General features: G+C 53.0%; 1 protein-coding gene across 1 annotated transcript; it reads right to left on the bottom strand.

Moving 5' to 3' along the window:
* Positions 1-15951: 15951 nt before the first annotated feature.
* Positions 15952-55887, bottom strand: LOC127030050 (nck-associated protein 1-like). Its single transcript, XM_050915959.1, has 22 exons — positions 55804-55887; positions 55084-55226; positions 54637-54727; positions 47447-47584; positions 46962-47014; positions 46070-46228; positions 44813-44869; positions 43624-43743; positions 41325-41457; positions 41022-41103; positions 39811-39869; positions 39222-39307; positions 37617-38151; positions 37094-37213; positions 36274-36413; positions 35030-35161; positions 34169-34387; positions 32874-32921; positions 31869-32004; positions 31233-31313; positions 17037-17130; positions 15952-15980 (listed from the first exon to the last, which is right to left on the bottom strand). Exons 1-22 carry the CDS (start codon positions 55885-55887, stop codon positions 15952-15954), a joined length of 2739 nt encoding a protein of 912 aa, XP_050771916.1.
* Between the last annotated feature and the right edge of the window lie 15178 nt (positions 55888-71065).

The following is a 71065-nucleotide window of genomic DNA, read 5'->3' as shown; positions in this document are numbered from 1 at the left end:
AGCTCACCCTCCTTCCCCAACCCCTGTCAGCTCCCCACCCCTCCCCCAAGTGCCAACATTTCTCTTCCCATTGATTTCACGCCTGTTTAAATATCCCTCACTTCTCTTTCCAAGGTTCTGTTTCATTGCTGCTGTTGTGCCAGAGCCCCTCGTCTGCAGGGGTCGGCGCCCTGGGGGTTACGGGGAGATAAGTGGGACATTCTGAGCCAGTCACCACTGAGCCTAACAGGAATATTAAATGAGGGCCAGAAGGCACTGAGAAAATCCCAGTGCCTGGTGAACGAGTTCAGATTAGGGAGAACCAAAAGAAGTGATGAAGGGTCCCCAAGGCGAGAGCAGAGCTCCTTTGCAGGATGGATTACACAGGTGCCCCAGTGTGGTTAATTTCAATGTCTCCTTTCAGTGCTCCGCTTCACCTCCCCAGCCCAATAGGTAACTCACTGGAGATGGGGCTCTGGCCTCATTCACCTCCCTTCTTGTCCACAGCTCTCACGTTACCCTTATGCACATACAACACTGCCCAGCACTGCAGCAGGCTCGCTGGGTGGAAAACAAAACAAAGATCAAAAGAGGAACTCAGGAGCCACAAACAATAAGGCTCCAGCGGTAACATTAACTCAGCCACACCTGATGCCTGCCAGGAACAGCAAGGCATTAGCAACTACACATTTAAACCAAGCCCCAAGAACATCAAATGCTACCTACCTGCAGGATAGCCTGACAAACAGTTCTGTTTGAACCTTTGCTTCTGTTCCCCCGACCCCATCATTTTAACAGTGCAGACTGAAAGTGTCCGTGACAATTTTGGCAACTAACTTCCATGTTTGCTTTTTAATTAAACAGAAATAAGTCACTCATGACAAGCAAGCGTTACTCTGCCTTTGCTGCTACACCAACAAAGCAATAGTTCTGCTCTTGTCCAAGGAGACCAGAACCTCCCTCACCCATGTTGAAGTTCAGGTCTCATTTTTCATGAAAAGCTCGACAGGTGATAAGACACATCAGAAAAAACCCTGGTATTTCAGAGGACAGGTTTTATTATTTTATTCTCTTTATAAATCTTTGGATCAGGGTTTGGTTGCGGGTTATTATTATTAATTTAATTCAAATGGCTGAGAAACATTTAGGAGAAAAGAGGTCTTTGTTAAAGATTAAACCCACCCTCCCCTTCCTTTACACAGCTTACAATCCACAGCGATGAGACTTCCAATGGATCCTCTAGCAAATCCAGGATCGACCAGCACCTTGTATTTCTAAAGAAAGAAGAACAAGCAGAAAACACCCACATGTCAACATGTACTTCATGTACTTACTTGCTGCTTCAGGATGGAGAAACGTGACAGGCAAGTTCTATATTACTATTTATTTGTATAACTGTAGCTGCTAGAAGCCCCACTCATGGTCCAGGCCCCAGATGGTGCCAGGTGCTGCACAAACGCAGAACACAAGAGTTGCTCCCTGCGCCAGAGAGCTCACATCTATATAAACTGACCTGTCACTTTTCTCCATCATGAAATAGCCAGTCAGGAGCATATGTTCTATTTCCAACCAGCCCCTACTCTCCCCCTTCGCCAGTCCTTTTGCTCAGGCTGGGCATTTTGTTAATACAATCTAAGCAGATGCCTTGCGATCTGACACAGAGACTTTGCACCCATTCTACTTCCTCCATCGCAGTGACAGTTACTCAGGAGGTGGCAGCTCTGATTCTGTAGCCCCCTGCACCTGCATGGAGCCCCAAGCAGGGCCAGCGCTTCCATTTAGGTGACCTAGGCGGTCGCCTAGAGCACTAGGATTTGGGGCGAGTGGCATTTTGTCACTCTCGGCGGCAATTCGGTGGCGGGGGGTCCTTCTGCGCTCTGGGTCTTCGATGGCAATTCTGCGGTGGGTCCTTCACTCACTCTGGGACCCACCGCAGAATTGCCACCAAAGACCTAGAGCGTGGAAGGACCCGCCCACCACAGAATTGCCGCTGAAGACCCAGAGCGCAGAAGGATCCCTGCCTAGGGAGCCAAAAACCCTGGCGCCGCTTCTGGCCCCAAGGGAATTCTGCAGACAGGTGCACCTCGCTGGACATGTGTCCTAGTCCTGGAGGAGCCTTCAGCGTGCAGGGGAGATCTCCCGCGGACTCTGCAGGGGAGTTGGCCTAACAAGGAGGGTGCATTGGTTGGAAGCGTTGCCTTGGCTTATTATTTGTCCCCTCTCCAGCCTGCATGGGAGTTCTTATCCAGGATCTATTGTTGTACACGCATCTCTCTCCAAGCAGGGGGAATCTCCGATGAACAGGCAGGTGGAACATGTCCCTTCAGCCTTTCCCCAGCACTTCACAGGTATTGAGGGGGGTGTAAAGAGCCCCATTTTACAGATGGGGAGGGACCTGCTCAAAACTCCATCCCTGACTCCTCCGGCTCCCTGTGGGCTCCGTGGGAGCCATATCAGGCCCATCACTAAATCAGTGGCAGAGCTGAGCATGGAACCCAGGCTGCCTGTCTCGCACTCCAACTCCTCGTGGGGTTATGCACTTGTGGGGAAGGGTGGGGCAGGTTTGTCTCCAGTTGGTGCCCCTGCTAGAAACAGCAGAGAGATGGTCCTGGATGCTCTGGCCATGCAGAAACCTAGGGCTGAACTGCTTGGGGAGGGGCATCTGACCTGCCAAGGCTCCACCAAGCCAGAGAATCAGCTGAGTACCCATGGGAGCAGCAGGTGCGATAGGCTCAGTACGATAGGCTCAGCCAGGTTAAAAGCGGCCAGGCAGGTCCAGCGGTCCAAAGGACGGCCTGCTAGTACCATTGCTAAGGAAGGTGGTGTGGCTAAATGGAAAGAGTACTGGACTGGGACTCAGGAGACCTGCCTTCTAGTCCCAGCTCTGTCACTAGTCAGCTTGGCAACCTTGGGCAAGTCCCTGTGCCTCAGTTTCTCTATCCATCCCAGGGGGCTAACCATTGCCTCCTCCTTTGTAGAGCCCAAGGATGGAGAGCTGATATTGTCCAGGTAGCAGCTCAGCACCAGCCTAGAACCTGCCACATCCCCACCCATATATTCACTTAGGGTGTCATTTCCAAAGGTGCAAGCACCCACTGTTCCCACTGGCCCTGCTGGAGCTGGGGGCACTTGGCCAATCAAGCCTTGGGGTTCTGATGGACGTAGCTAGGAGGCAGCACACCCAGTGTGACAACTGCAGGCTGCGGAATCCCCAGACCCTCTCTCTGGACCACATCCAGCCCCATAAGGCCTCTGGCCACAACATGTGTCGCATTCCCAATTCTCCTTTCTCCTTGTTCATCCCCGATTGCAAGCAGTGATTCAAGGGACGAGTGAGACAGGCGGGACAGGGCCGGCGAGGAAATGGAGATGCCGATTTAAATGCTCTGGGAAGCTTTTGAGTGCAGCTCTGCTCTGCAGACTGCACGACTGTGAAAATGACCTTGGGAGGAGGCTCCGTCCCCTTGTGGGCACACGCGCTTCCCTTGCCAGAGAGAATGGGGGGTTCCACCTACCAGCCCTGCAAACCCGGCCAGGGAGGTGAGAGGCACTGGGCTCTCTCCCCACCAGGAATAACGGCTCCACAGGCCAAATCCCGCCCTAGACACCAGTTCAGGCCCATCACCTTCAGGGGACGATGCAAAAGGAGGAAGAGACGATGCTGCCCACCCGCCTCCCGCCCCTGGGCTGGGCTGCTCTGGCTGGGCTAACAGGAGGAAAAAGCCAGGGAAAAGCACCACACACTTGTTTTCATGACCTGAGGAAGCAGCACCACCTCTGACACACTCTGGGCGCCAAGCTGGGCAAGAGGGCTCTGCATAAAGTGAATGGCCTTTCACAGCACAACTCATGTCAGCCAGAATGTGCCCACCAGCTCTTCCACTGAATCTTTTCTGTTTGCAATGCATCCAGGTCCTCTCCCTCCTCCCCCCCACAGGTCACCAGCAGTGGTTTCAGCCCAGCCATTTCACCAGCAGCTCTGTCCTGCCAAGGCAATGGGAGTGCAGGGGTCCCACTCCACAGGGTCGCTGATAGAGCTGCATGTGAATTTTGCAGTCAAACGTTTTTAATTTAAAATGGTTGGTTGGTTGGTTGAAACCAAAACCGTTGGTGAAACAGGGTCAGATCTGATGAACCTCCCTCCTCAGAGAGATGGGAAAAGAGTTTTGACGTTGTTAAAATGTTTCAATTGGACATTTTCTAAACAGAAAATCTGAGTTTTCCTGATTCAAAATGACATTTTGTTCCAAAATTTAGGCTTATTAGACAAAAAAGATTGAAATCAAAACAAAACATTTCCATTCACCCAAATGGGAATTCTTTTGGGTGAATGGGAGTTTAGTTTGCAAATATTTTCAAGATTTGTACATTTTGTCCCAGTTTGAGACAGGGAGAAACACTGAACTCTCAAAAATATCCCAGGGTGGAAAGCAGCCCCCGTCGCTGGTGCCGGCCCAGGGGTGGGTCTGATATCAGCCGGCGCACAAGGCACCAAACAGCCAAGCCCACTTGACAGGGGCAAGTTTGCCCCGGGAAGGTAACTTGTGATTGGAAAGCCTGCAGGGATGCAGGAGAGCAGCCCCATGGGCAGGCAGTCCCAGGCAGTGCGGTCTCTAGCACAGATTTCAGCGACCCTCTTGCTGATACCAGGCCAGCCAGCAGGTAGCGGGTGTCAATCCATTCCCAAACCCTCAGGTGGGAGCAGTTGGTATCTCAGTGTGGGGCTGGCTATTGTTTTACTTAATCTCTCAGCACTTAGCAAATCGCATAAAACCAGACAGCTTCACACAGACAGACAGACAGACGCACATGCCCCTCCTCCCATCATACATGCTGCCATCTGCTGTGGGTCACTCCCTCCTCCAGCCCTCATTTAGATCCAAACTCAGCAAGAGAAGAGCTTCAAAGTGTGCATCTCAGCACATAGCCACACCCCTCTGCCAGCAGTGCCCAGCTCCTCCCCAGAGCAGCCAGCAATGGAGTGACCGGGACAGAGTGCAGGCCAGGAATCACCTGCCCCAGCTCCTCCAGGGAGTGTTTGCTAAGACGGGTCAGTGGACCCCAGAGCTGCCTCCCTAGACATGGGGGTGCACCTGGTGTGGGGGGCTGTGGGCAAGGGGGTACCCCAGATGGCCAGTCCCCCTGGCAGCATGGGCCAGCAGACTGCTGGGCAATCAGTGAGCATGGTTTAAACTGGAGTTCTCATCCCAACAGCCACACGGAGAAGAGAGAAAGTAGAGACAGAGCAGCGGCACTGAGTCTAGCACTCTGCTGGCTCAGCTGCGCAGAATCCCCTTCATCCCACCCCCAGCTCCTCACCCCGGCAGCCCAGCCAGCCCACCGTGGGAAGACGGCACCGGGAAGGGGTTTCAGAGAAGTTGGGACCCATGATGCCATCGCCAGGCGAGAGGTGGGGAGGCAGCATGGGTCTGGCAGAGAAGCGACTGCCCAGCGGATCAGCAAAGCAGCCCACAGATGGTCAGGGCGTCTGAGAGCTGAGGGGGTCATGCCACACTGACACCCAGAGACAGGCCAGTTGGGATGGAAGATCCCTCACATGTTCCCTCCCCCTCCCATTGCTGGCACCTGACTATTCACAGCACACTCAGGTGGAGAACTCCTCCCCCGCCATTCAGAACAATGGAGAACACTTCCCCCCCCATTCGAACAATAGAGAACTCCCCCTCCCCCATCTCCCAGTTCAGAACAATAGGAGCTGAGCACTTTTGAAAGTCTGGTCCAGTCCAGCTTCTTTCCCCCTCTGATCTCGAAGCTCTTCCCAAGGGGGCAATAACAGCCATTCGGAGGACAGGGAGAGAGGTCACATGCACAGCAAAGTGGGGCATGGCCCCAAAGAGAAGGATCCAGGAGACCTTGCGCCAGCCATGCCCTGGCCTGCCTCCAGGAAAGAGGGAAAGGTCCATGGGAACAGAGGTCTCAACCCTTTAGCTCTTAGGCATGGGTCACCCAGGCATACAGCCCCCTATGCATCCCCCCAGTTGCAGGTGCAGAGGAAATATTCGTCACTGTTGGGATTGCTGGGGGAAGTTCTGAGGCCTTCTGCTCGTAATGGGCCCTTCTGGGGGCTGTGATGGGGGGGTGCAAACCCAAATGCCTGGGATTCCTGAGTGGGTGAGGGGCACCACCCTCCCATTGGCGTGTCCCATTCCGGTCTGTGCCTGCAAACTCTGCCCCCAGAGAAGGGAGGCCGGACCCACAGCCCTGATGAAAATTCAGTCCTTGGGGAGGTGCCATTTTAATACAGCTGAGGATTCCTGGTCCCAGCACCTCCCACCACCACACTCCAGAACTCTTGTAGGGATATTAAAGAAAGTTTATATTAGACATGGTTTATATGAAAAATGATTTATTGTTAGAAATGATTTATTGTTAACTGATACTTTATAACTAAAGGTTTATATTAGAAATAAATGTGGTTCCCGAGATTTAGCTTCTAACCTGCAAGCCACCAGCTGTGCCTGTGTGAAGCCTGCTCAAAGAGATACTTTGTATAAAACTTGTTAAACATTAATTGACTCTAAGTGCCTGTTCTCTAAGTGACACTTTGTAGTCACTACTTTACTTTGTAACTGCCCCTGTAAGCTGCTAATTGGTTAATTGACTAGGCACGCAAGCCGCCAATTGACTCTGTGCCTCAGGCAAAGCGGTGTAATTGCTACTTTGTAATCACTGCGGTAAGCCAAAACAGTAGCTGTTAGAGACCCCTACCCTTTGTCACTTTTCTTCTCACTTTATTTTTCAATAATAAAAGACAGGGAGTCACATAAACTGGTAACACCCCACAAGGTAAAGAGACAGTAAACTAGATGGAATTAAGATAGAGAATGTATGCGAACGAGTGCCTAGTTTAAATGATGAATGAATGGTTAGGGAGTTACCAGTCTGAAGAAGACGGTGTCAAGTGGAATCAACCAGATGACCCCCGGAGGGCAAACTGGAATCCACCCCAGCACCTCAAAGGAAGGAAAAACAAACATCTGACAACATGGAGCCAGCCACCTGCTGACTGATTTAACAGCAGCAGAATGAAGCAACTCTCATGACCTAACATAGGGAAAAATTCCTATAAAACTGGACTCTGAAGAATAAGGGCTTGGAGTCTCTGGTTCTGCTACCACCCTCCAGGAGCATCAGGTGCGCACCTGACCCGGACTCGGCTCCACTCTTGTGTACAGGATACCTGGCCAGTATTGTCACAAGCAGCTTTCAGGCTGGTAACTATAACGTCTACACAGAACTTGTATGAGTGATTGTGCGAATGAGTGTATATACACACACACACACACACATACACACGACACTGGCCTGGGTCTGTCACTATACATATAGGTGACATAGCATAGTGGTTAAGAGCGCTGCCCTTTGATACGGGAGAGGGGGGTTCAAATCCCAGCTGGTACTCCTAACGCATCACCTTCCTACCTCAAATATGAGAGCAATACGACCTAGGAGAGTCATATCGGCTTGGACGTCGGCCGGATTAACAAGGTCTGCACCAGATGTTGAGGAACCAGGACAATCTGACAATAAGTGGGCTACTGGAACAAACTATTCATGGATGAGACAAGAGAACCTGGAAATGATGGAATGCTACTATAACAGTAGACCTAAGGAGAGGGGATCTATGAAATGTAGGAGGGGACTATGGATAGACAAAAGACCTACATCCACACTTACTGAGAAACAGCTAGTTACCCAACGCTTCAACATAGTAAAGAGGAAGCTGCTCTCACAGCTTGAGATAGACCAACTCCACATTACATCCCAGATTCAACAAGCCTGGAAGAACAAGTGGATGTGCAGCCCACTCCTGAAGCTGAAACGTCACTGCCACCCCCTTCATTGCAGAGCACAGCAGCTGATATGAGGCATAAGATCATGGAGAAACTAGCTACAGTCAATCCTTGAGACCAATTACCAAGGCTCAGTGGAGAAGTACCACCAGATAGTATGTTAGAAGATGCCAATAGAGCCCTCCTGACAATCCCTACTACCACCATAACTCAAGCCAATGAACTGGTATACACTACAGCCTCTGTAATCCTGGAGATGCTTGGCTATACGATCAAGAAGAACAACAGTATGTACCCACCCTGGAAAATGAGGTTGGAGGATAAGACCAAGGCGACTTGGAGAGAAGTTAGTCAGCTGGTGGAACTACAGAAGGGTGTAGAGATTAAGGATAAGACTCAGCTACTGAAATAATATAAGGGCCTGACTCCATCTGAAGCCCTAGAGACTGCTAAACAAAGGCTCACAGCACTGGCTACCAGGCTCAGGAGATACACTAGGGAAGCAGAGGCCAAAAAAGTAAATGCCCTGTTCTCTAAAGAACCATCTAAGGCGTTGTACTCGCAGTTACAGTGCAACAACACAATGCCAGCAGCAGCAGAAACTGAACAGTACTGGAAGAACATAGGGAAGAAAGAGAAGACTCATAACACCAGTGCAAAGTGGCTACAGGACCTGAGCACAGCAATCTCCCAGAACAGAAACCAGTTACCATCACAGTAGAAGACATCCAGCTGCGGGACAAGAACATGAAGACCTGGACCAGACATGATCCACACCTACTGGCTAAAGAAACTAACAGCAGTGCATGAACACCTAGCAGCACAGATGAACCAGCTGCTGGCAGCAGGCTCCCACCCAAACTGGCTAACACAAGGAAGGACAGTGCTGATCATGAAAGACCCCTGCAAGGGAATAGAACCGGCCAATAACCTGTCTCCCCACAACATGGAAAATCCTGTCAGGTATCATAGCCGCCAAGCTACAGGACCATATGGGCCAGTATATGAGCACAGCTCAGAACGGCATTAGGAACAACACCAGAGGTTCAAAACACCAGTTGCTCATAGATAGAGCAGTCACTCAAGGTCTAGACAGACCAATCTGAGCACAGCCTGGATTGACTACAGGAAAGCCTACGACTCAATGCCACACACGTGGATCTGTGAATGTCTGCCGCTATACAAAGTCAATAGGATACTAAGGATCTTCCTCAAGAACTCAATGGGACTATGGAAGACAACACTGGAAATCAACTCAAGGCAGCTTGCACAAGTGGCCATCAAGTGCGGCATATACCAAGGTGATGCACTGCTGTTCTGCATAGGCTTAAACCCCCTCAGCCAGATAATTACAAGGACTGGATATGGGTATGGGTTTAGGAGTGGAACTACCATCAGCCACCTCCTCTACATGAATGACATCAAGCTGTATGCTAAGAATGAATGAGACATCGACTTGCTAATCCACCTGACGTGGATTTACAGTGAGGATATCGGGATGTCATTCGGACTGGAGAAGGTAGTCACGTCTGATGAGGTGGAGCTCCCAGCGGGCCACATAGCAGACATACAGACCAGCTACAAGTACCTTGGCGTCCCACACTCACATGGAAAACACAATGAGGAGGCAAGGAAGACAGCAACATCCAAATATCATCAAAGGATAAGACAGGTCCTGAAGAGCCAGCGCAGTGGGAAAAACAAGATCCACGCCATTAACAGATACGCCCTGCCGGTTATCAGATACCCTGCCGGTATAGTGAGCTGGCAAAGGAGGACATGGAGGCTGCCGATGTGAAGACCCGGAAGCTCCTCACAATGCATGGAGGTTTCCACCCCAAGTCCAACACCCAGAGACTGTATACCAGCCAGAAAGAAGGCGGGCGGGGCTTGGTGAGCGTCAAAGCCACTGTCCTGGACGAAACCCGAAGCATCCAGGAGTACATCAGTAAGAGGCCCCTAAAGATGAGCTGCTGAGAGAATGCCTGAGGCAGCAGCATACATGGGAGGAAGACCAAGCAGAAGAAGTGCCATGGCAAGACAAGATCCTGCATGGGATGTACCATCGACAGATAGCTGAGGTGGCTGACATTGGGAAATCCTACCAGTGGCTGGAAAGGGCTGGACTAAAAGACAGCACTGAGGCACTGATCATAGCAGCACAGGAACAGGCACTGAGCACCAGATCCACTGAAGCAGGGGTCTACCACACTAGAGAGGACCCAAGGTGCAGACTGTGCAGAGAGGCCTCAGAGACAGTCCAACACATAGTGGCAGGATGTAAGATGCAGGCAGGAACAGCATACACTGTGAACAGCACAACCAAAGTGTCTGGCATTGTGTACAGGAACATCTGCACAGCGTATGGGCTAGATCCTCCCAAGACCAGATGGGAGATTTCACAGAAGGTTGTGGAGAATAGCAGGGCTAAGATTCTGTGGGACTTCCAGATCCAGACGGACAAGCAGGTACTGGCCAATCAACCAGATATCATGGTAATAGATAAGGACCAGAAGACAGCAATGGTGATAGATATAGCAGTGCCAAGTGACAGCAACATCAGGAAGAAGGAATATGAGAAAAGTACCAGGGCCTGAAAGAGGAACTAGAGAGGATGTGGAAAGCGAAGGCCAAAGTGGTCCCAGTGGTGGTAGGAGCACTCGGGGCTGTGACTCCTAAGCTGGGTGAGTGGCTCCAACAGATCCCAGGAACAACATCAGAGCTCTCTGTCCAGAAGAGCGCAGTGCTAGGAACAGCTAAGATACTGCGCAGAACCCTCAAACTCCCAGGCCTCTGGTAGAGGACCCGAGTTTGAGGAAGACACATACCACCCATAGGGGTGAGAGGGTTTTTTTTTAATACACACACACACACATATATATATATATATGGGTATAAGAAATAAGTAGTAATAGAAATAAGTAGTCATAGGAATAAATAGACAAACAACATTGTTTACTGCTATCTTTTGTTTTATTATGGTATTTACAATAAATGTGACAAATGTCTTGTCCCCTTTAATAAGATCCTGCTAGTTTTTATTGGTCTAATATAATTGGTATAACATTTTGGTGGAGAATAGCGAAAGGGGGATTATTGATATTTTTGCCTCACTTATTGTAAACCAATCTGTGTGCACACAACCGGCTCTACAGAGCACGGTTCTATTCTTGGTTAACCAGACCTGCTGGCCTCCGGATAGGTAGCAGGAAAATAAAGAACTCATAAAATTGTTAACAAACCTGCTGGCCTCTGGATAGGTAGCAGGAAAAGAAAGAAAAATCAGGGGCAGCAAGAGGGTCCCAGGGACCAGCCAGTGCTGCTCGCTAAACAAAATTAAAAATGTTTAAGAAAAGGCAAGGGAAAACAGTCTCAGAGGGAGGAATGGAGTCAAAAGTAGCTAAATGGAGTCACCTTTTATTAAAGAGATAACTCCTTTTAAACAAATCCTTCAAAGATATAGGCACAGTCCTTGGATCGAACAAGCCCTTGCAGATATCTGCACCATTTCGGACCTAGAGGATAGATTGGCCCAATATATCCTCATATGCAAACCCCTAACTGTGGCAAAAAGAGATGCCGCAGGAATCTGGCTGCTATGGGAGGCATGTAATGACAGCTACCTCCACCTAACAGCCTGTAAAGAGGAGAAAATATTTCTAAAAGAAAAAATATCCCAATTAGAAAAAGGGGTAGAAAATTGGAAAGTGATGGCAACAAATTCTCACAACCAAATGGAAATAATAAAATAAGTGTTACAGGAAAGTAAAAGTAAAGAAAGATTCCTGATGGACCAAATGACAGCCTTCACAGAATTAGAGAAAGAAAATCAGGCTTTGATCAAAGAAAACCAGGTCCTACAAAATATGGTTAAGAAATTAACATTAGAACAGGGCAAAGCCCCGGGAAGCCATACCCACTGCGATTCTATTATTAAGCAGTTGAAACACAAATTAGGTTTTGTGACCCGCCAAATAGCAGCTGTCACATCAGGAGAATGGAACCCAACCACATGTAAAATACAATCGGATTGGGAGACAGATATTTGGGACCCCCGGGAAATTGGAGAGAAAGATATCTGGCATGACCCACAAGAGGGTCTTGTGGCTCCGGTGGCAGCCATAGAACGGCGCTCTGTGACCACCCCAATAGACAGTGCGGGGAATCAACAGGTCACCACCATTCCAGCATCAGCCTCAGACTTAAAAGCAATGGTTGACAATTTTGGAACACTAAATAGAGGAACCTTTTCCCGAGGGTGTATCAATGCCATCCTGTTGGCAGGAAGAGAAGCACTCACCACTCAGGAAATGTATCACCTCATGGGCATATGTGTGGCACCAGAAATACGAGCAGCCCTGGACCGCATAAGAATTGGCGCTGGTGATAGTGAGCTGGCCCTAATGGCCACCTTTGGAGAACAGATAGGCAGGAGAAATTTTATTGCCCAAGCCGTGGCTTCTACTCAGGACACAAACGAAGATCCTGAAAAATCTCACCCGGTGGGCCCTAATGCAGATTATGGCTGGTTTAGTAACCATACCCGCTAATACGGATTTAGATTTAATCCCCTTCTCCGTACCATCTCTCAGGGATTGCACTGCCTCACTACTTCCCTATTATTCAGGCAAGCTTGCCATTTGGCAGGACGGGCACCCTGCCACCGTAAGAGAATTAAAAGGGATGGTACAACACATAACTACCCACACCGGACCAAAGCCCAATATTAAAAAGGAAAGGGTGGCATACATGGCGGCAATGGAGCCAACAGTCCCCTATTCACGTGAAAGTGGAACAAAGGGATTTTCAGGATCCCGCGGAGGGCACTCAAAAGTCAGATTCAGGGGAAGGGGGAATAACCAGTCTAGGGGTCGGCTGTACCCAGACCTTCAAAGATCTCAGTCAGCCAAAGGCAGTAAACAGCCGGAAAAACCCGTCGTTGATGTGCGCTGCATGGCATGGAGGCTATTATTACAGATGGAAGGAGCTAGACAAAAATGGGATAAGGCCCCTTTGGCCGATATTATAACAGAGATTCTTAGATTGCAGGACCAGCGAGGAGGCGTATCGGGGTAACCACCCCAAGCGCTCCTTTAGATTGTCAGGAATACTCCTAGGGAAGCCCACTGGACGTGGAACCCCCACTTGGCATAGGAGCCCAACAGTGGAGGTTTATAGGAGAATTAACCTGGGATCCAAGAGGAAGACCCTATATCTACGTCCAGCAGGGAACTCAAGCTCCTATGATGGCTCTAATTGATACTGGAGCTTCCGTCTCTCTAATTAAAACCGCTCCTCTAGCAGGAACAAAAGGGCAAAATATGATATTACACTCCTTTCTGGGAAAACCCACCACCGGACAAGAATGGGTGCAGGTACCATTCTCTGTACAAGGATTCCACACCACTGGCAATCTGATTCAGACAAAACATATGACCGATGCCGAGATCCTGGGTACGGACTGGTTGTTCAAAAATAACATTATTATTGATCTCCCCAGAAGCGCTCTATGGAGACTGGAAACCCTTCCCCCTTATCTCCCTACAGCAAGCTGTGATAAGTTTGTCAGTAACAGAAGTGATAAACTCATTGCTGTGCTCAGAGCAGAACAGCAGGAGAAGTGGCGTTCTAAATTCCCCACGGTCTGGATCCAGAAGAAAAAAGATTGTGGTAGAATTAACGCTTGTGTTAAAATTGTAGGTGAACTGGTATCCCCACAGAAGCAATATCGGTATCCCAGGGAAGCAGAGACACAGCTCGTCCAAATTATTCAGGACCTGGAAGAGCAGGGAGTAATTAGAAAAACTAACTCACCTTTTAACTCCCCTGTCTGGTAAGTCATGAAGGCAGACAGGCAATCCTGGAGACTAACCATTGATTATAGAAGAATCAACAAAGGAAGTATACCCATGGCCCCCATCGTGGCAGATATGACACAGGTCATCCAAAAGGTGCAAACCACCTCCAGGTATTTTTCAGTTATAGATCTGGCTAACTGTTTCTTTGCCATCCCATTACATCCTGGTTCACAGGACCAGTTTGCCTTCACCATCAGAGACCAGCAGTACACATTTCAGCGCCTACCCCAAGGATTCCAAGACTCTCCAGCTACACTGGTCTACAATTTTTGAGAAGTCGTCTGCTTCAGAGATCAAATGTGCTATTTATTATGTATTTTGATGTGCTGAATTCAAATATGACAATTAACACAACTGATTGGCTACTGTTTCTAAGATATTTAAGTTTTTACATTTTATGTCTATGTGTATTGTGTAGATAGTAGAGTTTTAATCATAAATTGTAAACCTAGGTCTTTTCATGTATTTAGGGTTGCTTTACATGATAATATTTCACCTGTCCTGTTTATGTAACACTTTAAAAAGCAGCAAAAGGGTTGTTATATAAATAAAATTTATTATGAAACAAAAGGCAAAAAACTATTCTGTACATAGTTTAGTCCTATTCAGTGTCTACTCGGCGCTTCTTGGCTTGTCTCTTGTATTCATTAAATGGAGCATCTCTTGGCACTGTCCAGCAATAGTCTGCAAGCATTGATGGGCTCCATTTGCCCTGATAGCGTTTCTCCATTGTTGCCATGTCCTGGTGAAATCGCTCGCCGTGCTCGTCGCTCACTGCTCCGCAGTTCGGTGGAAAAAAAATCTAGATGAGAGTGCAAAAAATGTATCTTTAGTGACATGTTGCAACCAAGGCTTTTGTATGCCTTGAGGAGGTTTTCCACCAACAACCTGGAGTTGTCTGCCTTTTGTTTCCAAGAAAATTTATTGCCACTAACTGGTAGGCTTTCCATGCCGTCTTTTCCTTGCCACGCAGTGCATGGTCAAATGCATCATCTCGAAGAAGTTCACGAATCTGAGGACCAACAAAGACACCTTCCTTTATCTTAACCTTGGAAATTTTCCACGGAGGTACTTGAAAGCTGCTTGCGTTTTGTCAATGGCCTTGACAAAGTTCTTCATCAGACCCAGCTTGATGTGTAAGGGTGGTAACAAAATCTTCCTTGATTCAACAAGTGGTGGATGCTGAACACTTTTCCTCCCAGGCTCCAATGACTGTCAGAGTGGCCAATCTTTCTTGATGTAGTGGAATCTCTTGCACGATTATCCCATTTGCAGAGAAAACAGCAGTACTTTGTGTATCCAGTCTGCAAACCAAGCAAGAGAGCAACAACCTTCAAATCGCCACAAAGCTGCCACTGATGTTGGTCATAGTTTATGCACCTCAAAAGTTGTTTCATGTTGTCATAGGTTTCCTTCATATGGACTGCATGACCAACTGGAATTGATGGCAAAACATTGCCATTACGCAGCAAAACAGCTTGAAGACTCGTCTTCGATGAATCAATGAACAGTCTCCACTCATCTGGATCGTGAATGATGTTGAGGGCTGCCATCACACCATCGATGTTGTTGTAGGCTACAAGATCACCTTCCATGAAGAAGAATGGGACAAGATCTTTTTGACGGTCACGGAACATGGAAACCCTAACATCACCTGCCAGGAGATTCCACTGCTGTAGTCTGGAGCCCAACAACTCTGCCTTACTCTTGGGTAGTTCCAAATCCCTGACAAGGTCATTCAGTTCACCTTGTGTTATGAGGTGTGGTTCAGAGGAGGAGGATGGGAGAAAATGTGGGTCCTGTGACATTGATGGTTCAGGATCAGAAGTTTTATCCTCTTCCTCTTCCTCGTCTGACTCAAGTGAGAATGATTCTGGTGCATCAGGAACCAGCAGTCCTTCTCCGTGGGGTACTGGGCGTATAGCTGATGGAATGTTTGGATAATGCACAGTCCACTTTTTCTTCTTTGACATACCTTTCCCAACTGGAGGAACCATGCAGAAGTAACAATTGCTGGTATGATCTGTTGGCTCTCTCCAAATCATTGGCACTGCAAAAGGCACAGACTTCCTTTTCCTGTTCAACCACTGGTGAAGATTTGTTGCACAAGTGTTGCAGCATCTGTGTGGGGCCCACCTCTTGTCCTGATCTCCAATTTTGCAGCCAAAATAAAGGTGATAGGCTTTCTTAATCATAGTGGTTATACTGCGCTTTTGTGATGCAAAAGTCACTTCACCACAAGCATAGCAGACGTTATCTGCACTGTTTATACAAGTACGAGGCATCTCTGCTCACTTTGGCTAAATGTGTCGCTTTGCAAAATCAAATACTGACAAATAAGAGAGCACGACACTGTATGATTTCTAGAGCTGATATAGGGCAATTTGTTCAGCAGAGTGATGTAAGCTTCGTTATGATTGCATCATCCATGACTTCTAGGAATAACATGATGTAATTCATATCATGTATGATGCAATACCAGCTTCAGATTGCATCATTCATTGTTTTGCCTAAAAAGCAAGTACTGTCCAAACCCAGTCATAGATTTATTCATAGATCCAGTCAAAGATGTATTTTAGTCATTTCTGGTTTAAATTGAGATCCCTTCCCTTTATAACTCACTTATCCTCGCCATTCCCAAGTCAAGGGTCGTATATACTGACTCAATAGCATATCTTGAAAACTAGAGCCAATCAACAATTTTAAGCATCATTTTCGTTCTCAGTGACCCAGAATTAATAAAGTTGGACTACATTTATTTCAGAAGCATTTTGGCTGTGGAGCAGTGTAACAAGCCCTTAATGAAGGGAACGCAAAGGTCACTATCATCATTTCCATTTTCCAGAGGGGAAACTGAGGCACAGAGCAGGGCAGTGACTTGCTCAAGGTCACCTTAGCACTTGTATCGTCAAAGCACTTGGCTAACTAAGACCTGGTCCTCACTGGAAAGTGTCCTGTTTTGGGTCTGTCAGGTGTGGGGAGTGATATTGTACTGATATAGTCACACTGGCACCAGCCTTAGGGGGGATAGCGGTACTGACATAAAGCCTCTTTAAACTGAAATAACTGCATTCATGCTGGGTGGGAATGTACTGCTTTGACTAGACTGGGAGTGTTAAAACGCTACCACTTTCTAGTGTAGACAGGGCCTACCCCCTCCAGAGCCCCTCCTTTGTGGAAGCTGAGTATTGTTCCAGACACAAATGTCTCTAGCCTACGTGTGTGTGAGCTGGGACAGAAGCGTGTGTCACGATTCACAATCACATGTTAAAACACGACTGAATGTGCGAGTGCAGCCAGAACCCAGGGCGGTGTCAACGCTGGGAGACTGGGCTAGAGGGACTCTGCTGTGACCCGGCCTGGCAGCTCCCAGCCTGGCTCTTACCGGTCTTCAGGTTCGAAAGTGCAGTCACCAGGGCTGAGTCAATGTCGCATGGGATCCCGGCAGCCGTGGCCAGCTCAAAGATGCTCAAGGTGACCTGCGGGAAAAGCCAGGAGAAGGGAGGGTGTCAGCAAGGCTGAAGAGCTCCCAGGCTCCCTCGCTTCCACTCCATGTAATGAACCAGCTGCATGTTTATGGGGAAAACACGGCAGCAGCTGTGAGCGCCTGGTCAGCAGGCCGTGGGCAGCTATCAGCCAGGAAGAAACAAGCCCCTTCTGCCACATATTGCCACAGCCTCCTGCAGCAGGCTAGCAGGGGCCAGACAGACCTGTTGTTCCCCCAGGAGCGTCTCCCTTCCATGCAGAGGAGCTGGGGGCCCAGAGCCCACTGGGATGTGGACACTGGAATGTGTGAGGCACCAGAGGGTGAAGCAAATGGAGCCTGGTGGGGGTTGCAGGAGGCTGTGGGGCAGCAGTCGGGACTTTCTCCTTGGAAACATGCAGAACACAGTGGAAAGGAGCAGCAAGCTGGGACCAGCTGCTGAGAGCGCTGCTCTCTGGGGTGTCCCGCAGCACAGCAGGGAGTTACTGGACCCAAACTGTGGCAGAAGTGTCTTGATATTAGCCCCTGCTACAAGCCCCTAGTTTAGACACGATTTACACCAGTGCAGCTGGCTGGACGGCCGCGTCACAAAGGGCTGCCCCCCAAGTATGGACCTAGGGTTTCAAACAGGAACATAGCTCCCCCATTGCACCTCCTGTGCCACCACACTGCTATTTTTAGTGCCCTAGCTTGTAGAAAGCTAGCGCATGTAGATATCTCTGAGCTGGGAATTACGCTTTGCAGCAGCCACAGAGACCCCAAGGAGTGGATTAAAGCTAAGGTACTTGAGACAGGTGCCTGCCCCAAGTCTGACTTTGCCATGCCCTGTGTCCAGCCTGGAGCTTGTGCCCAGCATGACCGCGCTGTGCCCTGTGTCCAGCCTGGAGTCTGCACCCAGCCTGACCATGTCGTGCCTTGTGTCCAACCTGGAGCCTGCGCCTAGTCTGACCACGCTGTGCCCTGTGTCCAGCCTGGAGCCTGCGCCTGGCCTGACCGCGCTGTGCCCTGTGTCCAGCCTGGAGCCTGCGCCCGGCCTGACCGCGCCATGCCCTGTGTCCAGCCTGGAGCCTGCGCCCGGCCTGACCACGCCATGCCCTGTGTCCAGCCTGGAGCCTGCACCCGGCCTGACTGCGCAGTGCCCTGTGTCCAGCATGGAGCCTGCACCCGGCCTGACCGCGCCGTGCCCTGTGTCCAGCCTGGAGCCTGCGCCTGGCCTGACCGCGCCATGCCCTGTGTCCAGCCTGGAGCCTGCGCCTGGCCTGACCGCGCCATGCCCTGTGCCTAGCCGGGAGCCTGCGCCTGGTCTGACCGCGCCGTGCCCTGTGCCTAGCCGGGAGCCTGCGCCTGGTCTGACCGCGCCGTGCCCTGTGCCTAGCCGGGAGCCTGCGTCTGGTCTGACCGCGCCGTGCCCTGTGCCTAGCCGGGAGCCTGCGCCTGGTCTGACCGCGCCGTGCCCTGTGCCTAGCCGGGAGTCTGCGCCTGGTCTGACCGCGCCGTGCCCTGTGTCCTGCCTAGAGCCTGCGCCTGGCCTGACCGCGCCGTGCCCTGTGTCCAGCCTTGAGCCTGCGCCTGGCCTGACCGCGCCGTGCCCTGTGTCCAGCCAGGAACCTGCGCCTGGTCTGACCGCGCCGTGCCCTGTGCCTAGCCAGGAGCCTGCGCCTGGTCTGACCGCGCCGTGCCCTGTGCCTAGCCGGGAGCCTGCGTCTGGTCTGACCGCGCCGTGCCCTGTGCCTAGCCGGGAGCCTGCGCCTGGTCTGACCGCGCCGTGCCCTGTGCCTAGCCGGGAGCCTGCGTCTGGTCTGACCGCGCCGTGCCCTGTGCCTAGCCGGGAGCCTGCGCCTGGTCTGACCGCGCCGTGCCCTGTGCCTAGCCGGGAGCCTGCGCCTGGTCTGACCGCGCCGTGCCCTGTGCCTAGCCGGGAGCCTGCGCCTGGTCTGACCGCGCCGTGCCCTGTGCCTAGCCGGGAGCCTGCGCCTGGTCTGACCGCGCCGTGCCCTGTGCCTAGCCGGGAGCCTGCGCCTGGTCTGACAGCGCCGTGCCCTGTGCCTAGCCGGGAGCCTGCGCCTGGTCTGACCGCGCCGTGCCCTGTGCCTAGCCGGGAGCCTGCGCCTGGTCTGACCGTGCCGTGCCCTGTGCCTAGCCGGGAGCCTGGGCCTGGTCTGACTGTGCCGTGCCCTGTGCCTAGCCGGGAGCCTGCGCCTGGTCTGACTGTGCCGTGCCCTGTGCCTAGCCGGGAGCCTGCGCCTGGTCTGACTGTGCCGTGCCCTGTGCCTAGCCGGGAGCCTGCGCCTGGTCTGACTGTGCCGTGCCCTGTGCCTAGCCAGGAGCCTGCGCCTGGTCTGACTGTGCCGTGCCCTGTGCCTAGCCGGGAGCCTGCGCCTGGTCTGACCGCGCCGTGCCCTGTGCCTAGCCGGGAGCCTGCGCCTGGTCTGACTGTGCCGTGCCTAGCTAGCAATGGTTGTTGCATTTACACAGACTCTGCCATTGGAAGAAGCTGCTGTGAAACGGCCCTGGGATCTCCACAGGAAGGCACGTCTCATCACAGGTGAGTGCCACTGTGGGGGAGGGGTGCATCAGCGAGCAGGTCGTTCCCCCACCTCCATCAAGTCCAGTGTCAGAGAAGTCCCATCCCCATCACAGCATCAGTATGACACAGACTGAGCCAGGCAGGTATGTCACCCTGATGTCCAACCATCTGCTCAATATCTCCCCAAGGGGGGTTGTGTGTGGTCTCTGCCAAAAGCTAGGCCAGCAGAGGGCCATGGCTACTGCCAGATGTCCGTACAGGACACAGTTTGCGAGAGATGCAAAATGTAGACTGTTAGATTGCAAAACTGCTGCAGTGAAACCTGCCACCTGAGGTGAGGGGGTGTCTCGGGGCTAACACCATCCACACTGAGAGCACTGGACCCCCGTGCAGACAGCCCTTGGCTCACTGGCTCCGCGAGGTGAAGACATCAGCATTTACAAAACCCAACCAACCCAGGAGAACGTTCTGGGCAGGGAGACAATCGGAAGAGCCTGTAACTGTACGAGAGCAGCCAAAATGGCACGAGGTGTTACCCACTGCACAGGAGAAACTGCCGGCGGGTGTGTAAGGTGGAGCCCAGCTCTCTGGACTGGACGAGCGCCACAAGGGGGAGAGAGACCGTATTAGGACGTCGCTCGTTAACACACACTGGCTTGGATTGCATTCCATCGTTTCTTTTAGCGGTAACCTTGTTTCCAAATCCTTGGACTTGCTTTTAGCTGAATCGGTCTCAAGCTCCGTTAAATAAACTTCCATTTGCGTTTACTAGACCCCTGTCTAAGTGCCTTGTGCTACCCAGAGTATTGAGCCGAGGTGAGACCCGCGCCCTGGGCCCTGTTTCCACGGAGGCAGAGAACCAGTGTACGCTGCGGGTGTCTGGAGGGACTGGGCACTCAAGTGTAACAAGGTGGGGTATCAGCTGCCAGTCGCAGAAGGAAAGAGCAAGGTGTTGCCAGCTGTTGGTGGCTGGGGACCATTTCTGCCCATGGGCGCAGACAGGGCTTTCTCCGCTGAGCAGGTTAGTGATCCCCTTGGATGCCTCAGGTAACCCCCAAGCAGGGTGACCAGATGTCCCGATTTTATACGGACAATCCCAATTTTGGGGTTTTTTCTATTATGGGATCCTATTACCCCCCACCCCGTCTCGATTTTTCACACATGCTGTCTGGTCACCCTACCCCCAAGTGTCACAATTAGCTGGCCCTCGAGCCCCAGAGAGACCCCTTTATTCCTCAGGAGGGCAAGGGCTGAGGCTGGGAGATAAGAGTCTTAGCACCGAGCATCTTAAGCCCAAGTTGTGAGGGACAAGGAGCCCTAAGAGCAAGGTGCAGCCTCACAACGTCCCCTAGAGACAGGCTGTGAGGGTCAAGCCCTAGGCCCTGTCACAAGCTGACAGGATCTTTAAGGGGAGACAAGGCACAGCCGCCACCTAGACTGATTAGCTGCTTCCAGGGGTAAAAGTAATGTACAGGACTTACCGGTAGTGCTGGAGTCCTGAGGGGGCATGGCCTCATCCGGAAGAGGCATGGCCTCTCAAGATTTAAAGGCCCTGGGGCACCGGCTGTGGCTGGGAGACCCAGGGCCTTTACATCAACCAGGGGCTCCCAGCTCTAGAGGTGGCTGGGAGTCCCCCGGGGTTCAGGGGCAAATTAAAGGGACTGGGGGTCCAGCTGCCAGGGGGAACCCTGAGCTTTGTGGGGCTGGGGCAGGGATTTAAAGGGCCCAGAGCTCCTGCCCCTGAGAGGAGCCCCAAGCCCTTTAAATCCTGACCCCAGCCCAGCCGCCAGAGCTGCGGCGGGGATTCAAAGGGCTCTGGGCTGCCTGCAGCCGCGGGGAGCTCTGAGCCCGGACCGGCTTACTTTCACCTCTGGCTGCTTCCCAGCAGAGACCTGGTCCATATAAAGGGCTCAGCTCAGGGAGAGACTCAAAGGAGCAGCAGGCTGCTCTGTACAGAAAGACTCACCTTAGCTCCTAGCTGGAGAGCCTGGGGAGTGTGGAGCTGCAGAGAGCAGCCCGTGGGAGCTGGCCAGGGCTCCACGCAGAGCAGCTCTGGGAGTCTGTGCACTGTACAGGTGTGTCTGTGCTATGTCTGGGAGTGAGCGACTCTTCTTGCTGCTTCCTGGTGCCTCCAGCATGACCCTGCCTTTCCTGCTGCTCCATTCCCTTACTCAAAAGAAACACACTGAGAACAAACCACAGCCTTTTCTCTACCTTGAGCCTCCAGGTATCTACGTTAACTGTATATAAGTGCCTGGAGCGTGACCCTTAGCTAACCTGCAAACTGAGTATAGATCCGGCCAACTATGCCACTGTGACGCTCCCCAGCAGTACCCAGACCCTTCATGACCACTTGCTCTTAGCGTGAGAGTCTTGTCTGTGCCTGCTGTGGATCAGCTCCGTGACTCCACCAGCCTCTGACAGGACAAGCCCGGCCTCCCAGGCCTGCCCCGGCCTCACCCTGTCTGTACAGGTCAGCGATAGGCATATACCAGCCCTGAGTCCTCTGAGCATCCCTCTGGATGACACACCAAATAAGAGACATATCTCAAAAAACAGGACAGGTGGCCTCCCTAATTAGAACTAATGTTGGGCATTAAAGGTGACCCCGGCACAGGCAGAGTGCAGCCCTCTGGCCACACGTGGCTGGGAGAGGATTCTAGTCCTTAAAGGATCCCACTGATCCCCCATGTGTTCTGTCCTCGCTGTGGGAAGGAGGCAGGCTCCAGCCTATCCCAGAGGCCTCACCAAGAACACAGGGATCTAGGGCCATGGAGGGCTGGTGAGTCTCACCTGCTGGGAACTCTGGGAATCTATACCGGGCTGCCCTTTATTTGAAATCAGCATGATAAACGGTTGAGAGGAACAATTGACATGCCCCCTAGGGTAGGAGGAGATGCCGATCCAGCCCAGATACAGGAGGGGTGGCATCCCTACCCAGCCCAAGTTACCTAGCCCAGCCAGGCTAACCCCAGCAGCCCCTGACCCACTAATGACAGCTCAGTCAGAGGGGCAGCTGCCCTCAGACTGAGATGCATAGCGGGACTCGTGTCTGCTCTGCAAGGCATGACGCTGACCAGCTCTGGCTCCCAGCACTAGGCCATTCATGACCCACCACAACTATCACAGTAGCCGGCTGACGGAACCTCTCCAAGTCCTCTCCAAGCCCCCGTGACATACTGGAGTGTGCCGTAGCGGGAGCTTTCAGTTGTCTCCAGTCCACTAGGTCTTCGAGCCTCTGAATCCAGGCTGTCTGGCAGAGTGCAGCCCTCTGGCCACACGTGGCTGGGAGAGGATTCTAGTCCTTAAAGGATCCCACTGATCCCCCATGTGTTCTGTCCTCGCTGTGGGAAGGAGGCAGGCTCCAGCCTATCCCAGAGGCCTCACCAAGAACACAGGGATCTAGGGCCATGGAGGGCTGGTGAGTCTCACCTGCTGGGAACTCTGGGAATCTATACCGGGCTGCCCTTTATTTGAAATCAGCATGATAAACGGTTGAGAGGAACAATTGACATGCCCCCTAGGGTAGGAGGAGATGCCGATCCAGCCCAGATACAGGAGGGGTGGCATCCCTACCCAGCCCAAGTTACCTAGCCCAGCCAGGCTAACCCCAGCAGCCCCTGACCCACTAATGACAGCTCAGTCAGAGGGGCAGCTGCCCTCAGACTGAGATGCATAGCGGGACTCGTGTCTGCTCTGCAAGGCATGACGCTGACCAGCTCTGGCTCCCAGCACTAGGCCATTCATGACCCACCACAACTATCACAGTAGCCGGCTGACGGAACCTCTCCAAGTCCTCTCCAAGCCCCCGTGACATACTGGAGTGTGCCGTAGCGGGAGCTTTCAGTTGTCTCCAGTCCACTAGGTCTTCGAGCCTCTGAATCCAGGCTGTCTGGGGGCAGCAGCACGAATGGCAGGGCAATAAGTGGAAGTGGGACCCCACCTGCCTAGCGAGGAGGCTGGGCCTGGATCCAAAGAGAGGGGGCAGAGAGGAAATGCCCCCCAGAGGTGACAGGCAAGGCAATGCCAGTGCCAGCTGCATCGCTCTTCTGTGCAAGCCTCCCTCTGGTAACTGGCTCAGCTCTAAGGCATCCGGAAACCTACTGTCACTCTCATGGCAGTTGCTGAGCTGACAGGCTGTCACCGGGTAGGACACGCCAGCGACACTGAAGAGGGCTGTGAATGGCACCGAGAGAGGGAAGGCTCAGCCCAATCAGCGTATCTCACCAGCCAGCACCTGTCCCAGACACAGGGCCCGGCTACACTAGGGAAGTGGCGCTTTGCTGACACTGGACGGGTGAGCTGCATTCCATCCCTCCGTGCAGCAATGCAACTGGGCACTAGGCTGCCCCAGATTTGCCACGACCCAGTGTGACCCGCAGAGCCCCTTCCCAGTAAGAAGGGGAGAGCCTAGCATGATCTGGCCCTAGGTCCAGCCCTTGGAGGTTCCTCCCCTACCTCCATCTCTGTCAGAGGCAGCCACACGGGCTCTTTCTCTGTCTGCATCATGGACCTGAGAGACCTGCCAGGAGCTGGTACCAGAGTGGTGGCAGGTAAATCCAGGGCAGTGGGGGGCAGGGCTGGCAGTGGGATGGGATGGAGCAGTGCAGCAGTGGTAGGTTCCAGAGCTGGTGGGACATGAGTGATCCCACAGCCCTTACTGCTGGAGGGGCTGGGTCCCAGCGTCTCAGTCCAGCTTCTAGTGGCCTGTGCCCACTATCTGGCCTCCTGGTTGGGATCTCAGCATCCCTGCTGGCTATGAGCAAGCCCTAATCCTCAGGGAGGAGGAGACTGATGGGGGCTGGATGGGCTGCGCCCGCTGGGGAGAAGCAGGGGGACGGGGGTGTCCAGGCTCTCCAAGGACAGGGCCTGAATTCACATCACTCAGATGGGCTTGTTCTTTAGACAGCTTAAGGGAGAGATGCAGGCAGCCCAGAGAGAGACAGACCCACAGACCTGACACTGAGTGAGGCAGATGGACAGCCAGGACACACACATACTCAGATGGACGGACAGCTGCCTTCATGTCTCAGGAGCCGAGCTCATGGTATGGAGCAAGATAATGAGCTCGTACCGATCGCTCCTCCCTTTGAGCTGCTCCTACAGGAATCTGGGGCTCAGTGCTTGTGCCAGGAGGAGGGAGGCAGGACTCCTGGGTTCCATTCCTGGCTCTGCCACTGACCGACTGGCGACCTTTGGCGAGTCACTTCCCCTCCCTCTGCGCTGCAACTTCCCCCACTGCAACATGGGGATAACAAAGGAGCCCCTCCTTGTGGGGTCATTCATGTCCCCAAGCGCCAGGCCCCCGAAGCCCAGGCTTGTTTGCACTCTGCTGCTAAGCAGCAAGTCGTTCTCGGCTAACTCAGCTGGAGCTCCACAGCACCAGATGTGCCACAGCCCCAGCGCGTACATCAGAGAGCTGATCCCCCACGTGTGCTCCAGCACGGCCCCTGCCTGGCAGCGGAGCCAGCTGCAAATTCCAGCATGACACAGCCCCCGCAGCTTGGCTTCCTTTGCCCCTGTGTCAAGCCCCAAGTCACGCCTGGGTGGGGTGGGTTTTCCTGCCCTCAATGTCCAGCTCTCAGCCTCAGCCCCAGCCACGTTATCGCCTCGCGATCTGGTAAGGCCCATTCGGAAGTGCTGAGCCTGTGATTACTGTCCTTCCATGCCTGCTGGAGGTGAGTGTGATGAACTAGGAATGTTCTTAATGTTTTCTCTGAATACTGTGTTGGTGCCTTAGTGTCCCCATGGCAGTTCTTAAGTATTTGGCAGAGCAAAGGGCCAGCGCACCTAAATGCCTGACCCTCTGTCTCCTAGCAACTGATGGCCTGGGTCCCTCCTATGCAAAGATGCCAACTGAAGGTGTTGGAGACAAAGAGATCAGGTGACCTCCTGGCCCGGGGAAAGGAACTGAGCAGAGGAGGAGGTTGTTAGTCTGGAGTTGACTGGGGATGAGGAGTGAAGTGCAGACATGGGGTCTGGCTCACTTCCCCCCCGGAATGGACCCGGCCGAGGGGTCCGGTTCGCTGTATCTACAAGCTCTATTTTAGACCCTGTTCCTGTCATCGAATAAACCTCTGTTTTACTGGCTGGCTGAGAGTCATGTCTGACTGCAAAGTGGGGGTGCAGGACCCTGTGGCTTCCCCAGGACCCCGCTGGGGCGGGCTCGCTGTGGGAAGTGCACGGAGGGGCAGAGGATGCTGAACGCTCCAAGGAGAGACCCAGGAGGTGAAGATGTGTGAGCTTCTTGCCCTGAACAAGTCTGCTCCAAGGGAGAGGAGGCTCCCCAAAGTCCTGCCTGGCTTGGTGGGGAGCAGTTCCAGAGCATTGCCCGCTGACTCCGTGACAGTGAGTAACCCCATTACCATTCTCCTCACCCCTCCATTCTGCTGGGAACCTCCAGTCCTACTTCCTTGTAATTGCTCTGTGGGTCTGGAGGCATTCGCTCCCTCACTACCAGTGCAAAATGAGTTCCACTCACTCCTTATCTGTGCTGTATTGCTGATAATAAAGTCATTAACTCTGTCAATGAAAAATCACCTTATTTACATCCCGCTGGCCCTTCTCCATCCACTGGCTTCACTGAGTGTGCAAATACAGGATCACTTTGTTCACTACTCTAATGCAGCCACCTCTGGGGTTGAACACAGCAGCAACACAACAGGAGAGGGCCCCTGGGCGCACAAGGGAATATTGGTGATGTTGCTGAAATCAAGACCCACCCCAGGGCCAAACCCAAACTAAATACCAACCTAGTTACACATCCATGGGTCCAAAATGGAGAATCAGAATATCCCTGACCCAGCCTGACATCCTAACCCAGCGTCTCCCCGAAGATCATGGGAGAAGGATAACCCAGTTCCCTCCCATTTCCAGCTTGACTTTGTTTGAAGATCTGGCCCCACAGCACCACCGCGCAGTTCCGACCTGCCTGAAAACCCCAGGTTAGCCCAAAGGAGCCAGCATGGCAGCTTGCCGGACCCATCCCACCGTCTCTGAACACGCTCCCGCCCGTAACACGGTGCTCATCCCAGCTGTACAGAGAGGGGCTCCCCTCCAGCTCTGCCCCGGCAAACACAGCCCCAGACAGCCCTGTCTTTAAACTGCCACAGCACAAGGCAGCACCTAGCCAGACGTCTAATGTGCTGTCTGCTACTGCCCCCAGGGGCTCATGCAGGGTATGACCGCCCTGACCCAATTAACCCAGGTGCTGATATTCTCCTGGCTCTGCCTGGGCTCTTCCCTGCAGATAACCCCACACTGTCCAGAGACCCAACCCTCCCCAGGTGTTTCTCAGGCCTGCCCCCTGGCTGGTCCCCATCAATGGCCCTGGGAAGCACAAGCAGTAAAACAGGACAGCACCTAGATACATCCATCCCTTCTGCCTGTGTTGGCCGAACTCCTGGGGATCCGCGGCGGTGGCGACCATCCCCTCCAATGTGGATCAGGACACATGGCTGCGTCTCCCAGCCCCACACACCTGGGTCTTGCTCCCAGCAATGCTCCCTGCCCACTCCCCACTGCTGCTTGGACCCCAGCCGAGCGGGCATTTGCATGCAGTGTGCTGGCAGATTCATGGCCTCTCCCTCTCCAGGTCCCTCAGTTCAGGCTGGACCCTCTGGCTGCTAGAGGCACCGAGTGGGCATCCCTGCTCTTTCTAGCCAGGTGGCTGCTGACACCGTGCTAATTCTACTGCAGCAGCCAGTTCCTTCCTCACAGGTTCTCCATGCTCTGAGGGTGCAGCCCAACCCCCTGGGGAACAGCAGAGGGCCTGGCTCTGCCTGAGGGGAGAAGGGATGGCTGGGGACAGAGCTGCAATCCCAGCTCCACCTTCCCCACTGCTCCTGCATGCTCATCCCCCATGACAGTGCCACAAGCCCAGCTCTCAAAGCACTGGACCAGCCCAGCCCTGCCTGCACAAGGACATTGGAGGTCAGTGGAGGACGGGACCCAACCAGCAGCCCCAGGCAGCTCTTTCCAAAGCTGTATGGTTCTTGGCTCCCCTCCATCTCTCACTGATCATCACTGGCTCCAGCCGCCTTAGCCCAGCCCCATGGTCCATCTGCCAGGTGCAAGTGGCATCCAGGCCTGGAGTGACTCATTCCACATCTGACAGGCCTCAGCATGATAGACGAGCTCAGCCTGCAGGTGGCAGGTGTGTGCTGCCATCACAAGATCCCGTGGCCACCGCCCTTGTGTGATTTGCCTGAATCTAACCAGGGTGACAGTCATCCCCGCATGGGGTGCGGCGCAGGCCAGTGGGCCACATGGCCAGATCCAATGCCCTCCTCTCGGAGCTGTGAAACCCATCTTGCTAAATGGAGCTGGAGTGGGATTCCCAGCCCCCTGTCCATGGCTCTGAAAAATGAGCAAGTGCTGGCATGTGCCTCTCTGGCAGTGTGGGCACGTTCATACTGAGCCAGTCCAATGCCTGGCCACCACACCCCACTACTTGACTGTCTATGGACTGCTGTACAGTAAATACCCCACAGCACCTCTGCATTCACACCCAGCATCATTAACTTACACCCTGCCCATCATTCACACCCTGCATCATTAACATACACCCTGCCCGGCATTCACACCCTGCCTCATTAACATACACCCTGCCCAGCATTCACACCCTGCGTTATTAACATACACCCTGCCCGGCATTCACACCCTGCATCATTAACATACACCCTGCCCACCATTCACACCCTGCATCATTAACATACACCCTGCCCACCATTCACACCCTGCATCATTAACATACACCCTGCCCACCATTCACACCCTGCATCATTAACACACACCCTCCCCACCATTCACACCCTGCATCATTAACATACACCCTTCCCGGCATTCACACCCTGCGTTATTAACACACACCCTGCCCAGCATTCACATCCAGCATCATTAACACACACCCTGCCCACCATTCACACCCTGCATCATTAACATACACCCTGCCCAGCATTCACACCCTGCATCATTAACATACACCCTCCCTGGCATTCACACCCTGCATCAGTAACATACACCCTGCCCAGCATTCACACCCTGCATCATTGACATACACACTGCTCTGCATTGGTGCCATGTGTCAACACAAAGACCTTGCTCTTCTCTGCATTCACACCTTGTGTGATTTAACACACACCCTGCTCTGCATTCACACCCTACATTAACAGACTCCCTGCCCAGCTCTGCATTCACACCTTGTGTCATTAACACATTGTCACAAGCGTGGGGGAACACAAGGCCCTACACCCCCGGCTTCCTGCAACTCACCATGACTCTCAGCCAGCCAGTAAAACAGGCTTATTTAGATGACAGGAACACAGTCCAAGACAGGTCTTGCAGGCACGGACAACAGGTTCCTCCCCAATTAGGTCCATCTTGGGGTCCCAGGGGCACCACAGCCCCATTGGGGAATCAGAGCCTCGTCTGCGCTTCCCTCCATTCCTTAGCCAACTCCTGAAAACTCCCTCTCTCCCCCCAGCGTCTCCTCTCCCAGCCTTTGTTCAGCTTCCTGGGCAGAGGTGTCACCTGGCCTCTAACCCCTTCCTGGGTTCTCATGTTACATGCTCAGGTATCTTTCCTCAAGGCCGGTCTCCCATCCCCCAGTGCAGACCGTCCTCTCAGGCCAACACTCCCCACTCAGCATTCACAGACCACATTAAGAACAGTCCCAGTTCGTCACACACATGCACAGCCCAGCTTTGCATTCACACCCTGCATCAAGACACCCATCCTGCTCTGCTCTGCATTCACACCCTGCATCATTAACACACACACTGCTCTGCTCTGCATTCTCACCATGCGTCATTAACACACACCCTGCTCTCCATTCACACTTTGTGTCATTAACACAGGCCTGCTCTGCTCTGCCACTATCCTCAGGCCGACCTCTCAAATATCGATACTAAGGATGGGTCCCATCTAACAGGCATGTCCCCTTGGTTTCCACGAGGACCCCGCAACACCAGCTCCTTTGGGCTGAAAGTGGGGCCTAGCCAGGAAAACACAATTTGAACTGACACAACCCTGTGAGCCGCCACCTTGGGAGGGACCTACCACACCAGAACATGCCTGTCCGCCAAAGCCAGCAGGAGCCCACCGTGCTCACACATCATACCACCCCCCAGGCACCAGCGGGGCAACAAGAGCAGTATGGACCAGTCAGCGTCTAACAGTATCTGCAAATCCCCGTTCTGCCCACCTAGGAGCCACCCACGCTGAGCCCAGGGCAAACTCTGGCTCACAGTTTATCGAGTCTCACAATGTGCTCCAACCCCAAGGACACAGCGTGTGTTCAGGCCTCTCCACACGACAGAATATCCCCAGACCCTGCCACCCTGTCAGCGCAGTGTCTCTGTTCAGAGCAACGGTGCAGGGCTGAGCATAACACGCCACATGCCTCTGCCTAGCCCGAGAGAGGCCCCCAGGTGACCTGTGGCATGTCAGGCTGCCTGGGCACCCACTCTCCAGAGGAGACTCCACTTCCACCCAGGGCTGGAGGTCAATGAACCCGCCAGGGCCCCCAACACAAGATTGTCTGGCCAGGGCAGCCCTTGGGACTGTGGGCTGCTGAACCGCAACCCACTGACGTCAGGGGAGTTTTGCCACCGAGGCCCATGGGGCCAAGATGACACATTCCCAGAGTGCAGCTCCGGCCAGCCGCCCTCTGGTAGCGGAGCCCCCTGGGGCTTATACCCACAGAACAGCCTCCCAGCGAGGCCCACCCAGTCCTGGCACTGGAGTGGGAGTTGGGGGGCGTTTCCATTTCTTACCCTGGGTCTCTGCACCATTCGAGGCCTGGGTTCCCTCAGGGCAGGGCAGAGGATTCGCGGTGAGCTCTGAGTGCTCCTCTGCTCTGCAGCAGACGCGATCACTGGCCCAGGCACAGGCAACCACTAGCCCCCAGCTCTCCTCACCTGGAGACTGCAGTGACTGATCTGGGGAGGCTGCTGCTGGCTGGGACGATGCTGAGAGCCCTATGGACACTGTATCATGCTGAGCCCAGGCTCTGCAAGGCGACGGCTCGAACAGACCCAGACCCCCCTCTGCGGCAGGCAGGCGTCCAGCATTGCCATCTCTGCAGCATGGGCAGAGGCTGAACTCAGGCCCAGAGTTTCCATCACGCTCATGGATAAATATTAACTCAGGTGCCGAGGAGAGAACTCTGGTTCATGCAGCAAAACCCCTCACCCATCCTCAACTGGGTCTGCAGACCCCCGGTGGCTGCTCCTGAGAACCTGAGCCAGGTCAACCTGAGCTGTGATGCAGGTTGGAGGGGAGCTGGGACTTTTGTCTCCTGGGGGAAGGGGCATCTCCCATGTGGTTGGACAACCCCATCCCCAGCCCACGATTAGGGCTGTGGGGCCTGGCACACACTGCCGCACTCTGGATCCCCAGCTGGGGTAAAGGCCCCTGGCAGGAGGAGAGATGCCCGGGCCAGTCACTCCAGGGCCCGGATGTGGACAGCAGGGGAGGCTGCCTGTGCAGCAGCCCAGTATGTTCTCTGATCTGCCCGCCTAGCCACAGAGCCCACCCACAGTAGAGAGAAGCACAAGGGTCATCCCCACCTTTATTTCCGTGTCTGGGGTGACAAAGTCCTTCAGGCACTCGATGGGGCCCATCAGGAACAGGCAGCGGTTGGAGAAGACCTGCAGAGAGAAGAGAGCCACCCCTTGAGATAGCAATGGACACAGTTCGCCCCCTCTCATGTAGCAGCCCCAGGCACCCTCTGGGGTGGGACGTGGCAGCTCTTTAACAACTGTCCAGTAGCCAAGTGCAGGAAAGGAGCAATGCAATGCTTGAGGCTCGACAAGCACCGCACAGGTGTTAGCCAACAAACCCTCCCCACTGACCCCAGAGAGGGGCTGGGGCCAGTTACTGTCCCTGCTTTCCAGAAGCCACCTGGGCAGAGCTGTCCAGAGACCTGTCCTCAGAGGGATGTGGGACACTCACCACCCCTGCCCAGCCACGTCCCCAGCATACATGGGGGGGGTCAGTGACTCCCCTCCATCACAGCCCCATAATGCTCCAGGAAGAGTGTGAAAGGCCTGCCCCACACAGCTCCAATGCTGCCTCTCAGGCTGGTGCACAGTGGGGGCAGCCAGCTCCTGCACCCTGGCCTTGAATGACCCCCCCACAGACATGCTGGCCTAGGACTCACTCAGCTTCACTCCCCCCACCCCCACCAATAGGCCAGCACCCACCTCACGAAGCCCACTCTGTGCCATGGAGCGGAAGCTCAGGATCCCCCCGATGATGGTCATTCTTTTCAGCACATTGTCAGCAGCTGGGGGAGAGACGGGGTGGGGGGTGAATCGCGAGGACACACAGGAGAGAGGGCTGCAAAACAAATGGGGTACAATGTACCCTTGGGACTATGCCTGGGAATTAGCACCCCTCACCCCAAACCTGAACCCCCCTCCTGAGCCTCCAGCTCTGCCAGTACCCCTCACTCTAACCCTCAGCCCTCCCTCCTGAGCCCTCTCTGCCAGTGCCTTCACCCCAACCCTCATCCCCCTCCTGGGCCCCAGCTCTGCCAGTGCCCCTCACCCCAACCGTGAGTCCCCCAGCTCTGCCAGTGTCCCTCACCCCAACCTTCAGGCCCCCTCCTGAGCCCCCAGCTCTGCCAGTGCCCCTCACCCCAACCTTCAGGCCCCCTCCTGAGCCCCCAGCTCTGCCAGTGCCCCTCACCCCAACCCTCAACCCCCTCCTGAGCCCCCAGCTCTGCCAGTGCCCCTCACCCCAACCCTCAGCCCCCCTCCCGAGCCCCCAGCTCTGCCAGTGCCCCTCACCCCAACCCTCAGCCCCCTCCCGAGCCCCCAGCTCTGCCAGTGCCCCTCACCCCAACCCTCAACCCCCTCCTGAGCCCCCAGCTCTGCCAGTGCCCCTCACCCCAACCCTCACCGCCCTCCTGAGCCCCCAGCTCTGCCAGTGCCCCTCACCCCAACCCTCAGCCCCCCTCCCGAGCCCCCAGCTCTGCCAGGGCCCTTCACCCCAACCAGATCCGCATCTAATATTTCTGACCCACACAAGCAAAAACAAATAGCGCCGCCTCGCCCCGCCCCCCAAGCGTCGCCCAAGTCCCTGCCCCCCCAGCGCTGCGCGGCCGAACCAAAAAACCCCCAAACCAAACCCCGAGTGCCTCCCAGTCCCGAGGTGCTGCCCCAAGCACGTGCTTGATGGGCTGGTGTCTGGAGCCGGCCCTGGACAGCACAATGGCCCCAGTGCTGGCCTGGCGCAGCAGCATCTCCAGGTACCTGCATGGAGCCAAAAAGCCTCCACTTACAGCGGACAGCCAGGCCCAGCACTGTTCTCCCAGCGTGCTCCGAGTCTGCCCGGCCAGAGCCCGAACTCCCTTGTACCGGTGTGTGAGCACGGGATGGGATTGAGGGGCACTAGCAGAGATGTGTGGGGAGCTCAGAGCTGGGCTAGCAGGGGCTATGGGTCAGGACTGTGGGGCACTGGCAGAGCTGTGAGGGAGCCCAGGGCTGGGACAGCAGAGGGCTGTGGGTCGGGATTGAGGGGAACTGGCAGAGCTGGGGAGAGCCTAGAGCTAGGATAGCAGAGGGCTGTGGGCTGGGATTCAGGGGCCCGGGCAGAGCTGTAGGGAGCCCAGGGCTGGGCTAGCAGGGCTGCAGGTTGGGATTGAGAGGCACTGACAGAACTGGGAGGATGGGAGCCCAAGGCTGAGACAGCAGAGGGCTGTGGGTCAGGCTTGAGGGGCACTGTCAGAGCTGTGTGGGGAGCCCAGGACTGGGATAGCAGAGGCTGTGGGTCAGGATTGAGGGGCGCTAGCTAAGGCAAGCTCTCACGTGGGCAGCCTGCCCCCTTGTTAGCTCTAGAAGTAGGTTTTTGTTCCTTCTTCTCCCCAGCCCTATTTGCCCAGAAAGTACAAGATCAAGGGGCCTGACTGTTTCTCCCATTGCTGTCCCCATGCTGGGCAGGGCCACCCATCGCTCTCCGAGCACCGGCTTTCCTGCCCCATGAAATCCCCCCAGGTGCACAGAACCACAGAAATATGGGGCTGGAAGGGACCACAAGAGGCCAGGCACAGAGGAAGGACATCTGGACCATCCTTGACAGGGATTTGTCCAACCAGTTCCTACAAACCTCCAGTGATGGGGATTCCACAACCCCCCTCGGAGCCTGCTCCAGAGCCCAGTGACCCCAGGAAGCTTTTCCCACTATCTAACCGAGATCTCCCTGGCTGCAAACAGCGGATTCCTTCGTGTCCCATCAATGCACATGGAGAACAACTGGGCCTCGGCCTTCTTCGGAACAGCCCTGACCGTAGCTAAAGACTGGTGTCAAGTCCTGCCTTGGCCTTCTCTGTTCTACACTCGACATGCCCAAGACTTTCAACCTTTCCTCATAGGTCAGCTTTTCCCACTTCCCCCATCCCTCCAGGCATCTCCCAGGCTCTCCTGGCCCATGGCTCAGGGATACCCAGGGATCTCTCCTGTCCAGTGGCCCAGGCCAGGCTGCCACCAGCCCAGGCACCCACCAGTTGGTGTAGATGGTGGTGAGGGTCTGCTCCCTGCTTGAGTCCAGGGGTTGTGTCTGCTGAAGCAGGACATTGCGGATGATGCAGCTGGAGTCCACGCATGTGAAGTGCCTCAGCGACTGGATGAAGGCGAGGTAGGAGTGCAGGCCAGCCAGCACCTCAGAGGGCCACGCAATCTCCTGCGTAGCCTGGTTGTAGCTGGCCATCCACACAAAGGATCTGTAAGGGGATGGGGGGCTCAGAGGGGGTCCCACACAGACCTCCGAGTGGATCTGCTGAGCCCACAACCTTCCCGCTGAAAGCACTCAGCCCCACTCCCATGTTCCCTGCAAATGGGCATTTCCCAGCACAACTCAGCTCAGAAGTTGGCTGGGGCTTGTGGATGTAACAGTACCAATAGCCAACTCAGTCTCCCAGCCCGAGGGCCATGGACAGGGACACGCCACGTTCACCTCCCCACCCGCCCACCTGATGGCCATGGACAGGGACACGCCGCATCCCCCTCCCCACCCGCCCACCCGAGGGCCATGGACAGGGACACGCTGTGCCCCCCTCCCCACCCGCCCGCCCGAGGGCCATGGACAGGGACACACCGCATCCTCCCTCCCCACCCACCTGCCAGAGGGCCACTGACAGGGGCATTGCTGTGTCTGTCTCCCCACCTGCTCGAGGGCCATGGGCAGGGACTCACCACTCTGCCATTCCCACTCGCCCAAGGGTTGTGGGCAGGAACGCAACATGTCCTCCTCCCACCCATGGGTCATAGTCAGGGACCCGCCATGCTCCCATCCCCGTCTGCCTGAGGTTCACGGGCCTTGTGCAGGGACACGCCGCACCCAGCCAGCCACGGGGCCTATGGACCTATTGAGATGCGTTTCCACATGGCTGCTGAGATATTCGGCCGGTGTGACCGTGTGTTCGAACACGGTGAAGCTGGGGACGTGGTTGATGCTCAGGGAGAGCTCGCTCAGTACCTGCTGCAGCTTGTCCACACTGGGGGCAGAGACGCCGGCACGGTCACCGCTCGCCGCAAATGGCTCTGGAGCCCGGGCCCCTCCCCCACACCTGTCAGCCCAACGCACACTAGCTCCCAGACCCGAAATGTGGTGGGATCATTCAAATGAATGGGAAAGCGGGCAGCACAGATGCCTGGGTTCACCCCACTTCTGCTCCGAGGGGCGACGGGCAGCCCGGACGCCTGGGTTCACCACCCCCTCCACTCTGAGGGGTGACGGGCAGCCCAGATACCTGGGTTCACCACCTCCTCCACTCCGAGGGGCAACAGGCAGCCCGGATGCTTGGGTTCACCACCCCCTCCGCTCCAAGGGGTAACAGGCAGCCCGGATGCCTGGGTTCACTCGACCTCCGCTCCGAGGGCTGACAGACAACCCAGATGCCTGGGTTCACCCCACCTCCGCTCCAAGGGGCAGTGGGCAGCCCAGATGCCTGGGTTCATGCTACCTCCGCTCCAAGGGGCAATGGACAGCCCGGATGCCTGGGTTCACCCTACATCCACTCCAAGGGGCAGTGGGCAGCCCTGATGCCTGGGTTCACGCTACCTCCACTCCAAGGGGCAATGGACAGCCTGGATGCCTGGGTTCACCCTACCTCCGCTCCAAGGGGCAATGGACAGCCCGGATGCCTGGGTTCACCCTACCTCCACTCCAAGGGGCAGTGGGCAGCCCGGATGCCTGGGTTCACCCTACCTCCGCTCCAAGGGGCAATGGGCAGCCCGGATGCCTGGGTTCACCCTACCTCTGCTCCAAGGGGCAATAGGCAGCCCGGATGCCTGGGTTCACCGACACCTCCACTCTGAGGGGCGACAGGCAGCCCGGATGTCTGGGTTCACCCCACCTCCGCTCTGAGGAGCAACGGGGCAGCTCTGAGGCTGGGGGTGCTTATGAAGGGCCAGGTGCCAGTATCGCTTCCCAGATCTGAGCCATCAGCCATTCTGGGGACCCAGAACCTTGTCCCCCCACTGCCCGGTTACCCCAGCCATCTGAAGCACAGGGGGAGGAGTCCTCTGAATGGGGAGAACCCCCAACCCCAAGGGATGGCAAAGCAGCTCTAATGTCCCTTGGGAGACCCCCATGTGGTGGGCTTACTTGCTCACCAGAATCCGGTCCTTCCTCTGGCTCTCAGCCCCTGGCTTGTCCCGCTTCGGCTCCCCCTTGTTGCGGGGCTGCTTCTGGGCCTTCTTGTTCTGGGCCTTGCTGATGGTGGAGGCGCAATGTTTGGGTAGCAGCTTCCCAGGAGACAGAGACAGGGGCTCTGAGCGAGGGAGGGGCTGGGAGCATGGAGGGCCAGGATTTGGCAGCCCCCCAGACGCACATAGGGTCCCCTTCCCCCACACCCCAGTCCTGGTGCAGGACACATCCCACCTGCCTGGCATCTGGCTCGTCTTGCCACGGAGCCACTGGCCACACTGATGCCCACCCCCACCGCCGCCAGTGCTCAACAAGCAGCAGTCACTGGCCATTTGTTCCCTGGCAAGGCTACATGACTCCAACCACGGCCATCTCTATAGCCCCCAGCACCAAACAGCCCCGCAGGGCTTTGCCAGCCTGGAGAGCAGCCTGTGGAGGGCCGGCCACAGCCCTCAGTCAGCGCGCCCAGATGGTGAGCAATCCTGGTACATGCAACTGCTGCTGTGCACTTAGCTCTCACCTCAACAAGGTACCCCACCCAGGACCATGCCACACCCTGTGCCCCTCACCTGCCCAACAAACTCCCGGCTGGAAGCAAACCCACCCAGTGCCATGCCACGCCCCATAACCCCCTTGCTCACTGACATGCCCCCAGTCTGGCAGCTCCCCTGGTACCGCCCAGCCCCATGCCCATGCCCATTCCCCTCACCTGCTCGCAAAGGGGCCCACAGGCAGGCAGATCCCCCAACACCCCCCAGCACCGTGCCACACCCCTCACCTGCTCACTGAGTTTGCGCTGCTCGGCACATGTGTCCATGATGCAGTTGGCAGCCTGCTTGGCGATCTCTTCCAGGAAGCTGTTGCATAGACCCAGGCTGCAGCTCTTCAGGTGAGGATACTGCGGAGAGAGGCCAAAGACGGCTCATGGCTCTGCTCCCCCACCTGGCACCTTCCAGCCACAGATCCCAAACGCCAGCCACTGAGTTTCTTACCCCATGGAGGAGGCAACCCTGCCCCTCCCCCATGCGCTGTCCTGTGTCCTCCCCCTGCTCCTCACCCACACATCTCTATGCATGGCTGCCCACCCCTCCCCCCCCAAGTTCTCCCCACATGGATCATCATGCATGCCCCCTGGCCCTCCCACGGGGGGGTTCTTCCCCTTTATATTGCCACCCGTGTCCCCATGTCCCCTCTAAATCCCAATGCACGTCCCCTGTACCTCCCCGATGCATCACCATGCATGCTCCCCAGGCTCTCCCCAGGCAGTGCCCCCCCTCATGCATTACCCCCCAGCTACGCACCTCCTCTGGACACATGGGGTGGGTGCAGTGGGCAAAGTGGCTGCAGACGAGCGGGAAGACGATGGTGAAGCGCAGCATGGCCGGCTCCTCCATGGTCAGAGCAAACAGCTTCTCGAAAGGGCGGACGTAGAAACTGTCGGGGTAGAAGGACACATCAGCACAGCTGGGGCAGGAAGAGTCTGTGTGTGCGCACACAGCTCTCCATGTAGGTGTGTGTATGTGATTCCATGTTTGTGTGTATGTGTGTGATTCTGTATACATGTGATTCTGTGTTTGTCTGCATGTGCGAGTCCATGTGCATGTGGTCCCATGTTTGTCTGTGTGTGCATGTGCTTTTCCATGTAGGTGTTTGCATGTGATTCTGCGTGTGTGATTCTGTATTTGTGCGTATGTGTGTGATTCCAGGTGTGTGTGATTCCGTGTTTGTGTGTATGTGCTTGATTCCATGTGTATGTGCTTCCATGCTTGTATGTGTGTGATTCTGTGTTTGTGTGTGCGTGCATGTGATTCCATGTGAGCAGCACCACCCCAGCCCCTTCACATTGCTCAGAGGCCTGGATCCCACTGGCCGCTGTGCCCTCTGCAGCTGCATCTCAGTCCCTCATACCCTGGATCAGAGCCAGGTTCTGGGGGGCGTAGGTCTGAATGGGCCAAGCACAGGGCCAGAAGCCAGGCCTTAGCAACACTGTTGGGCTAGCTGCACCAACTCTTCCTGCCCGCCATCTGACTGTCCAGTGCTCCCAGAGCGACCCCTGCCCAGAAAAGTCAGTGAACAGGCCTCACACCACGGCTCCGAGGGTAGTAGATCCTCTCCCGCACCAAATGGTGAGACGGGGAAACTGAGGCACTGATGGGGTTGAGGCAGGCCCAGCACTGGCCCCTGAGCTGATGTGGGTGTGGCGGGGGGTAGAGTTGCCAACTGTCTGCTCCAGGGGTCGGCAACCTTTCAGCAGTGCTGTGCTGAGTCTTCATTTATTCACTCTAATTTAAGATGTCGCGTGCCAGTCATACATTTTAACGTTTTTAGAAGGTCTCTTTCTATAAGTCTATAATATATAACTAAACTGTTGTTGTATGTAAAGTAAATAGAGTTTCAGAACGTTTAAGAAGCTTCATTTAAAATTAAATTAAAATGCAGAGCCCCCTGGACTGGTGGCCAGGACCCGGGCAGTGTGAGTGCCACTGAAAATCAGCTCGCGTGCCGCCTTCGGCACACGTGCCATAGGTTGCCTACCCCTGGTCTACTCGCACAAACCCAAATGCCTTTGCTCTTCCCCCATCCCACCCCTTCTCTGAGGCCCCGCCCCCACTCACTCCAGCCCCCTCCCTCCATCGCTCGCTCTCCCTCACCATTCACCCTCACTCACTTTCACCGGGCTGGAGCAGGGGGTTGGGGTGTGGGAGTGGGTGTGGGCTCTGGGCTGGAGGGTGGGGTCGAGGGTTCAGAATGTGGGAAGGGGCTCCAGGCTGAGCCTGGGGCAAGGGTTTGGGGTGCAGGAGGCATCTGGGCTCTTGGAGGGAGATTGGGTGGGGGAGGGGGCTGGGGCAGGGCGTTGGGGTACAGGAGAGGGTGTGGGGTACAGGCTCCGGCCGGGCAGCACTTACCTCATGTGGGTCCTGGAAGCGATGGTATGTCTGACAGCAGCTCCTAGGCTCAGGGATGGCCAGGTGGCTCTGCGCACTGCCACTGCCTGCAGACACCACTCCCACAGTTCCCATTGGCCACGGTTCCCTGTTCCCAGCCAATGGGAGCTACAGAGTTCCTGTTCAGGGCGGGGGCAGCGCGCAGAGACCCTCCTGGCCCGCATTCCAGGAGCGGCACGGAGCCAGGGTAGGTAAAGAGCCTGCCTTAGCTCCAGCGCAGCACTGACTGGACTTTTAGCAGCCTAAAATCTCCCGGATTGGTTCAGTTGCCTCTGGGAGATGGAGCCTGATTCCGGGAGACTCTCAGCCAAACCGGAGGATTGGCAACCCTAGCTGGGGGCTGGGCTGGGTGCGGGAGGTCAGGGATTGCCGGTTGCAGCCTGTCAGGGGGCTGAGCAGGGAAGGGGAGGGCTTGCTGGTTCTGGCTTGGCAGGGATCTGGTCAGGGAGGGGCTGTTGGTGCAGGCCTGGCAGGGGGTTGAGTGGGGTGTGTGCACCCTGGCAGATGCCCAGTCCCTAATGGAGATGCAAACATCTGGCGAGGGAGTTACCTGCAGCCGGAACCAGTCCAGGCGAAGCCCTGAGAAGTCGAACTTCTCCTTTTTGTCCACTGCAGGAAAGAGAAGCAGCTTTAGAGAGGCGTCAGCAGCCCCATGAGCGGGGGGCTCTCCCCTCTGAGCTAGGGTTGCCAATCCTCCAGGATTGTAGTCTCCAAGAATTAAAGATTAATCTTTAATTAAAGATTATGTAATGTGATGACATCTCCAGGAATGCATCCAATCAAAATTGGCAACTCTACTTTCTGTGTTCCTGCCCCCCAGCGGCAGGGGCAGAGACAGGGCCTTGGAGGGGGTGGTGAACCCAGCCATCCCGGCTGCCCACTTTCCCACTCATTTGAATGATCCACTCGATGTGCAGCGCCAGTGGCAGTCAAAAAAGCTAACAGAATGTTGAGAATCATTAAGAAAGGGGTAGATAATAAAACAGAAAATATCATATTGCCTCTATATAAATCCATGGTACCCCACACCTTGAACACTGCATTCAGATGTGGTCACCCCATCTCAAAAAAGATATATTGGAATTGGAAAGAGTACAGAAAAGGGCAACAAAAATGATTAGGGGTATGGAACAGCTTCCATATGAGGAGAGATTAATAAGACTGGGACTTTTCAGCTTGGAAAAGAGACGACTAAGGGGGGATATGATAGAGGTGTATAAAATCATGACTGGTGTGGAGAAAGTAAATAAGGAAATGTTATTTACTCCTTCTCATGACACAAGAACTAGGGGTCACCGAATGAAATTAATAGGGAGCAGGTTAAAACAAACAAAAGGAAGTATTTCTTCACACAACACAGTCAACCTGTGGAACTACTTGCCAGAGGATGTTGTGAAGGCCAAGACTATAACAGGGTTCAAAAAAGAACTGGATACGTTCATGGAGGACAGCTCCATCAATGGCTATTAGACAGGAGGGACAGGGATGGTGTCCCTAGCCTCTGTATGTCAGAACCTGGGAATGGGCGACAGGGGATGGATCACTTGGTGATTACCTGTTCTGTACATTCTCTCTGGTGCACCTGGCATTGGCCACTGTCGGAAGACAGGATACTGGGCTACATGGAATTTTGGTCTGATCCAGTATGGCCGTTCTTATGTTCTTATGTTCTGGGCTGGAGCTATGGCCTGGCGCCTGCACACCCCATGGAGGGACCTGCTGCTCCGGGTGCAGCAGGGAGCCATGGGGGCACCTGCGTACCTTGTTTCAAGTTGAGAGACGACAGGGTGCTGACAAAGGATGACATGATGATGGACTCCTCCTCAGGGCAGACGGTTAGATTCTGAAAGAGATGGGCACAGCTTAGGGGGGCTTCTCACAAGCAGTGGGGCGGGCGCATTCTGAGCTGTGGAGAGCCCATGGCGATGGCAGCGTTCCTTCCCAGAGATGGGGCTGGCTAGTGCAGGGCTCCCAAGCTCCAGAGAATTTTCCCGTCCCAGGGTTGCATGTCTCACTGTTGGGGTCCTGGTTGCATGGATTTCAGAGCCCTTCCCTTCGGCATACCTGGATGATATCACTGAGCAGCAGGGCGTCGAAGCGAGCCAGGTACTGGACGTGGTGGCGCTGGATCACTGGGCCATGCCTGTGCACCAGGGTACACAGCTGCTCCATGAGGAACAGCAGCTCGGCGATGTGACTGCAGGGGCGACAAAGGGCTGGATCAGGCTCCTCTGAGGGAGGCAGTGCTGCACCCGGGCTCCTGCTGCCAGAGTCACTGGGGAACCAATCCCACAACCCTCCCCCCATATCGCCGCACCTGGGGGCGGGCAGGGCTTGATCCGAATCTGACAGCTCCAGCTGGAAACAGAGTACCCAGGGCAGCCCCGTGCCCACCACAGTGCCATGAGACTCCAGCCACCCCCCCACGCAGGTGTCCAGAGAAGTGCTGACCAACCCACCGGCCAAGCGTTCCCCTGTAGATTCCACGCCCAGAAGGGTCCCCTCTGACCACTGAGTCTGAGCTCCTGAGTACCGCAGGCCACAGGACTTCCCCAAATGCATTTCTGTTCGAACTCAAGCAGACCTTTTCGAAACTGCCAGCGGTGGAGAACTCCCCGCACTCCTGGGTAACCTGCTCCAGTGATTTCATTATTTCCAGCCTGAATGTGTCTAGCTCAGGGGTCAGCAACCTTTCAGTAGTGCTGTGCCGAGTCTTCATTTATTTATTCTAATTTAAGGTTTTGCATGCCAGTCAGACATTTTAACGTTTTTAGAAGGTCTCTTTCTATAAGTCTATAATATATAACTAAACTATTGTTGTATGTAAAGTAAATAAGGTTTTTAAAATGATTAAAAAGCTTCATTTAAAATTAAATTAAAATGCAGAGCCCTCCAGACTGGTGGCCAGGGCAGCGTGAACGCCACTGAAAATCAGCTCGCGGGCCGTCTTCAGCGACCAGCCGCTGGAGCACGTCAGACGTTTGTCTGCTAGACTGAGGAGCCTAAATGCGCCCTTTTCCATTTCCCTGGCAGCAGGTACTAGGGACTGTGATGCAGTTGCCCTTTGACCTGCTCTGTGTGAAGATAATCCATGGAGAACCTGCAGTGTTTCACCAGAGTATTTTCCAATGCTACAGGGAGCTGCTTTAGCTCTCCTGGCAGCAGTCTGGCCTGCAGTGCTGGGGCTGCCGACTTCCCAACCCCCAGGGCAGGATCCACAGCGTCTCCTCTTCCCCGCAGGGGTCATTTCCCATCTCCCCTTGCTTGCTCTTGGCCCACATCCTCTCAGGCCACGCCAGCCAGAGCAGGTGCCACTTGGGCCTTGCAGCAGCCGCACCCCCTTTGCACACCTGTGCTAGGGTATGGGCCACGCGCTGCTGGCTGAATTGGGCACAGGATTGTCACCAGGGCCACAAATTAATGCCATGTCACTTGGTTTAATTTCCTATCCCCAAACCAACGCCCCCATGCTGCGGGGCCCTGAGCAGAAACCCCAACCTTCTCCTCTGCTCAGGGGGCCCATGGGTCCAGTGCACCCCACTCAGCATGGACCCACACAGCCTCCCATATCTTACAGTGAATAGTGTCTGTCTCCCCCCCCACAAGAGCCAGACCCCCTCTAGTGCCTGTCCCCTTCAAGAACCAGGCCCCCCACAAGTGTCTACTCGCCACAGAGCCAGACCCACCATGGGCCTGTCCCCCTCAAGAGTCAGACACCCCGCTACATTGCCTCCCCTCCCCAGAGTCAGACCTGCCCAGCACCTCCCCCTCTCCACGCCGGACCCACAATGGGCCTACCCCCCCAACACACACACCGAGCCAGCCCCCACCAATTCCCCCCCCACCCCAGACCCAGGTCCTCCCAGTGCCTACCCCACACAGACCCACCATGGGCCTGTCCCCCTCAGGAGCCTGACACCCGCCCACATTGCCTCCCCTCCCCAGAGCCAGACCTGACCAGCGCCTCCCCCTCTCCGCACCAGACCCCACAATGGGCCTACCCCCCCAGCACACACACGGAGCCAGCCCCCACCAATTCCCCCCCACACAGAACCAGACCCTCCCAGTGCCGGTCCCTCCCCCAAGCAGAGCCAGGCACCCTCAGGGTCCTCCAGCCCCAATAGCCAGACCCACCCAGGGACTGGCCTGCCCCTGACAGACCCACCACGGCCTGTCACACCCAGAACCAGACCCACCCAGGGTCTGGCCCACCCCGAAGATCCAGACCACCCCAAAGCCTGTCCCCACCCCCCACTCGCTGACAACCAGACTTCACCTTGGACCATCACCCCTTGCCCAGGACACCCCAGGTCCCATCCCCCCAGTCCCACCCCGCCTCCTGCAAGCCTGGCCCTGCCCTGACCTGCCAGCGTAGTCCTCAGGGGTCTTGGTGACATGCTCAGCGTGACGCACCAGCCAGTTCACCTCGTCGCGGCACAAGGAGAGCGCCACGAAGACGCAGAGAGCCTGGCAGGGCGGAGATCGGTGGGGTCAGCTCCAGGCAGGGCTCACAGGCACCACCGCAAACCAGACAGCAAACAGGGGAGGGGCCATCAGAGCCAAATAACCTCCCTCACGGGCAGCCAGGGGCATGGGGTCATTCAGGGCTACCTGGGATGAGGGGAATCACTTCACAGGGGCAACGGAGAGGAAACAAACCTCACGGCATGGCCCCGCGACGCAGGCAGGCCCACACGTACCCTGTGCCTGACCATTTCCTCTCTATGGCACTGCAGAGGGACAAGGGGGGCTCTGCCGAGAGCTAAGAACTAGCTGATTGTCCTGGTATTGCCAGACCATGGTACAGGAAATTATGTCTGAGCTGTGGGACACGTGGGCTATTAGGCTCAGAACCCAAGGGGGAGAAACCTGTCACAGGACCGGGGACAAGGGACAGCCTGGGGCGGGGGGAAGTGATTGCGCTGGACACTGCACTGCCCACCCCCACCTCAGTTCCATGCCCACCCCACAGCCCAGTCCAGCACCAGAGTGTCCAAGGCTGCTCACTCCATCGTGGATGCGGCTACAGCAGGGCCATGCAGGGGGGTTGGGTGGGGCAGCCACATCAGAGGAGTAATGAGGGTCAAATATCTCTCATCCCTGAAACCAGTGTGGGGCTGGGACAGCAAGGGCCATGGGTCGGGCTTGAGAAGCACTGTCAGATCTGGGAGGGAGCCCAGGGCTGGGATAGCAGGGGCTGTGGGGCAGGACTGGGGGCATTGTCAGAGCTGGAAGGAAGCCCAGGGCTGGGATAGCAGGGGCTGCGGAGCGGGACTGGAAGCACTGGGAGGGCGGTGGTGGAGGAGCCCAGGGCTGGGATAGCAGGGACTATGGGGGGGGGACTGGGGGCATGGGTAGGGCAGTGGGGCAGGACTAGAGCAGCACGAGGTGCTGTGTGTTAGCAGAGGCGTGTTGGACGCCTGCCCTGCTCACACTGCAATGGGCACTGACCAGTGCCAAGGGGACCTCCCCACCGCAGGCACTAACTTCCATCCCCATGGATGACCCAGGACCCAAGTGTGGATGGTGCTCAAGGCCCAGGCACCCTTTACCTGTGCGCCACAGCGTGCTCCTTGCACTCCTTGACATCGGCCACCCGCTTCCCATACCTGAGGAGGGGGCGAGAGTGAGTGCTGATCACCAGGGTAGCCCCCAGCCAGACCAGACCCCAGCAAAGCCCTAGCACAACCCCCAGTGCAGCCCCCTGAAGCAGAGCCCCTGGCACAGCCTCCAGCGCAGCTCAGCCTCCTACCATCCCCAACCCACCAGACTCCAGCACAGACTTTGCTGCATGTGACAAAGTGGGAATTTTCTGAAATAGTTTTGATGCCCGTACGTGCCTCAGTTTCCCCCAGACTGTTCACTGTTACCCTATGAAGGGCACAAGAGTTAAGTTTGCACTTGGGGCTGGCTAAGAGATGAGGCAGGGAGGGAGGGTTGCCTGGCTAGCTGACCCTGAAGGTCACTAAAAGTCTGGCTGAGGCTGACCCATCTCAGTGGAAAGCCCAGTCACCAGGACAGTAACACCTCGTGCCCAGGGCCAAGTGGGAGGAGCAGGCTCCCTTGGAGAGCAGGCCTGGGCGGAGGGGAGTGGGTGACTGAGTGTTGGCTGCTGGAAGGAACCCCCAGCCCCTGGGAGCTGAGGAAGGGAGGAAGTCAGAGAGGGAGACATGAGGCCTGAAAAAGGAGCTCCCTGGGGTCCCGGCCTGGCCAGGTCAGCCTGTGCTTTCCCCTTTGGGTCGCTCTGCTGAGGACTCCAGTACTGGGCTCCAGGGGACACAGCTGGGCTGGGGGAGATGGGGAAGGGGCGGCTCTGACGAGGGGACCCAGCGGCACCAGGAGCCTGGCTCAGGGAGCTGCTGAGCAGAGCTCCCAGGGTGGGGCAGGAGGGCTGGAGCCCCGAGCGTCAGTCTCAGGAGGCTGGGAGGTCCCATGGCTGCCCTGGAGGAAGTGAGACCACCTTGGGGTCCGGCACATTAAAGGGGTCCCTCCAAGGGCCTGTCCCAAAGCTGGGGTGTGGCACCGATCCTGGGAGCCGGGACACTGTACTAGTCACTTTGGGCGCTCCCTGCCCTTCCCCTGGGTCTGGTGGGGATCCCCCTCCAACCTTCACCAGCCACCCACCCACACCAGCTGCCCACTGCCCTGCCCTCAGCAGCTTCGCTCCGTCTCCCTGCCAGACGCACCCTGCCCCCACCACCTGCCTTCCACCCCTAACCTGCCTTGCCCCAGCAGCCACCCTCCATGCCCATGCCAGTCCCCACGCATGCCAGCACCCCCCACCTGCTGCCCCCCCAGCGCCCTGTTACCCTTTCAGACGGCCGAAGAACTCCTCGGTGACCCTGTGGAGCTGCAGGGCGTCGTCGCGGATGAGGCTGATGTGGAGCGAGCCCTGCAGGCCCAGCTTCCAGAGCTCCAGGCACTGCGGGTTCGAGCTCAGGGGCTGGGGCGGCAGGAGCGAGGGGCCCCTGGGTGGGGCATGGCAGGCATACAGTAGGTATCAGGGCGCAGGGAGGAGTCAGCAGGGGTGAGGGGCATAGGGGCTGGGGCAGCAGGGGTCAGGAGGCACAGGGGGTGGGGTTGCAGGTGCATGGCAGGGCACTGGGAGGAAGCGGCAGGGATGAGGGGCACTGGGTGTGGGGCGGCAGGGGGCGAGGGACCCTGCGGTGCGGCATGTCAGGGATACAGTAGGTGGCAGGGGTGAAGGGCACAAGGGTACAGGAGGGGAAGGGGCATAGTGAGGGGGAGGTCAGGGGCACAAGGGGCACAGAGGAGCCGCCAACCCCAACTCCCCATCCTGCCCCCTCCCATCACCAGGGGGCGAGCAGGCACTGCCAGGCATCCAGAGGTCAGCAGACGCGGGTGCTGCTGTGCCAAAAGGGGCAGCGATCCCCAGCACCAAGGCCCCAGATTGGGGCTGCTAGTGTGAGGTAATGGCCAGGGCTGGGCAGGGCTCCGGGGCCGGGCTCCTGGCTGGGCTGGGCATTCTCTGGTCTCTGGTGCTTGTAACTTTCAGAGAGGTGGGACCTGCCTGAACCCCCAGGACCAGGCAGGTGACGTGATGAGTGTTAACCCTTCCCTGCCAACTGCCTGCCCACCACACTGGGAGCCTCGTACTGTGAAGGGTGCATATGGGGATGGGTGGATGCCAGGTGGGGCATGGGCCCCCATGAGCACCCTTCCCACTAGGTGCAGAGTGACTTACTCAGTATCCAGCGCTCAATCACCTCCAGCGACAGGTACTCGCAGGCCGTCTGTGGAGAGAGGGGCCGTTCCGCAGCGTTGCTCTCCATGGCCCTTCCCAGCCACTCGCCAGTAGGAACGGACACGGGCAGAGCCGCTGTCCTGGCTCTTGACCCTCACTGCCCCCTTGGCCCTGTGAGCTGACCCAGGCGCCTAGTCCCCATGGCCAAGCACTTGGGATCACCGGGTCCTACCTGAATGGCTGCACCAAGAGGCACCCTGGCATGGCGACTGTCCTCGCTCCCCACAGAGAGGGATCGGCCATGCATGCTGGGAGTCCCTACACTGGTCCCTACACTGCTGGACAAGGGGTGGGGGTCTGTCCCAGCCCCCTGGGATCCCCTCAGCTGGGCGAGCCAGCTGCGGGCAGAGCCATCATACAGTGTCCTGCGGGCAACACCCCTTGACCTCTGCACCCCCAGGCCCCGGAAGGCCAGACTCACGACATCCGAGCTGGCCGGGCTCAGCATGGTGGCCGAGTTGCTGATCAGGCTCAGGAGCTGGTCGCTGCGCCACTGCTTGGCTGACTGTTTCCTCCGGACAAAGAGGAAATGGAGAGACAGAAGTGCACTGGTCATGGCCTGGAAGGGGCAGGGGGCAGTTAGCAGAGGCAGCAGCAGCAATACAACAGCTACAGCTACAACTACACAACCTCCTAGAAGGAATGCTTGGGGCCAGAAATGGGCCCGTAACCATGTGCTGCTCTCAGGTGAGGATAGCACCACAGGGGGCCTGGGGCCAGGCATAAAGCGTTATGTGGAGCTAGGTTTGGGGCTGGATGTCGGGCCAGACCTGCTGGGGCAGGTTCAGATCTCAGCTGCCCCTGGCTGCGAATCTGGAGCGAGCCAGGAGCTGTCCATACCACACTTCCGGTCTCACACACATTGCCCCACAAGCCGCGTCCAGCCCCTCACGTGCACTGTCAGCATAAGCACATATGCACACCAGGCCAGGCTGGCACAACTGCATGCCGGCTGTGCCTTACTGAATTCCAGGTGGGCACAAGCCTGTCCAGATCTAAAGACCCCTCCCCAAATCTTACAGGAGGAGCCACTGAACCCAGGGTTCAACCGAGTGCAGGGGACAACTCAGGAAGAACAGAGTCGGGAGTGGGGGTCTGTGACATTCTATAGCAGGGGTTCTCAAACTGGGGATCAGAGCCCCTCAGGGGGGTGTGAGGTTATTACATGCGGGGTCACGAGCTGTCAGCCTCCGCCCCAAACTCCACTTTGCTTCCAGCATTTATAATGGTGTTAAATATATAAAAAGTGTTTTTAATTTATAAGGGGGGTGTCGCACTCAGACGCTTGCTATGTGAAAGGGATCACCAGTACAAAAGTTTGAGAACCGCTGTTCTATACCTTGGGGAAGCATCCTGTAACCCCCATATTCTTCATTTTCATATAATCGTACAAAGCATGCCTTGTAAGGTATCAGGGGAAAGGTTATGATCTGCTGAAAGTCATTTCTCTGTCCATATATGTGTATCATTAATGCATATGAAGTTATGAGAAGTGTGTTGTATGGTGGTCACTAAAACATGCTGTAAGTTGGGGAATCAACCAGACATTAGCTCGCCAGAAGCAACAGCAAGGAAAGTAACCCACATCAGGGCAGGGTTTCAAACAACCCATCAACAACCATTGTCCAGCAAGGGAGCTACAATTCAGTGATTCACCTGCACAAGGCCACACCAGGGGAATTGCTCAACCTTGCCTGGAGACTCAGTAGTGCCCCCCAGACATGCCTGGACTTGTGGTCCCCAAGCACATGGACTGAGGGTATAAAACAGACAGGATGGACAGATAGAGTAGACAGAGGTATAAAGCAGACATACTGGGCCTTTCTCCTTCACCCACCTACGCTGCAAGCATCAAGGACACTTGGAAGCCTCCAGCTGAGGGGACTGGCCCAGATTTCAAGGAGGAAATCTGTATACTGTGGATTGCAATATCCAGTGGAGTGAGAAAAACTGCTTAAGCTAGATGTTGCCCAGTCTAATAGGTCGAAAGTTTAGACTGTGTGCTTAAATTTATTTTTCTTTTGGTAACTAACTGACTTTTTGCCAATCACTCAATATCACTTAAAAGCTACCTTTTACAGTCAATAAATATGTTTAATTGTTTATCTTTACCAGTGAGTTTGTCTGAAGTGTGGGGAAAATCTGCTCAGGTTTTGCAAAGGCTAGTGTATATCCACTTTCCATTAATGAAGCGGTGAACCAATTAATAAATCTGCATTGCTCATCTTGAGCAGTGCAAGATGGTATATTCCTGGGGTACAGTGCTGGGAGCTGTAGGGATTTGGCTCTGGTCCCTTTTTCGGTGTGATTTGTGAGTGGCTCTGGGAGCATCCATGCAATCTAGCTGGGCGTGGTGCTCCACACGCTGTTGTGCTGAGTGATAGCAGCACCTGGAGGGGTTTGCTGCTGGTCACTAACAAGGCATCGTGAGAGACAGCCCAGGCTGGAGAGAGTTAAGGGGGCACAGCGGTCCCACGGTCCCAGGCTGCACCCCGGGGATCTCATCACAGTGGCCAGCGAGCAAGGGGAAATACACAGCTTGTTGTACTGAGCAAGATTTGCACTTCATACACTGGTGTAAAGATTTTAAGTGAAGGCTTTAAGTGTGGTGGCTAAGGAGAGTCAGGAGGAGGCTACCAGTTTATTCTCTGTTTGCTTATTTTGGGCGAGGGAAGTAGAGATAGAAAAATCAGGAAAATGAGTGAAAGCAGTGAAGCGATTGTGAAAGAGCTTTTGAAGCTGCAGATTGCAGAAAAGGAGAGGGAGCACCAGAGACCTGAAAGAACTGGCGATAAAGGAGAGTGGGAGGAGAGAGAGAGAGAGAGAGAGAGCAAAAACACCAAGTGAACCTGCTAGAAAAGCAGAACCAGAACCCACCAGTCCCAGCAATTCCCATCGCTCCAAAAATCCACAATTGGGACCATTTATGTCCTGCATACAATGAGGCAGACAATATTGCTGAATATCTGCACACTGTTGAAAGGCTGTGTGCAGTGCATGAGATCCCTGAGGCTAAGAGAGTTCCTGCCCTGATTGCAAAATTAACTGGTAAAGCTCTAAAGGTATTAAATGAAATGCCTACTGAGGATGCTTTTAGACTATTGTAAATTTAAAAACATGCTTTTGCGAAGGTTTCAGATTCCCCTGAAACATACAGCATTAAATTTAGGAATGTTGAGAGGGATACTGGTAGGAGTAATGGGGAATATGAGAACAAAATGAAAGATTTGATGGGAAAGTGGCTGAGGGGAAAAGGTGTTACAAGCTTTGAGGGAATGCGGGAGCTTGTTGCTCCAGAGCATCTCCTAGACACATGTAAGGCTGATGTAAAGCAGCGTCTATGGGACAAAGATGTAAAGTCTGTGGATGAGATGGCGTCTCTTGCTGATGCTTTTGAATGGACCCAGGTGTCTATTGAAAACAACCCACTGAAAGAGGTGTTTAAAGCTGGTGGGAAGGGAAGATCCCATTTTATCCCTAGCAAGAGGGAGGATGGCTGGGAGGCCGAGTACTCACCTCCCCCAAACCATTCCTCTAACCCTTGTCCCAAACATCCTGTAAAAGCAGGAGAGCCCAAAAGGTGCTATCAATGTAAGTCCAACCAGCATCTGAGGAATAAACACCCTGTGCTAGGAGGAAGCAGGCAACCAACAGCTCATGTTAGTTCTGCCGTCCTCAACACAGAAACCCCCCAAGCAATTGGAACCTATCATATTGGTTTTGTGAGGTTAGCCTCTGCAGAACCAGATATGGAGCATGTTAAGATTATCGAAATTAATGGCAGGGAGTACTTGGGGCAGAGGGATACAGGGGCCCAGATCTCTCCAGTTAAGCAGAGTGTGGTTTCAAAGGCCACTATGTTACCTGGCCAAATGGCAGAGATTGTGGGGTCTGTGAAAGCAGATTCCTTGTACCACGAGCTAAATCCCATGTGGTGTGAGAAGATTTGGAAAGTGTTTTGAGAGTGGGGGTAGTGGAAAACCTCCTAGTCGACCTGCTTCTTGGTAATGATTTTTTCTGTGTACCTCAGATTGAGGTATTTAACCACAGCAAGAATGAGTTTTATGCTGGGATCCCCAAGGGAAAGGGTAAGGTCTCAGGAACTACTGAGAGAATGGGAGAGAGTCTCCTTGATTCCACTACAGCAGGGGGAAGCCACATGCTTCCAGGTGGGAGGGTGGTTGAGACCAACTCCTGCACTGCAGCTGGAAGGGATGGGGGTGTAACGCCTGCCAGGAGAGAACTATCCAGGTTGTTAGCTGTCAGCAAGTTGCAGCTTGAACCAGAGATAAACCCGGCTCTAGGGAGCAGAGAGCAGTGTGTCCCAGAGGAGAGCCCAGGGAAGGGGCAGGGGATCTCAGAAACCACTGAAGTGGGTGAGGATTCCGGTGACTCTGTAACACAGGGAAGCAGGGTGCTTCCAAGAATGGGAGGGCCAGAGACTAGCTCCTTTCCAGCAGAAGACAACATGCCCTCAGGTGCAGGGGCAGGAGAGGTGTTGTCAGTGATTAAGGAAACTGTCCAGAGTTTTGCAGCTGAACAAGGGAGGGAACCTCTTCCTAGGGAGCACAGAGAAATGTGTCTTGGGAGGGGCCCAGAGGAGGAGACTGGAGAAGAAATAGTGGGGGTACAGGAATGTCTCCTCACTGGTCACTTGGGAGAGGATGCCCAGGACTGGATGGCTGAGTCAACATCTGTACATCCAGACACTCAGCCTGTGACCCAGGTTCTGAGAAGGAACTGTGTAACTGACCTCCTGGAGGGGAAGAGTCACACAGCTGACTTCTCAGGGACAGAGAAAGGGCTGGGGGAGGGTACCCCAATCCAGGTCCCAGTTTTTCAGGATGCTATTTCTGATATGTGTTTGAAACCTAACTGTCTTTTTAAACCAAGATGCAGCTCCAATGCCTGTGACAGCAGAGAAGTTGAGACCAGAAAATTGCCAGATGGCAGTTTGTGAGAGCAGAAATAACCCATCTGCCAGAGAAGAGGGTATTTTCCCCTAGGCTGGTGAGAGACAGGGAACAGTTATGAGAGAGCTGTTGAGAAAAGTTGAATCTGATCAAAGAGTAAATACACCTAGCCCAGAGAGCACAGATCACAGCCCTCTAGGGGGCAGGGAAGGACTCAGAGCTGGAGGGGAAAACACTGAGTAACCCCAAAAGGAAAGCTGGATTTTTTGCATATGTACAGTCCTGGGGTTGGGAGGTAGCCCCCCAAAGGGTCAGCCAGTGTGCAGGATCCACCTGGACCCTTATCTGGCTAGACCCTGAGACATTAAAATCCTAGAAAAGTAATTAAATTAAGAGCCCATGCAGAGGGGAATGCTGAGGGAAAGAAAAACCAGTGACTGATTACATGGGAGAGAGTCAAAGACACCCTGGGTACCGAACAAACTAACCTCATACTACACTGTCTGAACAGGAGGTGTGGTATCATAAAGATACTTGTAAACACCCATCTGTGATAAACAAAAAGTTGGTATTAATGTTAAGTTTTGGGATAAGAATTTTGTTACTGACATTAAACCTTATGGCATGGGCAGCCAGCCTGGGGCTCTGGAGCTGCACGCGGCTCTTCAGAAGTTAATATGCGGCTCCTAGTATAGACGCTGACTCTGGGGCTGGAGCTACAGGTGCCAACTTTCCAATGTGCCAGGGGGTGCTCACTTCCCCACCCCACAGGCCCTGCCCCCATTCCGCCCCCTCCCACCCCCTCCCATGAGGCTGCCGTGCCCTCACTCCCCCCTGCTCACTCCCAGAGCCTCCTGCATGCCAGGAAACAGCTGATGGGGAGGGAAGGGTAGGTGCTGATGGAGGGGCTGCTGGTGGGTGGGAGGCACTGGGAGCAGGGGCAGGCTGATCAAGGGCTCCTGATGTATTACTGTAGCTCTTTGGCAATGTACATTGGTAAATTGTGGGTCCTTCTCAGGCTCACGTTGGCCACCCCTGGCTTATGGTAATGCTAGTTCTCAGTTAATACCTGTAAGCAGATTTAAAGCTTATCACAGCAAAGAAACCATAACAAAATCTGGTTTGCTGTGTGTGAGTGGGGAAACTGAGGCACGCCACCTCATGGCCTTGATGGCTGGATGCCAAGAGAACTATAACACAAACTGTCTTCGAGTTAGTCAGTGACCAACCCTCCTGCAGTAACCTAAGGGGGGAGGTGTGACTTTCTATACCTCCCAGGCTGCAGAAACCAAAGGGGGCACAGCAGTCCCAGAGTTCCAAGCTGCACCCCAAGGAGCTCATCACAGGGTCATAGGTTCAAAAGCAGGGATCCAGAGGGGGACACTGAGCAAAGTACCCTGGACAGCACACATTGCTCCTCAAAGGTGTCTAGAGAGCCAGTAGACGCCACCCATAGGAACTCTGCCCGGATGCATGAGACAAGGGAGGAACGGAAATAGGACCCACTGTCGCAGAGCACCCCCTCGTCTAGCATCCTCCTCCTGGTGCTTTGGACAGGCACTTTGGCCAGCACCGGGAGGAGGTTGCTGAGGAGGTCTTGTGACTTCGTGGGGCTGCAGACAGGGTGTGTGTATATGAAGAGGTGTGGGGAAAAGTGCAGCCAGAACCTCAGCAGGAGGTTCTGAAGGAGCCGGAAAAGGGGCTGCAACCTGGCACATTGCAGATAGGTGAGCGTCAGGGTCTCCCTCACGCTGCAAAATGGACAGGCATCAGGATGGAGGTGAGTCACGCCAGGTACACGCCTGTGCTCAAGGCTCCATGAAGGAGTAGCCAACCAATGTCCCTAGCAGGCCAAGGGACCAAGGTGAAGTACAGGCTGGACCACCGGGGTTCCTCATCCAGCCACTTGGTATCGGGGCGGGAAACAAGGGTGAGGAAGTGCTCTGTGTGCAGCACGAGCGTGTAGAGTTGTTCCCTAGGTGCGGTTCAGCACGAATCAGCTGCAGGATGTGCAGTCGTATCAGGTTGCGGAAAGGAAGGGGTCAGGGGGCTCAGGGGGCAGGGGCCCAATGAAAAGGCCAGGGGTGAGGGCAGGACCGGCGCTAGGGGTTTGAGCGCCCTAGGCAGATGGGAATTTCGCCGCCCTGCGCGCTGGTCTGCGGCTCCGGTGGAGCTGCCCGCAGTGGTGCCTGCGGAGGGTCCGGAGCTTCGTGGCACCGGTGGAGCTGCCACAGTCGTGCCTGCGGGACGTCCACCGGAGCCGCGCGAGCGGCCGACTTTCCGCAGGCAGAACTACGGCAGCTCCACCGGAGCCGCGGACTAGCGGACCGTCCGCAGGCACCACTGCGGCAGCTCCACCGGAGCCACCTGCAGCCCCCTCCGGGAAAACGGCGCCCACCATTTATTCTGGCACCCTAGGCGATTGCCTAGGCTGCCTAAATGGTAGCGCCGGCCCTCTCACAGGACCGTGTATGCAGACCAGACTCTGCTCTCATGCAGTGACAGCTGGGAACAGCAGATATCACTAGTGCCAGCCACCCCCTCCCCCGGTCCACAGCCCCTCGCTGTGCCCAGTGATTATCACTTGTACCAACCATCCCCTCCCCTGGTCCACAGCCCCTTGCTGCGTCCAGTGGTTATCACTAGTGCCAGCCACCCCCTCCCCCCATGAGCACAGCCCATTGCCAGTGTCACTCACCTTGGTGTGAGGCCTGAACTCCTCTGTGAGTTCCTTGAGTGGGGTGTCATACTCCAGCACCATCTGGGCCAGCCGAGCGTAGCAGGGGTCGCTGCATGGGGACAGCAAGGGCAGAGATTTGGTTCATGCCCCCTCAGCAAACTGTTCCCACTGCCTGCGTCATGCAACCTTCAGCAAACTGCCCCCCAATGCCTGGGTTGTGCATCCCTCCCTGAACTGCAATGCAATGCCTGGGTCATGCACCTCATGGCAAATGACCTTGCTGGCTTTGCCAGTGCACCTCACTCTTCCACATGGGCACTACCTCTGGGATTTGTACACTGCCCCCTGGACCCCTCTGACCCACACATACCCAGCAGCAGGGATCCCGTGGCCCAGCCCAGCGTTGTGTGAACCACCCTCTCCTGCACAATCCCCCTCAGTCCCCTCCCCCCAGTTCCCTCTCACCCGCTGCCCTGGATCATCTCATGGGCAGAGTTGTACATCCCAATCAGGGCTTTGCGGTCCTCGATACGTGACAGCAACAGGATGACAGACGTGTGGGTCACCACCAGGTCCAGGTAGTTCTTGGTGAGGTCGTAGTTCACGGGCTGTGGGGGGCAGCGTAGTGGGGGGTGTCAGTGACCAGGAACAATAGCGTGTGTGTGTATATGTGTGTGCACGTGTGCAAGCGCTGCCCCCTGATGGAGGGATGAGCCCTGCTCTGGGTGTGTCTGCATGTGCATGTGTGTGCTGCCCCCTGCTGGAGGGGATGTGCCCTGCAATGCAATGCATGCAGCACATGGAGATGGAGGGTCCTGCAGAGAGGAGAGCTGCAAAGTCAGGCATGCGGTGGGGACTGGAAGTGAAATATCCCTCTAAGGAAACACAGGCTGTGTTCCAAAGCAAGACTGGATATGCAGGAGCAGTCAGCTGTAGGCTGCTTCACCCAGAAATCCTTGCTTTGTGAGTGGAACATTTCTTGCTCTTTCCCCCGTTTAAACACATGGCAGCAGGAAATGCTGACTTATGCCAGTTACTGTAAATGTGCTTTCTAAGTAGGGTCCGAGTGGTGGTTGCACCTGGGGACCTCAGATGGGGAGCAGGACCCCGCTGTGCTAGGGGCTGGGCAAACAAGCCAAGTCTGTTCATGCCCCAGAGAGCTCATGATCCAGACACTGTGGGCACATTCTCCACAAACCCTCCTGGCCAGGAGTAAAATCCATGCAGGTGCTTGAACAGCTGCTGTTTGCCGAAGTGGGAGGGAGCCATCGTTCACTTGGGCTCAAGGTCCAAACTCATGTGTGGGCTGCCCTGGGAAGGCACATGGCAGCTTACCCTGGGAGCAAGACTTTCTTGTTACCAAGGGTATTGTGGGGAAACAATCCAGTGCACTCTGGCATGGAACAAGATAGAAAAACCCTGCCAGGACTCCCTAAGGGAAAGTCCAGCTCGCAGAAGGGGGACTCCTCAAGCACACAAAGGTGGCAGATCCCAGGGAATGCCATGAGGTCCTATTTAGAACTGGCCTTTCAGAGCTGGGTAACCTGGACTACGATGCATGTGGCAGTCGGGATGGGGCTAATGGGGATGGGATAAAGGTAGAGTCCCGTGATGCAGGCATGTCCTATGCAGAAAGTCCCTTCAGACAGCTCCCACATGCTATCTGGCAGTGTGACATGGGCCTTGCTAAGTGCTCATCCTGGTGTGTGTGTACTAACTCATCTCCATTTCCGTCTCATTGTCCAGTGTTGGTGAGACAGGCCAGGATGGAAACCAGCAAACACAGGCCGTGAGCACCTCAGCAGCAGCATGGATTCCGAAGGGTCACTCCTGGAGAAATGGTATGAGGCCAGGACACCATCGAAGTGGGACTAAACTTTTATAAGTGTCTGGAAAGTGGGGAAGGGTCATGATATAACATCAAGTTTATCACAAGAGCCTGTATGTCCCTGCTGTACTGGGTCAGCGCTGAGTCTTACTCAATGAAGGGACTAGCTACTAAGGTACTTGCTCAAGGCACACTGCTTTCATGAGCAGAACGTGTCCTGTAGCTGGGAGCCAATAATCCCATGGAATGAGGGGGCAGTCAAATGAAGATCCTAAATGAGGGTGGACTCCAGCAAAGCTGCTTCCTGCCCAAAGTGAATGTTACTGAACTAGTGTCACTTCCTGAAAGCTCGGTGTCCTAGAGGACCTTCCTCCACTAGAAACAGGCTGATGTTCCTTTTGAGTCAGAAGCTTTCTGAGGCTATATAGTGCACACTAAAATAGTGCCCTCTTGTATAAGTAACACGTGACCCTAAGGCCTGGTCTGTGTACAGATCTTGTACTGGGGCAGTTAGATCAGTGAGGGGTGTGACTTTTTAGCACTGTAGACCCCAGTACCACCCCTAGAGTGGATGTAGTTCTACATGTTTATATCAGTAGTTTATTTACCTTCTCGTATAGGAATAGTTATCCCAGGACTAGCACTCCTGTACCAGCATAACTACCTCAAAACTAGGGTGCATCCCTTTAACTGTACTGGTATAGCCAGTGGCTCAGCCCTTCAATTTGATGCCTTGGCTTCTGACTCTGAAAACATGGTCTTCATTTTCTGTAACCGTGACATAACTCGATCATGGCATGTGACATTACAGCAGGACCTGCTGTTTATAAATGTAGTACCTTCTCCCGCCTGTAGTCTGTCATAATTCCTGACTCTCTCTCTCTCTTGCTCTCTCTGCAGGCTGTCTGTGAGGCTCTTACTGTGGGAAAGAGCAGCCTGGAGAAGAGTTGAAGCTTTTAAATTTGTAGATTTCCCCAATAGCCATTTTAAACATATTCTTAGTGTCCAGACTGAGAAATAAAACTTCCCGTTGTATCAACAGTGTGTCGCATTCTCTGCTCCCAGAAGAGACCATGTCAATGGCCTGACAGGTGCCCAGTGCCACATTAAACCTTCTGAAAAGTGCATTTTCCATCTAATCTTCCTTCCCAACAGAGGTGGCTTGGATGGAATGAACCCTTCATTGCCTTTGGGGAGTGATTAATAAGACTGGGACTTTTCAGGAAAAGAGACGACTAAGGGGGGGTATGATAGAGGTTTATAAAATTGTGACTGATGAGGAGAAAGTGAATAAGGCAGTATTATTTACTCCTTCTCATAACACAAGAACTAGGGGTAACCAAGTGAAATTACTAGGCAGCAGGTTTAAAACAAACAAAAGGAATTATATCTTCACACAACACACAGTCAACCTGTGGAACTCCTTGCCAGAGAATGTTGTGAAGGCCAAGACTATAACAGGGTTCAAAAGAACTAGATAAGTTCATGGAGGATAGTTCCATCAATGACTATTAGCCTGGCTGGGCAGGGATGGCATCCCTAGTCTTTGTTTGCCAGACGCTGGAAATGGACGACTGGATGGATCACTTGATTACCTATTCTGTTCATTCCCTCTGGGACATCTGGCATTGGCCACTGTCAGAAGACAGGATACTGGGGTAGATGGACCATTGGTCTGACCCAGTATGGCCATTCTTATGCCTCTTAAGATCTAGTGGCCCGTACAGCCTGACCTAGTTATCACAGGCCAGGAATTTCACTTGTACCCCCATATGAAGCCTAGTAACCTGTTTGGCTAAAGCATCTTCCAAAAGGCCTCCAGCTTGGATTTGAAGACCCCCCCATGAGAAGGAGAATCCATCCCCTTCCCATGGGAGTTTATTCCAAGGGGTAATCATCACCACTATGAAAAATGTGCCTTATTTCTAATTTGAATCTCTTTGCTTTCACCTTCAGCTACTGCCTCTTGCTCTGACTTTCTCCCCTAGATTGAAGAGCCCTTTAGATCCCAGGATCTGAGATCCCAAGGGAGGTATGCTGATAAGCTGGTGTTGATAAGCTGAACAGCCTGAGCTCCCTGGGTTGCACTGCAAGGCATCTTCTCCAGCCCTTGAACCATTTCTGTAGCTCTTTTCTGCACCTTCCTCCATTTTTCAACACTTATTTAAATTAGGACTGTGGATTAATTGCAGTTAACTCACGAATAACTCAAAACAATTAATTGTGATTAATCGCACTGTTAAACAATAGAATACCAGTTGAAACTTATTAAATATTTTCAATCTTTTTCTACACTTTCAAATATATTCATTTCAACATGGCTGGCTTTAGGAAATGCAATTTGAACAGTTTCAATGGGGCCGTGGCAGGGATGACTATATATAAAAAAAAAATGTAAAAAACACATAGGGCTTGTACTCACCGGGCAGTGCTCCGACTCTTCGGCGGCGGGTCCTTCACTCGCTCCAGGTCTTCAGTGGCACTGAAGGACCCACCGCCGAAGTGTCGCCAAAGACCCGGAGAGCTGCCAGGTGAGTAAAAATTAAAAAGTCGCCTCTAGGCAGGGAAGAGATTCTCACTGGGCACGGGGCCCTCTTAGGCACGGGGCCCGATTCAGGGGAATTGGTGGAATTGGCCTAAAGCCAATTACAACACAATACAAAGTGTACAGCCCTCTCTATTATTTTTATTACAATATTTGCACTGTAAAAATGATGAAAAAATAATATTTTTCAATTCACCTCATACAGGTACTGTACTGCAATGTCTTTATCATGAAAGTGCAACTTACAAATGTAATGGTTTTTTTGTTGCATAACTGCATTCAAAAACAAAACAATGAAAAACTTTAGACCTTACAAGTCGACTCAATCCTACTGCTTGTTTAGCTAATCACTCAGACAAACAAATACGTTTACATTTGCAGAATATAATGCTGCCTGCTTCTTGTTTACAATGTCACCTGAAAGTGAGAACAGGCATACGCATGGCACTGTTGTAGCCGGCATCACAAGATACTGGTGTTGGTCCTGCTTTGAGCAGGGGATTGGACTAGATGATTTCCTGAGGTCTCTTCCAACCCTAATATTCTATGGTTCTATATTTACAGGCCAGATGCACTAAAGATTCATATGCCCCTTCATGCTTAGGCCATCATTCCAGAGGACATGCCTCTATGCTGATGACCCTCGTTAAAAAAAATAAAGTGTTAATTAAATTTGTGACTGAACTCCTTGAGGGAGAACTGTATGTCATCTGCTCTGTTTTTTGGCCCACATAATTATAGCAGTCTCAGATGATGACCCAGCACATGTTGTTCATTTTAAGAACACTTTCACTGCAAATTCGACAAAAGACAGAGAAGATAGCAATGTGAAATGTCTAAAGATAGCTACAGCACTGGACCCAAGATTTAAGAATCTGAAGTTCCATCCAAAATCTGAGAGGGGTGAGGTATGGAGCATGCTTTTAAAAGTCTGAAAAGAGCAACACTCTGATGCAGAAACTACAGAACCCAAACCACCAAAAAAGAAAATCAACCTTCCGCTGTTGGACTCTGACTCAGATGATGAAAATGAACATGTATCGGTCCGCTGTGCTTTGGATCATTATTGAGCAGAACCCATCATCAGCATGGATGCATGTCCTCTGGAATGGTGGTTGAAGCATCAAGGGACATATGACTCTTTAGCACATCTGGCATATAAATATTTTGTGGCACTGGCTACAACAACAGTGCCATGCAAAGGCCTGTTCTGCTTTCAGGTGACATTGTAAACAAGAAGCAGGCTGCATTATATTCTGCAGATGTAAACAAATTTGTCTGACAAGTAGTAGGACTGAGTGGACTTGTAAGCTCTAAAGTTTTACATTGTTTTATTTTTGAATGCAGCTTTTGTGGTACATAATTCTACATTTGTAAGTTCAACTTGTATTGGGTGAATTGAAAAATACTGTTGTTTTTGTTTTTTACATTGCAAATATTTGTAATAAAAATAAATATAGTGAGCACTGTACACATTGTATTGTGTAGAGTATGAAATTTGTATTGTGTATGAATATGAAAATGTAGAAAACATCCACAAATATTCAAATAAATGGTATCCTGTTATTGTTTGAATAATTTTTTTAATTGCTTGACAACTCTAATTTAAGTTTTTTTAAAAAGCTAGCTGGCTGTACTGGATGCAATATTCCCATATCTGTCTCACCAAGGCCACTTAAAGAGGTAAAATCACCTCACTACTCCCTTTTTTTAAACAGACCTGGATTATATTCGTCCTCTCAGCTGTAGCATCACAATGGGAGTTCACGAGCTGCTTCTTTTCGTCTAAGACATGTAAACCCTCTTCAGCTAATGCTGTCCAGGATCCAGTCTCCCATTTGGTAGATGTGGCCTGCATTCCTTGTTCTGAAATGGCTGTTCCTTGCATTTGGCTGTAGTAAATCAATGTTGTTTGAAGGGGCCCAGTTTAGCCTGTCTTTTCAGTCTTCTGAACATATTGTCCCATATCCTCTAACAGTGACTTGCTTGCTTCCTTTGAAGCTATTTGCAACCCTGCAGAAGCTCTCACTTTTGGATGATGGTGTCCAAACTGTGCTAAAGCCTCTTATAGGTAAAGTGTTCCTTGCTCCCCGCTCCCTGCAACAAGACAGTGGATCTATTAACTGGGCTGCATGCAGCATAGTCTACCCCAGTACAAGGGGCATTTGTCACAAGCCGCTATCCTTTTGTGTGAGAGCTACCACTAGAGGGTTGCATGCATCATAGCTTCTGTAGGCTGAGTTCATTGTGAACAGCAGGGACTCCTTGGGTGCTCCCACTTCTTCCCCTACCAGCTCTGTGTCATCCTCTCATTCCCCTGCACTTTAGCAACTCCCTAAAGCCCCACTTGTGGCAGGGGCTGTGTGTACCCCATATCAGAGTCCTCCATATCCCTTCCGTGCTGGAGTCCTTAATTCTTCCCCCATGGCAGGGGTTGTGTGTGCATGCTCCTCCCCTCCCAATTGCATTCAGAAGTTGTGCTCTTTCCAAACAGATGCCATGAAGTTGAGTGCAGTGTTGTAGCCATGTTGGTCCTAGGATATTAGAGAGAAGATGGGTGAGGTGATCTCTCTTACTGGACCAACTTCTGCTGGGGAAAGCTTGTCTCTTGACTCACCACCTTGCATGTAAGGTCTTGCAAACTGGGCCAAAAATCACTTAGTTGGACTCTTCTGTTGCTTTAGCTACAGGTAAAACTCTAGCCTGTCTCCAGGGTGGGTTCCTCTAGCAATGATCAGCATCACAGGGCTTCCTCTTGAGGGGGCTGATCTCACATAAACAGGGAAGGGAACTGGCTGTAAAAGCAGCCCTGGCTGGGCAGAGCAGTGCAATCTTGTTCTGGCATCTCAAGTGAATGGGAGAGTATTGCAGTTTCCTCTAATTTGATTCTTCTCCACAATATCACTCTTCCTTTAGTGGATTACTTAGCTTCCCCTATGTCAGATCCTTGGAACCATGTGCTGTGCTCTAGGGAACCCCTCCGTGTGCCTGACCCAAAGGGGTCTGTGATGTTCTGTACCTTGTGGGAACACCCTACACCCCCACATTCATCCTTTTCATATAATTGTGTGGTATCTAATGCAAAGTTTGTCATGTTGGACGTCTTCAGAAGGCTCATGATATACTGAGCATTGTTGCTATGGTAATGTTATAGTAATTGTTATAGGTTGTAATTTCATGTATATAGTTTTGAGGCTGAAAATGTGTCCTCATGGCTTAAAACAAGACCAGGCAAAAACTCCGCAAGAGCAGAGGGGCAGTTCACACCTCATCAGGGCAGGTATGGGACAAACCCAGCCCGGCCTCACAGGAACAGAGGACACTGGCCTAGGCAGCAACAAAGGATCTGTTGGACTCTCAAGTGAGTCACCCCCCTTCCTTTGGTCAGTTTGGCACAGCGATGAGGTAATGCTCATCTGACTCTGAAGGGGACGGGGAAACAAAGTGAAGAGGGAAGAAACATGATAAAAGGGAGAGACATTTGCCATGCTCTTCCTCTCTATTCCACCTCCATCTACAGACATCACCACCCAGCGACTGAAGCACTGATCAAAGAGGAGAGCCTGGCTGAAAGGGCAACTAGCCAGCCTGTGGTGAGACGCATCTAAGTTTGTAAAGAGATTGACAGTGTTAAGATCGGTTTAGGATGCATTTTGCTTTTATTTCATTTGACCAAATCTGACTTATGTTTTGACTTATAATCACTTAAAATCTGTCTTTGTAAATAAATCTGTTTGTTTATTCTACTTGAAGCAGTGCATTTGATTTGAAGTGTGTCAGAGACTCCCCTTGGGAGAACAAGCCTGGTACATATCAATTTCTTTGTTAAATTGACGAACTCCTATAAGCTTGCAGTGTCCAGTGGCCACAACTGGACACTGCAAGACGGAAGATCCTAGGGTTGTGTCTGGGACCGGAGATATTGGCTAGTGCCATTCGGTTGCATAATCCAAGGAGCAGCTTACATGCCAGAGACTGTGCATGAACAGCCCCGGAGTGGGGGTTCTCACAGCAGAGCAGGATAAGGCTGGCTCCCAGAGTCAAGGATTGAAGTGACCTAGCAGATCACTGGTCCAGATAACACCAAGAGAAGGTCACAAGCTCCCACTCTTCCTCAAAGGTAAGTCCTGTGGCCTCAGTGCCTCAGACTGAGCCTCTGGGCTCCAGCACGCCTGCTTCACACCATGAGCTCTGCCCAAAGAATCCAAGTAAGATAGACTCCTGCTCCGACTTTGTCCTTGGCAGGGATCATTGCACTTCACCATGTGTTTGTAGTAACACCGGGCAGCCTTTTCAAAAGAGGTTAGAGCTTATTAACCCCCTGGAACACAACAGCAGGAAGGCCTTATGGTAGCACAGCGAAGCAGTCGTAAAGACAGGTCAGAATTCAGAGGGGCTGCTGTCGTGGTGGTACCTAGCCAGGCTCCTCTCTCTGTGTCCCTTTGTCAGTCCCCTGTGCCAGCTAGTGTCTCTCTCCAAAGGCCAATTTAGATCCTAGCCTGCTGTCAGCCCTTTTCCATTGTCTTCCTCCTGCAGCTCACGCTGAGCTTACATCTTCCACCTGCTACTGGTCCCTGGGGCATCCTATTGTCTGTCTGCGTTTCAGCCAGTCCTTAATCTATTCATGTCACTCCAGGCACCTGTGACCCCAGCACTGCATGTCTCCTGCTCTCCTGCAGGAGCTTTTTGACCCTTCTGTCCCCACTGGGTAGCAACCCCTACTGGGTAAGTCCCTGCCCTGCCCCCATTCATGAAAATATAACCAAAAATTCCCACTTGGCCACAGCCTGCAGCAGGCTCTTCTCTGGCTCAATCTTTTGGTTTTTACTACGTTCAACACTGTCACAAATGCCTCAAACTGCAGTGAGGTGGTAGCCAGTAGGGGCTGAGGCAGCTAAGCAAGGACCCTTCGCACTGTGCTGATTGGCTGTTTGCTCCAAATTCTTCCACCCACCTCCCCACTCCGTTCACCTCAGCTGCACTCCACAGCTGCCCCCCGTTCCCCGCTTACCCCCTTCTCTTCTGCCCTGTCCCTTCCAGGGAGCTGCTCTCCTCCTCAGTAACTCCCCCTCCCAGGAGAAAAAACAGCCTGGCACTAACGGGCCATTTGCTCCCATCGCCTTGTGCATTCTACTCCTTCCCCACCCTGTGTCCGTCTGGTCTGCTTAGAGCGTGAGCTCTCCTGTGTGTGTACAGCACCTTAGGCACTGCTGTCATCAACAGGGCAGTTCTCAGACAGAACAGACCTCAAGGAAATGAGCCTGTCTCAGAACGAGGATAGGGAAAGGCAGCATTTAATAAAAAAACAGTAGAGGCAGATTTCAGAGTTGTAGCTGTGTTAGTCTGTATCCGTAAAAACAACGAGGAGTCCTTGTGGCACCTTAGAGACCAACATATTTATTTGGGCATAAGCTTTTGTGGGCTATAACCCACTTCATGAGATGCATGGAGTGGAAAATAGAGTAAGCAGGTATAAATATAAGTAGAGGCAGAGAAATCGTATGAAGTGGCTGGCATCCAAAGCTCTGTGAAGGCAGCTGCAAGCCAGGCCTCTAGTGCTCCTTTTAAGGGGCGGATCCTCACCTGGCGTAAATTGAGCATAGGATCTGCCCCGAAGTGGGTGGTGCAAAGATGTGTGAGACAAGCACAGCCTCCTTCAGCTGGAAGCTTATGGCAAGGGAAAGGCCTTGAAGCCTCTCAAGTACCCCTGTGAAGAACAGGCATAGGGAGCGCTCAGCTAGGCAGAGGAAGTGGGATTTCAGAGCTGACCCAGCCCCCCACTCCCCTTCACAGATTTTAAAGACAGAAGGGACCCGGTTTATGTCATCTAGTTTGACCTCCGGAAAACACAGGCTGGGGCATTTCATCCAAGATCCCTGGTACTGAACCCACCACTAAGGGTACTGTTAGGGAACCTTCATATAAAATATGAAGATTCCCCCTCTGATGCTCACCAAAAAAATCCCTCATCACAACCTAAGCACCAGTTTTCACCAGGGCTTGCCCCCTTGTGGGAAGGGTATGGCATTGGAGCAAGAGATGGGTATGTGTGTGACATCTTTTATTAGAAAAATGTTCCCACCAAAAAACGGTGTTTTTTGTGGGAAAATGTCACATTTTGACAGCTTCTTGACAGCCACTGGTTTAGTTTTAAAATTTCCCAATTTTTGTTCCATTTTTAATTGTATTTTCCGTTTTGGTTTTTGAAACCTGACAAATCTAGATTTTTTTTTAAATTCTTGTTTTCCTCCCTCCCCATCTCTATTTTCTCCTTTTTCTCCACTGGAAAAAAAAAGGGGGAAGGGAAGGAGGTAAAGAACTTAACTGGAGGAAGTATGATCTTTCCCTTTTCTACTTTTTTTTTCTCCACTTAAAAAAAAATAGGCATTTATTTGTAGTATCTTGGACCCCTAGTCATAGAATATTAGGGTTGGAAGTGACCTCAGGAGGTCATCTAGTCCAACCCCCTCCTCAAAGCAGGACCAATCCTCAATTTTTGCCCCCAATCCCTAAATGGCTACTTCAAGGATTGAACTTGTAACGTCAGGTTTAGTAAGCTAATGCTCAAACCACTAAGCTAGGGGTTAGCAACCTTCTAGCAGCAGTGTGCTGAGTCTTCATTTATTCATTCTAATTTAAGGTTTCATGTGCCAGTGATACATTTTAACATTTTTAGAAGGTCTCTTTCTATAAGTCTATAATATATAACTAAACTATTGTTGTATGTAAAGTAAACAAAGATTTAAAAATGTTTAAGAAGCTTCATTTAAAATTAAATTAAAATGCAGAGACCCCGGACTGGTGTCCAGGATCCGGGCAGTGTGAGTGCCTCTGAAAATCAGCCTGTGTGCCACCTTCGGCACACGTGCCATAGGTTGCCTATCCCTGCACTAAGCTATCTCTCCCACTGCTGTGCCAGGGGCTGTACAAACACTACAAAGAGACACTCCCTGACCCAAAGCACTACATTCCTGTGATGCTGGCAAACCAGGTGCCAGCTCATTCCAAGGCTCCTAAGCATCAAATGCACAGCTGGAAACCAGTCTGGCTTATCTGTGTTAGTATTGTTAAAATAGGTTTTAGGTTTATAGAGATGTGTTTAGATTGTATGAAATGCTTGTAAGTTGCTGCCTGCACTAATTTCACTTATCTGTATCCCATATTATAAGGTAATATGTAAGTATTTGCTCTGTAACTATCAAAGTGTTTGCTATGAAAGTGGAAACCCTCAGTCAGGAGAGAAGATTACCAAGTGTGAGATACTAGTTTACCACAAGAGGTGTCATCTCCTGTCCAACAGCCATCAGAAAAGCCATTGTGGAACAGCTGTGGACAAAATTTGTTGATTTTTCCTCTTACATCCACGAAGAGGAGATATGCACAAACACTTGTCACATTGGTTGAATTCCGGGGAAAGGGAATAAAAATACCTGACCAGAAGGAACTTTATATCTATGCTGTTGGAACTTGGAGAGGCAAAGACTTCTAAACATAAGCTGTTTACCTTCGGTTAGCCCTAAAGGATACACAGAAGCTTCTATAATACGCAGGCTCTGTGACCTTTAGAACCTAAGACTGTAACTCATGTATGTTACCTGCTTTAAGCCTGAAAATAACTCTCATTTCTTTTTCTTAACTAATAAATCTTTAGCATGTTTTTTATAGGATTGGCTACAAGCATTCTTTGATAAAGAATTGGAAATGCAGTTGACCTTGGGTAAGTGACTGGTCTTTTGGGACTGGGAGTAACCTGAATATTGTGATTTTTTTTGGTGTAAGGACCCATCTATGACAAAGGCAAGTTTGCCTGTATGACAAGATAGAGCTGAGTCCCTCAGGGAACTGTCACATTAAGGCTATTGTAGCGGCTGAGGATTTCACGTGGGATACTTGGTTGGTGAAATCTCAGTCTAGAACACACAACCAGTCTGGGTTTGTGCCCTGTTTCTTCACAGTCTGCCCAAGATCGGAAGAGAGACAAGGTGGGTCAGGTAAGATCTTTTATTGGACCAACTTCTCTTGGTAAGAGAAAGTTATTACCCCGCCTGTGAGCCACTCCAGACAGCTTGACAAATCTAATCATAGAAGTGTGGGTCTGGAAGGGACCTCAAGAGGTCATCTAGTCCTTCCCCCATGCAGAGGCAGGATTAAATACACCTAAATCATCCCTGAGAGGTGATTTAAAACCCTCCAGTGACCATTTCCCTAGGTAACCTGTTTCAGTGCTTAACTAGCCTTATGGTCAGAGTTTTTCCAACCTCAGTTTCCCCTATTGCAAACTAAGCTCATTACATCTTGTCTTGCCCTCGGGGGACATGGAGAACCATTGATCACCATCCTCTTTAACAACCTTTTACATATTTGAAGACGTATCATGTGCCACCTCAGTGTTCTCTTTGCCTTTGTTTCATACCTTTCCTCCAAGGATCTGAACATTCTTCAGACTCTAGTGAATGGCCTACCGTTCTCCCCGAGTGGTACAGGAGACTTAGTGTCCCATTTGATAGAAGGGGAGACATACAGAGAGGCCAGGTGTGTTTTTAACACAAAGACCTCATGAGGCAGTAGTCACGCTGAGCGGCCTGGCACTGTGCTGTAATCACTGGATAAACAGTCCCACCATGTGGCGGCAAGAAAAGTCCTGAAGATGTATTAAATTTGAGCAGAGTCCTAGTTCCACATTTAAACATGATTCTTCTTGAAAGTCTTAGCACTTGTTTATCATTTGCATTTTGAAATTACTGGAGCAGCAGGTGTCATGAAGTGAGATTGACTATTTTGAAACCCAGTGATGCAAAAAGAGGAAGATTACCATGCATAGAGCCTAATGAAAAACAATTAGGGGTAGTAACATTAGTATGCCAATAGTTGTGGAAGACCATCCAGAAAATATGTTATACCAATGGCAAGCTGTTATGTTTTTCTGCAGTGGCAATTCTTAACGTGTCCCCATTTGTGTGTATAATATGAATGGTCCAGTTTTCCACATTTTTTTTTCTAGGAACTATGTTACCTGTTTATCTTTTAACAGATGATTGGTAACTGTTTGCCATTCAGTGCCAGATTGATAGAGAACTCAGCTAAATCACTGCTTACATAAGCTGAGACTCTGTTGTTGTTGTGGCAAACAGTAAACGTGATTATTGGTAAACACAGTACTTACATTACATTTACATTTGTCTTCTGGTGGGTTGCTAACACTTTTTAAACACTTTTCCCCAAGAATTAACACATACGCATAGCCCATTATACAGTACTTTGGATTATCTGAAAGACAAAAATAACATTTTTCTACCCCTTTTGGGGTGGCATTGATTATTGGTTAAAGATTCCGTTCTTTTACAAAGACCCTTGCTTATTGCAGGCAAAACAGAGGAATGACTCCCATATTTTCCTGTATTTTTTGTTGTTGTTTGTTTTATAGGCAGGCCAGGTTTTAATGGCTTCTGCTTTGTAAGGGTTATGCAGAAATTATTCCACTGTTTAGTTATTAAGTCCATGAGGTAGTGTACCTCAAGTTTTTCCTTTGATATAGCAGACCAAGTTTGTAATGTTTTTCCTGCTGTGTTAAGCTTTAAGTTTATTCACAGGTAATAGCTGAGAAGCATCATTACCATATTACTTTAAAGGATTTTTCCAAAAATCATACACACTATAAGTTGTTACAGAGGTACTTACTAACATTAAATTTATTTTAATGTTTAATATTAACAATAACTTTAGCATCAAATCTATTAAAGGTATCTTGTTATACCATGCCTTTTATGAAGGTAATTTATTTGCTGACCAGGTATGTTCTTTATTTGCAGCTTCTTTTGTGCTGGCAGTTCTCACCTTTCCTTATCAGTTAGGTAATTTGCATCAGCACAGGCTTGGCTTTTGGATTCAAAGCTATTAGCAGAGCTCAGAGACTCTGCTATGTATATCAGCCAAACTGGATAGTCTCTACGGAAAAGGATAAATGGACACAAATTAGATATTAGGAATGGCAATATACAAAAACCTGTAAGAGAACACTTCAACCTCCTTGGCCACACAATAGCAGATCTTAAAGTGGCCATACTGCAGCAAAAAACTTCAGGACCAGAATTGAAAGAGAAACTGCTGAGCTTCAGTTCATCTGCAAATTTGACACCATTAACTCAGGATTAAACAAAGACTGTGAATGGCTTGCCAACTACAAAACCAGTTTTTCCTCCCTTGGTTTTCACACCTCAACTGCTAGAACAGGGCCTCATCCTCCCTGATTGAACTAACCTCGTCATCTCTAGCTTGCTTCTTGCTTGCGTATATATACCTGCCCCTGGAAATTTCCACTACATGCATCCGACAAAGTGGGGATTCACCCACGAAAACTCATGCTCCAAAACGTCTGTTAGTCTATAAGGTGCCAAAGGATTCTTTGCTGCTTTTACAGGGAGAGAAGGACATTTTTCTTCTTTCCTTCCTCAACAGCCCCCTTCCTTGGAGAGCCCTTTGCTGGGGTCTGGGTGGGGAACAGCCGTTTCTGAGGATTATTTTCACACCATGTTTGGTGTTGATATATAGATTTTACAGCCAGACTAGATCACTAGGTACCTCTGCTCTGACCTGAATCGGAACAGAGTCCAGAGAATTTTGCCCAGTGACTCCTACCAGGGCCGGCTTTAGGAAGTGCGGGGCCCAGTTCGAACAGTTGCGATGTGGCCCCGGCAGGGATGACTAAAACAAAAAAAACTTTTAAAAACCCCTTTCATTTCTTCCATGTATTATTTACTTTCCATGACTATATAAATAATAACAAAATTATATATTACATACATTGCATCATATATTAATTAGCTGATTTACACTTTCGTATTAGGAAAATAATTTGTTTTGATAGTTGTACAACTGATTTTCTTCACTAATGTTTATTTTATTAAAATTTATAAAATATTTCCTTAATATAAAATTGCCCTCTCTTTTCCCCCCCCAGCGCCGCCCGGTCCCGTGGAAACAAACCCTCCTTCCCCAGCTCCGCCCCATCAAAACAAGGTTGGGGAGGTCGGGAAGAAACAGCACATGTGGGGTGACCAGATCACAGCAGTAAAATAGGACCTGCCCCCTCCCTGCTCAGCCCCACCATCACATCCTTCTTCAACCCCTAACCCCCCCGCTGGCTTGCTGCATCCCTCCTATTCAGTCCCCCACCCACCACTCGCCTCCTTTCATCTTCTCCCTCCCTTGCCGGAAACCCCCATGCCTGCCCCTAGAACTCCTGCTGGCTCAGTGCTTGCCTCTTTCCCCACCCGCCACTTGCCCCCTCACTTCCCCCGCAAGTATAAAGCCTCATTCAAAGACCCAGAGGTCACTATATTACTGCACACAGCAGTCAATCAATGCAGTTGTAGATAAATCTCTGTATTATGCATTTTTGTATAACTTTTATATGACTTTGTATTGAACTTTGGTAATATGTTATAGCAGGCCCCAAAGGTAGTGTAATTAAGGTAAAAGAAAAGTGTCTTTTTGCTAGGAGTAGAATAAGATCTTACCCCCCCTTTGTAATCAATTGTCCTGTTGAATGAATGAGGTGTGAATTAGTAAGGTGTGGAAGGCACCTCCAGACAGCTGCAACCCTTGGAGAGGGGCTGGGAGCCAGACCAAGGAGCTTTGCCCTGGGCTGAGTGGGACAGAGTTTGGATGCTGGGTGCAGTCTCTGGGCTGGGGCACGAGGTGGGGTGCAGGAAGGGTGGAGGGGTGCAGGCTCTGGGAGGGAGTGCAGAGGGGTTTGTCGCAGGTTTTGGGACAGAGTTTGGGGGCTGGAGGGGGGTGCTGGGGGGAAAGGACTGCCATGTGGCTTCCTTCATCCCCTGAAGCCCCTCACCATAGCCTCAGTGGGGGATGGAGCTGCCCCTTCCCCAGTGTTTGCAGGAGTGGTGGCTGGGGGGAAACCCAGTCAAGCTCTAGTTTTACTCTTTCGCTGATGGGTCACTTAAACCCCTTACAACCCCTTTCCTGCCTCTCTCACCCCCCTTTTCTACTGGGCTTGTTTGATCTTTTCAGTGGAGCCAGATGAAAACCACAAACTCCAGTGAGCAACAGGCTGGAAG

Source organism: Gopherus flavomarginatus, chromosome 10, assembly GCF_025201925.1.
Source record: "Gopherus flavomarginatus isolate rGopFla2 chromosome 10, rGopFla2.mat.asm, whole genome shotgun sequence".
Taxonomy (NCBI): Eukaryota; Metazoa; Chordata; order Testudines; family Testudinidae; genus Gopherus; species Gopherus flavomarginatus.
This window is presented reverse-complemented; position numbering and strand designations above follow the sequence as displayed.

Excerpts from the sequence above, each read along its gene's own strand:
- LOC127030050 (XM_050915959.1), bottom strand. The coding sequence starts at position 55,887 with ATGGCTCCCTCCCACTTCGGCAAACAGCAGCTGTTCAAGCACCTGCAT. Across the intron at positions 55,227-55,803 it reads CAGGAGGGTTTGTGGAGAAT|CCCGTGAACTACGACCTCAC; the intron begins GTGCCCACAGTG and ends TGCCCCCCACAG. Across the intron at positions 41,104-41,324 it reads TGCTCAGTGATATCATCCAG|AATCTAACCGTCTGCCCTGA; the intron begins GTATGCCGAAGG and ends CATCTCTTTCAG.